This window comes from Nerophis ophidion, linkage group LG20, assembly GCF_033978795.1.
Source record: "Nerophis ophidion isolate RoL-2023_Sa linkage group LG20, RoL_Noph_v1.0, whole genome shotgun sequence".
Lineage (NCBI taxonomy): Eukaryota > Metazoa > Chordata > Actinopteri > Syngnathiformes > Syngnathidae > Nerophis > Nerophis ophidion.
In genome coordinates, this window is record NC_084630.1 from 25,534,044 (window position 1) to 25,606,132 (window position 72,089).

Sequence of the window (72,089 nt, forward strand, 5' to 3'; positions counted from 1 at the left end):
TTATAATACCGGAAGTACCATGTGCTTGTATTTAGCCACTTAGAAGAGTGACTTGGACTCGAGTCAGACTCGAGTCATGAATTTGATGACTTTAGACTCGACTCGACAAAATGTAAAAAGACTTGCAACTCGACTTAGACTTTAACATCAATGACTTGTGACTTGACTTCGACTTGAGCCTTTTGACTTGACATGACTTGCAACTTTCCCCAAAACCCAACGATTAAAAAGTTATTCATGAGCGCTCCGTATCTTCCATTGTGTACGCGTGTTTGTCGGCGGGTGTGTGATGACAGCCTGTGCGCTACCTGTCAGTACAACAGCCAATCAAATTACATCCACGTTGTTTTCGTCACACAGCATTCACCCAATCAAATTGCAGGAAAACCAACAAACAAGAGCTTTCAAACAACAGAAGAATAAGTGAAGAAAATTATGCCTTGAAGTGTTTCGTTCGGGTATTAAAACTACGACTTGGTCAACAAAACAGGAATTGCCGTATGCAAAACATGCGGTTGGAAGATTACAGAGGGAGACGCATCAATTTACAACTTCGTTCGGCATTTGAAGTTGCACAAAGGGTAAGTTTTGAATGTAAGCTGACGTTTATTGATGTCAATTTACAACTTCGTTCGACATTTGAAGTTGCACAAAGGGTAAGTTTTGAATGTAAACTGACGTTTATTGGCTGAGTAACGTGACTTTTATTTGCTGTGTAGTTAAATCAGTGAGGCTGTAAACTCACTGCTCACGTTAGAACCATAGACATCTTATAAGTAGACGTAGCATCGAGCGCTACTGCCTATTGCCGCAGACGAGACGCGGGGCCGCCATCTTGGAGTGGTGATCCCCTCCACTCAGTGCAATTCATTTGGCAGGAGCAATGAACAGTCAGCGCATTTAATTTATATTAACTCACTGAATACCACTTATATTCACGCGCTTTTTTGTCATACGTGTAACTATGATAAAGGACACATGTTTTGGCGTGTTCATAATTTGCTTAACAGTAATAGAATATTCTTATATGCTATAAGTGACCAGACGTCTGAGATCAAAACTGGGAATATGATCCCAGAGAAGGGGAAAAAACAGTCAGCTAATTTGAAGTTGAATAAACAATATGATTAGGTTGTATATACATGTGTATATCCTACATAAACAATGTATGAATACATTAGATATCTATATATCTTACGCACCTATAGACTAGAGGTTCTCAAATGGGGGTACATGATATTTTTTTAAATATTCTAAAAATAGCAACAACTCAAAATCCTTTATAAATATATTTATTGAAAAATACTTCAACAAAATATGAATGTAAATTCATAAACTGTGAAAATAAATGCAACAATGCAATATTCAGTGTTGACAGCTAGATTTTCTTGTGGACATGTTCCATAAATATTGATGTTAAAGATTTCTTTTTTGTGAAGAAATGTTTGGAATTAAGTTGATGAATCCAGATGGATCTCTATTACAATCCCCAAAGAGGGCACTTTAAGTTGATGATTACTTCTATGTGGAGAAATATTTATTTATAATTGAATCACTTGTTTATTTTTCAACAAGTTTTTAGTTATATTTACATCTTTTTTTTAAAAAATAGTTCAAGAAAGACCACTACAATTGTGCAATATAAAGACAAACATAGTCAAATAAAGGTCAGTTAAAATGTATACTATATTAAGAATATAGTACATATTCCGTAGAGCCCTGACATCTAACAAGTACAGCACTGTTCATTGTTATGTTCATGCATTTGTTGTTTTTCATGTGTACGCACACATAAACACATACAGTATGAGATGATATGAATGAGATAAGGTAACAACATGATATAAACTGCTGATGAACTAGTTACAATGCAATATTCCATGGAAATACAATTTTAACACTTTTGTGCAAATATGTACAGTTGCACTAGTTTTTTCAAATGTGTTTATACGGTAAAGAAATGATTAAATGTTTAGAATAACTGGTTAATAGTGCTATTATGAAGTGCAATGTCAGCACTGTTTTTTTTATAATAAATACATACAGCGTTTTAAAAGCATACACAATCTGTGTAAATATATTAGTCTGTGGTTAAAAAGACTTGACATGACTCGAAACCCAAAATGCAGGACTTGGGACTTGACTTGAGACTTGAGGGCAAAGACTTGCGACTTACTTGTGACTTGCAAAACAATGACTTGGTCCCACCTCTGCCACTTAGTCTTTAAAAATAATTTTTCTACTAAGGTAAAAGTGCAAAGGTACATAACCAGGACCGAAGTGTGTCCACAGGAGATTGGGAATCTCATAAGAATGTAGGTGTCAGGAGGAAGATTAAAGACATTAGCAACACCAGGTAGGAGGTCCACGGATAGGGACATAGGATAGGATTCGGAGGTTACCCGATTTAAACTAATCATAGGAATAATGACAAGGAAATATAGACAGGCCAGACTTTCTGGCATCAAGATAAGACCCACAAGGTGAGGGGGTCTATTAGAAATGGTATTTAAACACAAATGTTCCAACGGGACAGCTGAATGAATAGATTTGGCACACGTCTTATCCTAGAGCTCTCCCGTCCAAAGGCAAAACCTAGTAACTCACTTCTAGCTGATTTTGAGAAAACCAATCTATCTTGATGCTGTCTTACAAAGATTTACAAAGTCATCAAACATATAGATGTTTTCTTGAGATTTCATTTTCTTGCCGATTGAGCCATGGATTGAATCTGCTCTCATGAATGTGTGCCCTTTCTCCAGATATTTTATCAGAATCTCAGGTGGGCCCCATTCTGCGTTTGCACATTGGGCAAGAGCCGTGTACAGCGTCCAGTTTTTATTTTGAGCTCCACAGTTATCTGCCCAAAAGAGTATGCAAGGGGAAGAATCAAGAACAATACATTTAATGAAGGTGCTTGCAACGTCCTGGGCCAATCTTCCAAATATCCCCTCGTGCCATAACATCACATAATCAGGTTGACTGTCGGCCCCCATTCGTGCAAATGTCTCATTAAAGACAATAAGGCGACTGACAAAGAAGCTCCGATTGGTCCCTTGAGATACTAGGTTTTTCTGTTGTATCTACGTGGTTATGTGGTAGTTGCTAGGTCCTGCCATGCGCATAACAGCTTACTTACGGAACAAATTACAATATCGCATACACTAATGTAAAGCATATCACCTAGGAACTCCAAAATTATTATCAGCTCAGTTTTGACCAAAATTGAGTTACTGGGTTTTGCCTTTGGACGGGAGAGCTGCAGCTCTAGTCCGGGGCTCGCTGAAACAAATACAGCTTTTTGTTTGACGATTCCTCTTTGGCATACGACCATCAAATAAACAACATCACGAACACTGTGTTCCAGACAAGAAGCAACAATGGTAGAAATCCACAAAGATTTGACCAAGTTTTGTGATGAAGGTGACATAAAACTTGGTCAATCTTTGTAAGTCGATATTGAGCATAAATATATTTAGGCTTTAGTTTTGTATTGGAATTGCTGACCTTGTGATGTTTTTTAAATTTGTGGCCGTGTTGGTTTTTGTCTTCGAGTAACTCTTTAATTGGAATTGAGTCACATACTGTCGATGTTGTTAAATTTCTATATGTGTAAACATGCATCCAGCACCGTGGAACAGGGGTTAGTGTGTCTGCCTCACATTACCAAGTTCCTGAGTAGTCGTGGGTTCAATGGGCTCGGGATCCTTCTGTGTGGAGTTTGCATGTCCTCCCCGTGACTGCGTGGGTTCCCTCTGGGTACTCCGGCTTCCTCCCACTTCCAAAGACATGCACCTGGGGATAGGTTGATTGGAAACACTAAATTGGCCCTAGTGTGTGAATGTGAGTGTGAATGTTGTCTATCTGTTGGCCCTGCGATGAGGTGGCGACTTGTCCAGGGTGTACAACACCTTCCGCCCGATTGTAGCTGAGATAGGCACCAGCGCCCATCATGACCCTAAAGGGAATAAGCGGTAGAAAAGGGATGGATGGATGCGTAAACATATGCAGTTGTGTCACTGTATTAACAAATAATGTTCTATTTTATTCACGTAAAATACAAAATGGACATTGTTTATGTAAAATACACAATTGATGCTATACTTTTGTAATGTTTATGTTTATATTTTCAGTTTTACAATTCTAAATGAAAAAGAAATTAAAGACATTAAACAAGGCATATAATTTGAATTTAATGAAAATGACTGAAAATAAGCCTGGGGTCTAGGGGGTAACTTGTGTTCACATCCACAGGAACTACATGGGTTAGCCTACTCTATGCAGTATTTACAACCTTACAAGTGTTCACTTCACAGCCACAGATGTTCATCTTTACATTATTTACACATTATTTTGGCATTTTTCCTTTGATGGCCCTGACATGAGCCTTCCTGGCAAATTACTGAGCAGCTTGCATTTTCCTTTTTGTTTCAGATTTAGTGGATTCTGCCTCAGACCTTATAGCCAATTTGTCGACTCCCTCTTCACTTTTAACTGCTCCAAATCCAAAAATCTTAAAAAGTACAAACAATGTTTATTCAATTAGCTAACTTGTTTTATCTGAACAGCCATTTGTGATTTATAGCATGAAATAAAAAACTTGCAGGCATGTTGTTTATGTTTCAAAATGATTCCACTATTCAATGTCAAATAATGAACAAAATGTCAGCTACAGTCTTGTCCTAAAAAAACAATGGAAATGAAATGTAGCATTTACGTGTCTGCCGCAATCGTGTGTTCTTAAATGTTTATTCCTCGTCTTCCCTGTGGAGAGCAGTTTTGATTTGGGCTTACATGGTAAACAACTAAAATGAATGTTTTGGGCATTGTTTTATCCAGACGCATACATTTGTCCACATGTGGCCAAGTAGACGCATCGTGGGTTGGACGTAGTCGACATCGCTAAAGGAAAAATCTAAGGAAGAGAATCCCTCTGCCATCTTCCACTAGTTTTTTTTAATATATAAATTGCCCGCTTGAATATTTACACTTCTCTTCTCCGACTCTCTCGTCGTCATTTGGGATGGGTGCGTCTGTTGTGATTTCCCTTCCTGGTTCGATGACCTGCCCAATCTCGCCTCTGATTGGCCTATCCATAACGTTTTGCCCTAATCTTAACCAATCGTGACTCATCATAGTACACCAATCAACCAATCATGGATTTTCTTATACGTAAACCAATCAATCATCATTGATATTTTTCCCGAATATTTTGTCCCCTGCCTGTGAAGTTGCTTCGCTATGTAGTTACGATTTTTAAGTTAATAATTTGTAATGGAAAACCATAGTTTTTACCACTGCACTATCAAAAAATGTACTCATTACGGGAAAACCGTAGTTGTTGGCAGGTTTGGCAAAGAGACGGATCAAGATTTTACCACACATTGTAGGTCGGAAAAAACAAAGAAAAACGGAAAATATTTTTTTATATTTTCACAGAGATAAAAGAAGACAGATTTCTGACTATAGACGTAAAAATCACATGCCTGTATTAAACTGTAGAAAGAATATAATTAAAAATAAGGAACATCAACCCCCAACACGACTTGTGTTTGTAACTTCATACTCCTAACTAGCTGCACACGCTGGAATCCAGTAGCGAGGGAAAAATAATGAATTTACTGACAATGCAAAAGTGAAGTGAATTATATTTATATAGCGCTTTTCTCTAGTGACTAAAAGAGCTTTACATAGTGAAGCCCAATATCTAAGTTACATTTAAACCAGTGTGGGTGGCACTGGGAGCTGGTGGGTGAAGTGTTTTGCCTGAGGACACAAGAGCTGAGACAAGGATGGCAGAAGCGGGGATCGAACCTGGAACCCTCAAGTTGCTGGCAACCGAGCTAAGCTGCCCCTATGTGTTAACTTTGTAATTGAGTAAATTAAGTCTCGAGGGAATATAACCCGTGGAGGCACTTTATGACGAAACATCCATATTTTGATGTCCGGCCCCAAAGCCGTTGGACTCTTAAAACTGTGGCCCTCTTGATTAGAGAGTTGAAAAGCCAAGTTATAGGGAATACAGAAAAGAAAAAAGTAGCTTTTGTGTTGTTCATGTACTGAGCCATGTCCGTCTTAATTACAGGGTTTCCCCCAGGATGCCAATACACTTGTGGTGACGTGGGCATGGCTCGGAGCTTCATCTGCATGATTTAAAATGGCTCCAAAAAATTATACATACTTTTAAAAAAAAAAATGTGTTGTCAAAAATTAGCAATAACATTTTTTGTCGTCTATTATTTTGTTTTGCTCTATTTTTCAGTTGTTGGTGTTTTTTGTACAAAACCCAAAACCAGTGAAGTTGGCATGTTGTGTAAATGGTAAATAAAAACAGAAAAGAAATATTTGCAAATCCTTTTTAACTTGTATTCAATTGAATAGACTGTAAAGACAAGATATTTAATGTTCGAACTGAGAAACATATATATTTTTTGCAAATAATCATTAACTTTGAATCTAGTGGCAGCAACAAATTGCAAAAAAGTTGGCACAGGGGCATTTTTACCACTGTGTTACATGGCCTTTCCTTTTAACAACACTCAGTAAACGTTTGGGAAGTGAGGAGACACATTTTTTAAGCTTTTCAGGTTGACGGACAGCTTAAATTGTTAAAACAGTCCGGGGTCTCCGTTGTGGTATTTTAGGCTTCATATGGCAGCACACATTTTCAATGGGAGACAGGTCTGGACTACAGGCAGGCCAGTCTAGTACCCGCACTCTTTTACTCTGAAGCCACGCTGTTGTTACACGTGGCTTGGCATTGTCTTGCTGAAATAAGCAGGGGTGTCCATGATAACCTTGCTTGGATGGCAACATACTGTATGTTGCTCAAAAACCTGTGTGTACCTTTCAGCATTAATGGTGCCTTCACAGATGTGTAAGTGACCCATTCCTTGGGCACTAATACACCCCCATACCATCACAGATGCTGGCTTTTCAACCCATAACAGTTCAGATGCTTCTTTTCCTCTTTGATGAGCATTCCTCAACTTTAATAACTTCAAGGAGACGTGGTGACCCTCGTCCCATCCTTGTTTGTGAATGATTGAGCATTTCATGGAAGCTGGTTATATACCCAATCATGGCACCCAGCTGATATCAATTACCCTGTTAACTGGTGGGATGTTCCAAATAAGTGTATGATGAGCATTCCTAAATTTTCAACAGTCTTTTTTGCTAATTGTGCCAGCTTTTTTGAAACATGTTGCAGGCATCAAATTCAAAATGAGCCAACATTTGCAAAAAATAAAGTTTTCCAGTTCGAACATTACGTATCTTGTCTTTGCAGTCTATTCAATTGAATATAAGTTGAAAAGGATTTGCAAATCATAGTATTCTGTTTTAATTTACCATTTAAACAACGTGCCAACTTCATTGGTTTTGGGTTTTGTGCAATGTACTTTGTTAAAATCTTTTAAAGTTTCTAGAGCAGGGGTCACCAACCTTTTTGAAACCAAGAGCTACTTCTTGGGTAATGATTAATGTGAAGGGCTACCAGTTTGATACACACTTAAATAAATTGCCAGAAATAGCCAATTTGCTCAATTTACCTTTAATAAATACATCTATATATATATAAAAAATGGGTATTTCTGTCTGTCAGTGCGTCATTAATTTTTTTTCCTTTCACGGAAAGTTTTTTGTAGAGAATAAATGATGAAAAAAAAAAACACTTAATTGAACGATTTAAAAGAAGAGAAAACACGAAAAAAATTACAATTAAATTTTGAAACATTTTCAATTTCGAAAAAAAAAACTTTGAAATAAGATTTAAATTTGATTCTACAGATTTTCTAGATTTGCCAGAATATTTTATTATTTATTTTAATCATAATAAGTTTGAAGAAATATTTAAAAAAATATTCTTCGTCGAAAAAAAAAGAAGCTAAAATGAAGAATTAAATTAAAATGTATTTATTATTCTTTACAATAAAAAAAAAATACTTGAAAATTGATTTAAATTGTCAGGAAAGAAGAGGAAGGAATTTAAAAGGTAAAAAGGTATATGTGTTTAAAAATCCTAAAATCATTTTTAAGGTTGTATTTTTTCTCTAAAATTGTCTTTCTGAAAGTTATAAGAAGCAAAGTAAAATAATAATAAATTAATTTAAACAAGTGAAGACCAAGTCTTTAAAATATTTTCTTGGATTTTCAAATTCTATTTGAGTTTTGTCTTTCTTAGAATTAAAATTGTCAAGCAAAGCGAGACCAGTTTGCTAGTAAATAAATACAATTTTAAAAATAAAGGCAGCTCAATGGTAAGTGCTGCTATTTGAGCTATTTTTAGAACAGGCCAGCAGCCGACTCAACTGGTCCTTACGGGCGACCTGGTCACCGCGTTGGTGACCCCTGTTCTAGAGACTTCTCCAATCCTTTTAGTGACATTGTCTTTATTAAAAACGACTACCAACACATGTAGCATATTTTCTGGTGTGATTATACACTGTACTACACAGTGGACTAGTGGTTAGAGTGTCCACCCTGAGATCAGTAGGTTGTGAGTTCAACCCCTGGCTGGTAAGGGTTGGAATTGGGGGTTAAATTGCCAAAAATGACACCCGGGCGTGGCCACTGCTGCTGCCCACTCCTCACCTCCCAGGGGGTGGTCAAGGGGGTGTGTCAAATGCAGAGGACAAATTTCACCACACCTATTGTGTGTGTGTGACAATCATTGGTACTTTAAATCCCTCTTTACTTCTTTACGTCTGTGGCGAACAACATGAGCTGCAGCGAGCCTGATGTCACACTTGCTTCAGCTTTGCACAGCTGCCATTTCTGTCCTTGAAAGAGCACCACTGTCCTCTTAATGTTTGCACATTGCACATTTTGTTGATCGCTGTGCACAGGTATATCTGGGATAGTGTTTTCCCGATACCAATATTTTGATACCGGTACCATAATTATTTTGATACTTTTCGGTACTTTTCTAAATAATGGGGATTACAAAAAATTGCATTATTGGCTTCATTTTAACAAACAATCTTAGGGTACATTAAAGATTTGTTTCTTTTTGCAATTTTGTCCTTAAATAAAATAGTGAACATACTAAACAACTTGTCTTTTATTAGTTAGTAAACAAACAATGACTCCATATTGTGTAATTTATCATTCTATTATTTGTCAACCTTATTAAGGACAAGTGGTAGACAATTAATTATTAATCTACTTGTTCATTTACTGTTAATATCTGCTTATGTTCTCTTTTAACATGTTCTATCTACACTTCTGTTAAAATGTAATAATCGCTTATTCTTCTGTTGTTCGGTACTTGATACCGGTACTTTTCAGAGGCGGTATAGAACTAAAAATGATTCATTAGTATCGCAGTACTATACTAATACCGGTATACCGTACAACCCTAATCTGGGCTCTATTAAAGTACGACCACATCGCAGACATGCTGCCTCTGCTCCAGACAATTGCGTGCGTCTTAGTTATATAATCACAACAACCTGTTTTGGTGGAGCTGTTTCCGTGATCAAAGCCTTTTTTTGATTGACCGCATTTTTGGAGCAGCACCTGTGTGCAAATAATAGGCTATAAGTAGCCAATATAAGACATTTGTTTTCACGTTGTTTTAGAGGTGTGGCCGCTTTTATTTTGCCACGGCGTGGTGACACAATTGATTAAACGTAGGGGAAACCCTGAATTACTATATGAAAAACACCTGATGTGGCGATAAGCCCCGTTAGCTTTCTTGTTGCACTCGGAAGTACATTCTGGAGCAACTGGCAGACATTATCGTCCTCGATGTTCATCACAGTTGACAAAAAACGCCTGTGTTTACTTCCTCACTTTCTTTAAAGTGTCATTATAGTCCAAGGAAATGTCTAATCAGGGCCAATGGATCAACATGACATTGCTGACCATGTCCTTGCTTAATTTCACTGCTCAAAAATGCGAGGGTTAGTCCAGTCGTTTCCAGTGGGACGGTACACAGCGGCACACTTCTTCAGTGAACAAAAAGCCCGGTTCACACCTTCGTCTCCTGACTTCACATGGAGGCCTGAGACAACTGTAAAAAAATAATTTCATTGAAACGACAATATAACATTTATAATAACAAGACATTGATATGCACTCATATTGCTTATTTGAAAAAACATAGCAGTGCTGTCCCGATCCGAAATTGATCACAACAAGCTCAGACCATTATTGTATCACTTCAGGTAATATTACACTTAAATAAACATACAATTATGACAGTGGCGCATAGCGGCTGTTGTTGTTGTTGATCCCAGCGGGCAGAGAAGGCAAGTTACGTGCAGGTAGAAGGAAAGTAATAAAAATCAAGCAGGAACTCAGGAAACAGAAAACTATGGCATACACTACATAGTAATCCATCAATAAATGAGACAAGGTGGACTTACAAAACCCAAAACCAGTGAAGTTGGCGCGTTGTGTAAATGGTAAATAAAAACAAAATTCAATGATTTGCAAATCCTTTTCAACGTATATTTAATTGAACAGACTGCAAAGACAAGCTATTTAATGTTCGAACTGGAAAACGTTATTTGCAAATATTAGCTCATTTGGAATTTGATGCCTGCAATATGTTTAAAAAAATTGAGGAATGCTCATCAAACTCTTATTTGGAACATCCCACAGGTGAACAGGCTAATTGGGAACAGGTGGGTACCATGATTGGGTATAAAAGCAGCTTCCGTAAAATGCTCAGTCATTCACAAACAAGGATGGGGCGAGGGTCACCACTTTGTGAACAAATGCGTGAGCAAATTGTTTAACAGTTTAAGAACAACATTTCTCAACAAGCTATTGCAAGGAATGTAGGAATTTCCCCATCTTAAGGTCCGGAATGTCATCAAAAGGTTCAGAGAATTTGGAGAAATCACTGCATGTAAGGGCTTCACGGTGGCAGAGGGGTTAGTGCGTCTGCCTCACAATACGAAGGGCCTGAGTAGTCAGGGTTCAATCCCGGGCTCGGTATCTTTCTGTGTGGAGTTTGCATGTCCTGCCCGTGACTGCGTGGGTTCCCTCCGGGTATTCCGGCTTCCTCCCACTTCCAAAGACATGCACCTGGGGATAGGTTGATTGGCAACACTAAATTGGCCCTAGTGTGTGAATGTGAGTGTGAATGTTGTCTGTCTATCTGTGTTGGCCCTGCGATAAGGTGGCGACTTGTCCAGGGTGTACTCCGTCTTCAGCCTTGATTGTAGCTATGATAGGCACTAGCGCCCCCCGCTACCCCAAAAGGACTAAGCGGTAGAAAATGGATTGACTGCATGTAAGCGATGATACTACAGACCTTCGATCCCTCAGGCGGTACTATATCAGAAAGCGACATCAGTGTGTAAAGGATATCACCTCATTGGCTCAGGAACACTTCAGAAAACCACTGTCAGTAACTACAGTTGGTCACTACATCTGTAAGTGCAAGTTAAAACTCTACTATGCAAAGCGAAAGCCATTTATCAATAACACCCAGAAAAGCAGCCGGCTTTGCTGGGCCCGAACTCATCTAAGATGGAATGTTGCAAAGTGGAAAAGTGTTCTGTGGTTTGACGAGTCCACATTTCAAATTTTTGGGGGAAACTGTGGAAAAAAGACTCAGAAAGTTGAGGAATGCTCATCAAAGAGGAAAATAACCATCCAGACTGTTATAGGTGCAAAGTTGAAAAAACAGCTTCTGTGATGGTATGGGGGTGTATTAGTGCCCAAGACATGGGTAACTTACACATCTGTGAAGGCACCATTAATGCTGAAAGGTACATACAGGTTTTGGAGTAACATATGTTGCTATCCAATCAACGTTATCAAGGACGCCCCTGCTTATTTCAGCAAGCCTATTCTAAGTTAATGATTATTTGCAAAAAATTAAGTTCGAACATAAAATATATTGTCTTTGCAGTCTAAGTAATTACATACACCGTATTTTCCGCTCTATAAGGCGCACCTAAAAATTTCAAATTTCCTCAAAAGCTGACAGTGCGCCTTATAATCTGGTGCACCTTATATATGGAGCAAGATTGAGCCACAACAGGTCTCGCAACTACAGTAAGCAGCCACCGACTTCATTTTCCCCCGTAGAAGAAGTGCGCTTCTTCTTCTACGATAAGCAGCCGTCGACTTAATTTTCGTCCGTAGAAGAAGAAGAGTGCTTCTTCTACGGTAAGAAGCCACCAACTTCATTTTCCCCCGTAAAAGAAGAAGTACGCTTCTTCTTCTACGGTAGGCAGCCGCCGACCTTATTTTTCTCCGTAGAAGAAGCGCGTGGTGCATGCTGGGATATATGACTGCGGGAAGCGTGCCGTTTCTGTGTGTTTATGTAAAGTGTTACGTCTTCGAGGGCGCATGGCTTCGATTGTTGTGTTCCTCAGCAACGCAGGAAGCAAGCAGGAGTAGCGTGGAGGTAAGATTAAGTATTTTTAATATAATTAAAGCAGCATCAACAAAATACAAACTGAGGACGCTAACAAGCGTGGAGCAAAACCAAAATGTCACCAAAGTGAAAACACGAGGAATGCTAGTCTATACAAACTTACTATTGCAAGGAGAAGAAACAGGAGAACGTAAATGTTGCCTTCAGCAAACATTAACCCAGCAACTATTGCTGCGTGACAGCACACTATAAAGGGAGGTGATGAACCAAAACACCTGGTGGGAACACTAATTGAAAAACTAAGACAGGTGAGGAGAATTAGTGCCCATGGAAACCGAAAGTAAACAGGGAAAGAGGGTGCACCCAGGAAACAGACTAACACAGAAAAACTACCAAACATAAATCATGCCATGACCGGGGTAACGGGTTATGACATAAAGACCCCAAAGTGGCTCGCTTATAACGCAGAGTTTGAACTCAAGGCGATCAGTCACACAGTAGAACACGGGAATAGAGCAGCAGCGAGAGAATTTAACATTAACAGCAGCGACACTGACTCGTTTAATGACGACTTCGATGGATGCTGTATTCGCCCAACTGTTTGATTTGAACGCTGAAGAAGAATTTGAGTGATGAGGAATAACTTAATAAAGTGAGCTTTACGTGTTTATTTTTTGTGTTGTGTTGTGTGACATTATCGTTTGAGCAACGTTGAGTTATTGATATATTATTGTTTTGCGCTATTTCGAGTGTTACTATATTGTGATTGCACTAACGTTTGATTTACCGTAACAGTATCAGACTGTTTTTTATGTGTTTATTGATTTGGGGAAAATAATAAAACAGCTGTTTATTCATTTTGGGAGTGATGGAGTTGTCAGAATGCTGGTTTGTAATCTATTAATAAAGTTTGACTGACCTATCTGACCGTTTTGTTGACATTCCCTTTAGCGCAGCTCCATCTAAAGCAGTGGTCCCCAACCTTTTTGTATCCGCGGAGCGGTCAACGCTTAATAATTTGTCCCGCAGCCCAGGTGGGGAGGTAGGGGGTTGGGAGTGGGGGATTCTTTTTTTTATTTTTTTATTTATTTTTTTCTTTGTCATGAAAAAGGGAGGTTTTTGTGGTTGGTGCACTAAGTGTATATTGTGTTTTTTATGTTGATTTAATAAAAAAAAAAATAAAAAAAAAATATATATTTATATATATATATATTTTTTTTTTTTTCAAATAAAAATGAATAAATTCTTCTGCGGCCCGGTGGTTGGGGACCACTGATCTAAAGGATGCATAACGTAAGCCCAGCCTCCACTGTAACATTTATTCTATGCACCTTATAATGCGGTGCGCCTTATATATGAACAAAGTTTTAAAATGAGCCATTCATTGAAAGTGCGCATTATAATCCGGTGCGCCTTACAGTGCGGAAAATACGGTGAGTGGAAAAGGATTTGCAAATCATTATATTTTGTTTTTATTTACGAATTACACAACGTGCCAACTTCACTGGTTATCGGGTTTTGTAAATACAAGTAATTAACAATGTGGAACAGGTGTTCTGTCAGAACAAGTAACACAAGGTCAAGGTGACGTAAAACTCATGAAATATTACCAAAAGAAGAGCATTAGGACAGAAGATGATTCCAAACCCAGGGAAATAAAGCACAACGTCCAAATTGCCATGTGGGATTATGACGAAAAAATTATTTCTACTCTTTAAACGGTTCATGATGTACATGCGCCTTACTTTAAAGAAACACTACAAACCAGGAGAGTCTAAAGCCAGCTCAAAAAATATTTGTTGACCACAGGTTGTTTTTATTGTCCCATGGCTTTTTATAAAAGTCATAATGGTTAATAATAAAATGCGTCATTAGATATTATTTTGTAATGAATAATACAAAAGGTATCATGTAATCCTATTGGGTTTAGCAGCTTGAAAGCACAACATGTATCAAATTGGACCCAACATTATGTTTTGAGTTTAGTTCTCATACTGTACTGGAAATAAAAAGAAACCATTCTCTTTCATATTTTGTACTTTATTGTGAGTGTAGATATGAAAATATGAATATTATTTTTAAAGTCTTAAATTTGACTTGTTGAAACCTGCAGAGACCATGACTACCATTATATGACACAAGTATGTTTTGCTGATATCAAACTGGCAGAGGTGGGTGGAGTAGCCAACAAGTAAGAGTACCGTTACTTTAGAATTATATGACTCAAGTAAGTAGTCATCTAGATGATTACTTGAGTAAGAATAAGAAAGTACTCCATGAAAAAAAAACTACTCAAGTATTAAGTAACTTGTAACTTCTTCTGATTATTTACTAGGTATTTTCTAATGAGTCATGAACTACAATTGTAATTGGTGTGTGCGTGTGTAAGACAAAAAAAAACATGTACAATTTACTGCAAAATGGCTATTTTGAAAAGAAACTAAAATATAAAACATGTTTTCAGTTACCGTATTTCCTTGAATAGCCACCGGGGCGCTAATTATTTTAAAACCTTTTCTCACTCCTGTGCTTATTCAAGGCATGCGGTAAAAGTAAGCAGGCGTTAATAGTTTTAAAACTTCTTCTCCCTGCGCTTACCAATGGCATGCAGTAAAAAATTGAGCTTCTACGGCCGCGGCCCAGTGGTTGGGGACCACTGCTCTACAATGTGTCATCGCGCCCACCTTTACACCATGCTATCTGCGTGCATGCCGGCTGGACGCAAGCATTTCGCTGCTTCTCATACGAGATTGCAATGCATACTTGGTCAGCAGCCATACCGTTTACACTGAAGGTTGTGATATAAACAACTTTAACACTCTTACTAATAGCCGCCACACTCTGTGAACCCTAACCAAACAAGAATAACAAACATTTCTGGAGAACATCGGCTCTGTAACACATTATAAACGCAACATAAGAATTACCCAGAATGCCATGCATCCATGACTCTTGGCTATATTATACACGTGCCCCCAACCCCGCCCGCCTTACCTGACGCACGGAGAAGGGGGAGTGGGGGGGATTGGTGCTAGTGGGGTGTATAATACAGCCAAGAGTCATCGATGCATGGCATTCTGGGTAATTATTGTATTGCGTTTATAATGTGTTACAGAGCCGATGTTCTCCAGAAATGTGTTTGTTATTCTTGTTTGGTGTAGGTTGACAGAGTGTGGCGCATATTAGTAAGAGTGTTAAAAGTTGTTTTATATCACAACCCTCAGTGTGATCTGTATGGCTGTGGAACAAGACCCCTGGTTTACACATAGTAAAAGCCAAATAAAACTCCTCCGCCATTTTGAAAATGACGACAGGGGAAGCATCACTCATGACGTCATGAATTTGACCCGGCAGTAAAAGTTAGCGTGCGCTAATACATTTGGGGATCGAGTTTGACCCAGCAGTAGTTCAAGGCAGGCGCATATGCCCGGCGGCCATTCAAGGAAATACGGTATTTCACCTTTATTTTATTAAGTACATAAATCCACATGCGTTTATTCATAGTTTTGATGCCTTCAGTGACAATCTACAATGAAAATAAAGAAAACGCATTGAATGAAAAGGTGTGTCCAAACTTTTGGCCTGTACTGTATACATACACCTACAGTGTGTATATAAAACGGAGGGTTTTAAAAGTTGTTTTCTCGGGTTTTGAAGGCTACAATGGTGACTTCCATTAGCCGCATCTTGCACGTGTTTTTATGATCTTTAAAATCCTTTAAAAAAACCTAAAAAAGACATGTGTTCTTGTCTCTCATAGGGATTGTGAACGATTCTAAAAACGTGGAGCTCCCCTTTACGCAAATAGGAATTTTAAACGTGAGCATTTAACTTGTGCAGTGTTACTGTATGCTAATAAAGCTGCAATGATTCAATGTCGATTATAAAATCAATCAATTAATATAAAAAAAACTTGAAGTAAATTAATACAAGGTAAAGTGTCTTACCTGCACGTAGCATGGTGAAACCTGCGGCCTTTTAGAAAACACTTATTGGGTGACTCGTTGCATTCGCAGGAGCACTTTGTTTTGTTGAGCGGCTGGTGCTTAGGACACGTCTTGCTACATGTGCACTGGCACGTCTCCTTGTTGTATATGTGGCTCAGTGGGCACGAGTGGGTCGGTGGATTGTTGCACATACACTTGCAAGTGCTGCGGTCAAAGTGACGGTGAGAACCACAGTCTTGAGTGTGAGCTGTGCGCTGACATACACACTGACAGGTCTCCACGTCCAGTTCCTTATGTAGGCCGCACACATCTGCTGAGAATATGTCTGTAGACATGGACAAACAAGAGAAGTTGCAGATTCATATGACTGTAGCGACACTAATTCAAGTACATTGTTTTTTTAATTAACAATTGGTTCTAAAAGACAAATACCAAATTGTACGACAATTATAAAATTTTTCCAATAACAAATGATAAATCGCTTTTAAGTACCCAAAAATACTGACACAACACAGATTTTACAGAAAATTATAAAGACTATTAATCATAGTTTTACATGCGAAATACATGTACAAAACCCCAAACCAGTGAAGTTGGCACGTTGTGAGAATCTTGAATAAAAACAGAACACAATGATTTGCAAATCCCTTTCAACTTATATTCAATTGAATAGACTGCAAACACAATATATTTAACATTCGAACTGCAAAACTTTGTTATTTTTTGCAAATATTAGCTCATTTGGAATTCGATGCCTGCAACAGGTTTCAAAAAGCTGGCACGAGTGGCAAAAAAAACGAGACAGTTGATTAATGCTCGTCAAACAATTATTTGGAACATCCCACAGGTGAACAGGCTAATTGGGAACAGGTGGGTGCCATTGTTGGGTAGAAAAGCAGCTTCCATGAAATGCTCAGTCATTCACAAACAAGGATGGGGCGAGGGTCTGTGAACAAACGCATGAGAAAAATGTCCAACAGTTTAAGAACAACATTTCACAAAGAACTTTTGAAAGGAATTTAGGGATTTCTCCATCTACGGTCCGAAATATCATCAAAAAGTTCAGAGAATCTGGAGAAATCACTGCACGTAAGCGGCAAGCCAATGAATTTCGATCCTTCGATCACCACATGGGCTCAGGAACAGTTAAAAAAACACTGTCAGTAACTACTGTTGGTCGCTACATCTGTAAGTGCAAGTAAAAACTCTGCTATGCAAAGCGAAAGCCATTCATCAACAACACCCATAAACGCTGCTGGCTTCGCTGGGCCCGAGCCCATATAAGATAGACTGATGCAAAGTGGAAAAGTGTTCTGTGGTCTGACAAGTCGGTGTTTCAAATTGTTGTTGGAAACTGTGGACGTGTGTCCTCCTGAAGAAAGAGGAAAAGAACCATCCGGATTGTTATAGGCGAAAAGTTTAAAAGTCAGCATCTGTGATGGTATGGGAGTGTATTAGTGCCCAAGGTATAGGTAACTTAAACATCTGTGAAGGCACCGTTAATGCTGAAAGGTACATAAAGGTTTTGGAGCAACATATGTTGCCATTCAAGCAACGTCTTTTTCATGGACGCTCCTGCTTATTTCAGCAAGACGATGCCTAGCCACGTGTTACAACAGCGTGGCTTCATAGTAAAAGAGTGCGGGTACTAGACTGGCCTGCCTGTCGTTCAGACCTGTCTCCCATTGAAATTGTGTGGCTTAATATGAAGCCTGAAATACCACAACAGAGACCCCGGACTGTTGAACAACTTAAGCTGTACATCAAGCAAGAATGGGAAATAATTCCAGCAGAAAAGCTTCAAAAAATGGTTTCCTCAGTTCCCAAACACTTACTAAGTGTTTTTAAAAGGAAAGGCCATGTAACACAGTGGTAAAAATGCCCCTTTGCCAACTTTTGTGCAATGTGATGCTGCCATGATTATTTGAAAAAATATATATATTTCAGTTTGAACATTAAATGTCTTATCTTGGCAGTATTTTCAATTGAATATAAGTTGAAAAGTATTTGCAAACCATTGTATTCTGTTTTTAGTTACGATTTACACTACATGGCAACTTCACTGGTTTTGTAAAAGACAATTACCAAATTGTACGAAAACTACTAAATGTTTCCAATAACAAATAATAAATCCAATGAATCAATTTTAAGTAACCAAACATACTGACACAACACACATTTTATAGAAGATTCTAAATACTATTAATTAAAGTTTTACATGGAGAAAATAATGCAAAATCCATATAAATGAAAAATAAAAGACATTATAATGAGCATTTAAGATGACATTTACTCTTATTGAAGACTCTTGTTAGGAAAGACGGCGAAGAGTGAGGAAAGGATGGCAGAGACACATGACACACGGTACCTTCAAACTTTGCTATGAGTTATTAGTGTTTCTTACCTTTGTTATAAATTGCTGTCACTCACAACTTTCTTTGGCCCCATAGTGGTTTATTTTGCAGTCACACTCAATAAAAAAAAGCATAGACTGAATCCCCGACATGTGGGATTATTTGTTTGAATGGCACCCAGGTAAACAAACTAGTTTTTTTACGCAAAATGTTTGACTTTTGGTTGACATTTTCATCAAAAACTCAATGGCACAAAAAGTGGGGCGAGGTACACCTGTACTCTCCTTTATAGACTTAGACTTCCTTTTTATATATACAGTATATGATTATATATATATATATAAAATAACATAATTTTTACCAAGCGGAAAGGGGTTTGTTTAAAAATGAGCACTAAGGACAAGCAAGTTTAAGATGACAAAGTTCTGCATAAAAGTGATCTTTTTTGCTGTTTGTGTCACAATTTTGCGGCGTTTTCAAAAAATACTTTTTATTATTTCAAACATGTCAAGGAAATTTGTACTCAGCTGTTTCAAGGTGGGAGAAAATCCTTTGAATAAAGATTGACTCCTCGAAAAAATAAATAGTAGCCCAAATGAAAATATGTTTGAAGTTTATGGTTCAAAATAGTTTGTTCATATCAAAGCATGCTGTAATACTTAGTAACTGCCACATGTTGAAAGAAGTAAAATCGGGTAGATTGTAAAACACTTTTACAGCGAAAAAAGGAGAAATAATCCCAAGAGGATTTTCAGAATTCTAGCAGGGTTTTTCCTGCGTTCAAAATTGCGTGGCAGCCACCTCCAGCTAATTTTGTGCCGCCCCAGCCGGAGCGATTAATATCGCTCAACACAGTGGTTCTCAACCTTTTTTCAGTGATGTACCCCCTTTGAACATTTTTTTAATTCAAGTACCCCCTAATAAGAGCAAAACATTTTTGGTTGAAAAAAAGAGATAAAGAAGTAAAATAAAGAACTGTCATCAATTGTTGATTTATTAAATTGTATAACAGTGCAAAATATTGCTCATTTGTAGTTGTCTTTCTTGAAATATTTGGAAAAAAATATATAAAAATAACTAAAAACTTGTTGAAAAATAAACAAGTGGTTCGATTATAAATAAAGATTTCTACACATAGAGGTAATCATCAACTTAAATCTTTGGGGATTGTAATAGAGATCCATCTGGATTCATGAACCTAATTCTAAACATTTCTTCACAAAAAAAGAAATCTTTCAATCAATCAATCGATGTTTATTTATTTAGCCCTAAATCACAAATGTCTCAAAGGACTGTACAAACCACTACGACTATGACATCCTCGGAAGAACCCATAAATATTTAACATCAATATTTATGGAACATGTCCACAAAAAAATCTGTCAACACTGAATATTGGATTATTGCATTTCTTTTCACAGTTTATGAACTTACATTCGTATTTTGTTGAAATATTATTCAAGAACGGCGTGGCGCAGTGGGAGAGTGGCCGTGCGCAACCCGAGGGTCCCTGGTTCAAATCCCACCTAGTACCAACCTCGTCACGTCCGTTGTGTCCTGAGCAAGACACTTCATTCTTGCTCCTGATTGGTGCTGGTTGGCGCCTTGCATGGCAGCTCCCTCCATCAGTGTGTGAATGTGTGTGTGAATGGGTAAATGTGGAAGTAGTGTCAAAGCGCTTTGAGTACCTTGAAGGTAGAAAAGCGCTATACAAGTACAACCCATTTATCAACCCATTTAAGAAATATATTTATAAAGGATTTTTGAATTGTTGCTATTTTTAGAATATTTAAAAAAAAATCTCACGTACCTAGCTTTAAGTACCCTCAGGGGTACGCGTACCCCCATTTGAGAACAACTGGCTCAACACAGCATAAAGTTCTGGCTGTGTTGATTGAGCGATTGATGTCCCTCTGTGGCAGCTACGTATTTTAACTGCAGTTGCAGCGTTGCGCCACTATATAGGCGCCATGTCGACAGCAGTGCACTGGAAAGACCTGAAGCAACTACCGAAGAAGAAACCAATCAAATCGCGTTTTTTCCCGCGACTTGGTTCCTAACGTTGACCGTGGTAACAAGTGGATTTCTGCTATACGGAGCATGATACAGAGGGCTCACTGGACTCCTACAGAACACTCCAGACTGTGCTGTGAACATTTTGTCTCCGGTGAGTGAACACAGCTAGTAGTGGTCGCTTTGTTTCCAACCTTTTTTGACTAATTATAACAGATCATAGATTGAAGAATTTATTAGAAGTTTGCATAAGATCAGATAGAGTTTCATGATGGGACAGATTGACTGGTAAAAGGTCAACTAAAAAAGAGTTAACCCAAAAAAGCACTACAAGCATGTTGTGTTCATTTTTAAAAGTTTCCTCTGTGTCAGAGTAACGTTTATGTTTTTAGCGTTGTAGATATGGCCGGCAATATCAGCCCCTATTTTAAAAGGAGGAGAGTCAAGAGTCCAGGTGAAAGGGAGCAGATGAATTAACATAACAGGCAGTTAAAATTTAAAGGCCTACTGAAATTAGATTTTCTTTTTTAAACGGGTATAGCAGGTGTATTCTATGTGTCATACTTGATCATTTTGCGATATTGCCATATTTTTGCTGAAAAGATTTAGTAGAGAACATCAACGATAAAGTTCGCAACTTTCGGTTGCTAATAAAAACGCCTTGCCTGTACCGGAAGTAGCAGACGACGTGCGCGTGACATCATGGGTTGTAGGGCTCCTCACATTGTTTATAATCATAGCCACCAGCAGCAAGTGCAATTTGGACCGAGAAAGCGACGAGTTCCCCATTAATTTGAGCGAGGATGAAAGATTTGTGGGTGAGGAAAGTTAAAGTGAAGCACAAAAAAATAAAAATAAAAAAAATTAAAAATTTAAATAAATAAAAAGAGGTGACGGCTCCAGGCGACGGCAGTGTGAGCGATTCAGATGTTATTAGACACATTTACTATGATAATTCTGGAAAATCCCTTATCTGCTTATTGTGTTAATAGTGTTTTAGTGAGATTATAATGTCATACCTGAAAGTCGGAGGGCTGCGGTGAACGCCAGTGTCTCTCAGAGAAGCCAATGGAGGAACCAAGATCACAGCTGCCTTTTTGACAGCTACAGGAAGAGGTAGCATAATCCACTCAAGTCTCCAGTAAAATCCGACTTAATATCACAATTTTACCATCCAAAAACTTGCTGGTTGACGTAAAGAAACATGTTCGCTTGACCGCTCTGTGTTAAAGCTTCACAACAAACAAAGAAACACCAGCTGTGTTTCGGTGCTAAAGGCAGCTGCAATCCACCGCTTTCCACCAACAGCATTCTTCTATATAGTCTCCATTATTAATTGGACAAATTGCAAAAGATTTAGCAACGCAGATGTCCAAATTACTATGTAATTATGCGATGAAAAGAGACAACTTTTAGCCGTAAGTGGTGCTGGGCTAATATGTCCGATACAACCAGAGACGTCCCAAACACGCGTCATCATTCCGCGACGTTTTCAACAAGAAACTCCGCGGGAAATTTTAAATTGTAATTTAGTAAACTAAACCGGCCGTATTGGCATGTGTTGCAATGTTAAAGGCCTACTGAAATTAGATTTTCTTATTTAAACAGGGATAGCAGGTCCATTTTATGTGTCTTACTTGACCATTTCGCGATTTTGCCATATTTTTGCTGAAAGGATTCAGTAGAGGGCCCTGCGATGAGGTGGCAACTTGTCCAGGGTGTACCCCGCCTTTCGCCCAATTGTAGCTGAGATAGGCACCAGTGCCCCCCGCGACTCCAAAGGGAATAAGCGGTAGAAATGGATGGATGGATGGATTGATTTAGTAGAGAACATCGACGATAAAGTTCGCAACTTTGGTCGCTAATGAAAAAACCTTGCCTTTACCGGAGGTAGCAGACGATGTGCGCGTGACGTCACGGGTTGTAGGTCTCCTCACATCCTCACATTGTTTATAATCATAGCCTCCAGCAGCAAGAGCTATTCGGAACGAGAAAGCGTCAATTTCCCCATTGATTTGAGCGAGGAGGAAAGATTTGTGGATGAGGAAATTTAGAGTGAAGGACTATAAAAAAAAGGAAAAAAAAAAAGGCGATTGCCGTGGGAGCGATTCAGATGTTATAAGACACATTTACTAAGTATAATTCTGGAAAATCTCTTATCTTTCGATTGTGTTGCTAGTGTTTTAGTGAGATTAAATAGTACCTGAAAGTCGGAGGGGTGTGACCACGGGTGTGTTGACGCCAGAGTCTCTGAGGGAAGTCACGCAGCTGCAGGAGGACGCTGGCTCCGCTGATGTCTCCGGTAAGAGCAGACTTATTACCACCATTTTCTCACCGAAAATTGCCAGTTGACATGTGGTCGGCATACATGTTCGCTTGACCGCTCTGTTCCATAGTAAAGCTTCAACTTCGGGAATTTTAAACAAGGAAACACAGGCTGTTTGTGATGCTAAAGGCAGCTGCAGTGAATCGCTTCCCACCTCCGTCTTTCTACTTTGACTTCTCCATTATTAATTGAACAAATTGCAAAAGATTAAGCAACACAAATGTCCAGAATACTGTGAAATTATGCGATTAAAGCAGACTAATTATAGCTTGGATCGGGCTGGAAAATAATGTCCGCTACAACCCGAGACATCTAACGCACACGTCATCATACCGCGACGTTTTCAACACGACACTTCGCAGGAAATTTAAAATTGTAATTTAGTAAACTAAAAAGGCCGTATTGGCATGTGTTGCAATGTTAATATTTCATCATTGATATATAAACTATCAGACTGCCTGGTTGGTGGTAGTGGGTTTCAGTAGGCCTTTAAGATTTCATCATTGATATATAAACTATCAGACTGCGCGGTCGGTAGGGTTGGGTATCAAGTATCGAGTATCGATTGGAACCGGGACTAACTTTCCGATTCTCCCGGAATCGTTCAAAAGTTTAAATTTCGATTCCTAGTTTCGATACCCAGTCCGCCGACCGGAAAAAAATAATAAGTCCGCCGACCCGGAAGAAGAAGCCGCTGAACACTAACGAAGAAGCGCCCACCGCCGGAAGTGTTAGCATAGCAGAGCCTATGTAGCCGAGCGAGTCAGTCAAGCATGGATAGCAGGCGTCGGTGGTCGAAAGTGTGGCTTTATTTTACTAAAAAAATGAAATATCGGCGAAATGTAACACGTGCGACAAGACTGTTTTGCGCTTAGGAGGGTGCACGTCGAACATGCTGAAGCACCTCCGAGTTCATGGAGTACAAATAAATGCGTGTCCCGTCTGAGAAGGCAGATATGGTCATTTTCCTAAACAAGAACTGTCTCTGATTTTATACTGTACCTGCTACTAATCTGGACTGGGTTTTGCAAGTTGTTTCTTATTGTTTATTAGCTTTTCTGCACCAGGTTAGCCCATCAGTCGGAGCACGGTAACATATTTAAGTACCTGCAGCATCATACACTTGTGTGTAAATGTGTTTTCATGAGGTTTCCTGCAGCATCATACACTTGTGTGTAAATGTGTTTTCATGAGGTTTCCTGCAGCATCATACACTTGTGTGTAAATGTGTTTTCATGAGGTTTTCAAAAATAAAGCTCTCTTCATGAAAGTGTACCCCTGTGAAAATGTATTCATAATTTATAATTGTCATATTAAAGTTCATAGATTTGATATTTATATTCTAGTTGAAAACAGCCTTGTGAGGAATTTATAGTAAAGTTCATAAAAAGTTAATAGAATTAAAATTGATGGAGAATGTCAGACTATGTAGCGGTTGATTTACGGACATAATTCGCCACACCTAGTGCTTGACCTTATTGTTATTATTCACTGTACTGTTCGAGTGTGCACATGACAATGTTGTTCTGTTTCACTGTACTGTTCAATTAGGCACATGACAAGGTTGTTCCGTTGCAGGTAATTCGGCGCGGCCCCTTTAAGTGGCCGTCAGGAGATTCTCCCAAAGGTGGGGGTTTGTTGTTCCCGCCATTTTTGAGTGTTTTAAGTCAGTCGGTTTTGTTCTAAAGGAATAAAGGATGCACACGTTTTTGTGTGTCAACGATACACAAAGTTGTCTTGCTTTCACGCTACAAGCACAACACTGGTGACCCCGACGCTTCACTGAACGAATTCAGTGGATTTTTTTCGACCATGACGGTGAATGCAGTTTCTCTGAAGCTGCCCGAGTTCTGGGAATCTTCCGCGACTGTATGGTTTGCCCAGGCCGAGGCACAGTTCACCCTGCGAGGTATCACCGAAGACGACACTAAGTTCCATTATGTTGTGTCCTCCCTCGGGAGCGCGACGGCGTCCAGAGTGGCTAGCGTCCTTACGCACCCACCGGAGAGGAACAAGTACCTCACGTTGAAGGCTCACCTGTTACAGACATTTGGACTTACCGACGCGGAGCGAGCTCGCCGCCTTTTTTCGTTGCAGGGGCTTGGCGATTACAAGCCCTCTGAACTCATGGACAAAATGCTAAACCTCTTGGGTGAGCACAGCCCAGGATTCCTGTTCGTGCAGCTTTTCCTGACACTCCTGCCTTCTCAGGTGCGGGCTGCTTTGGCTAACACCGCCATTTTGGACTGCCGCGAACTAGCTGCGGAAGCGGACAAAGTTTTTGTAGCCACCCAACCGACCTATGTGGCTGCATTTCTACCGGCTGAGGCAGATTCGCCCACTATCGCGGCTGCCGCCGCGGTAGCAGCGCCCCCCAGGCGGCAACCGGATTCTGGACTATGTTTTTTCCATGCGAAGTTCGGGACAAAAGCCAGGCGCTGCCGACCCCCGTGCAGTTTGAGGACCGCCGCCGGGAAACGCCGGGGCTCAGCAGTACCCATGAGTGTCGGCAGTACTGGCAGGCTGCTCTTCATCCAAGACTCCCTCTCTGGACGTCGGTTCCTGTGTGACACGGGCGCGCAGAGGAGCGTCCTGCCAGCATCAAACTTGGACATGCTGTCTGAGTCTCATGGCCTCCCCATGGAAGCGGCCAACGGCAGCCCCATCCGCACTTATGGAATACGGTACGTGGAAGTGTGTTTTGGTGGACAGCGTTTCAGTTGGAACTTTGTGACTGCTAAAGTGACAGTGCCGCTCATCGGGGCAGATTTTCTCTGTGCTTTCGGCCTCCTTGTGGATGTTAAAAACAGGCGTTTGGTGGATGCAATTACGTTCTGCTCCTACAAGTGCAGTCTCAGCGCGACAGACTCAATCAGACTTTCCAGCATGCTACCCACCGCAGACGTTTTTCTGCGCCTCCTCGCTGATTCCCCCACCCTGGTGCAGCCCACGTTCTCGTCAGCTACCACCAAACATGGTGTGGAACACCACATCTCCACCACGGGCCCCCCTGTGCACGCACGTGCCCGGCGCCTGGACCCCGCTAAGCTCTCCATCGCTAGAGCTGAATTTGAGACCATGGAACGCCTCGGGATAATTCGCCGCTCAGACAGCCCGTGGGCGTCGCCCCTCCACATGGTGGAGAAGCCCGGAGGTGGTTGGCGGCCGTGCGGGGACTACCGCAGACTCAACGAGGCGACTACCCCGGACCGTTACCCGGTCCCCCACATACAAGACTTTTCCGCCAACCTGGCTGGTAAAATTGTATTTTCTAAGGTAGATCTCGTCCGGGGCTATCATCAGGTGCCGGTCCACCCCTCTGATATTCCGAAGACAGCGGTAATTACCCCATTTGGACTGTTTGAATTTTTACGTATGCCATTCGGCCTTAAGAGCGCTGCACAGACTTTCCAGCGGTTGATGGACTCTGTTTTACGTGATTTGCCGTTTTTGTTTGTTTACTTGGACGATATCCTGGTAGCAAGCACCTCGCAAGCCGAACATGTGATCCACCTTAGGACTCTTTTTCAGCGTCTTAGCCAACACGGGCTCATTGTTAACCCGGCTAAGTGCCAATTCGGGGTGTCTGTGATCGACTTCCTCGGTCATCGTGTCACGGAGTGCCGGGCAGTTCCCCTCCCAGCAAAGGTGGCTGCCATCGCAAACTTCCCCCGCCCACTCACGGTTAAGGCTCTCCAGGAGTTCCTGGGCATGGTAAATTTTTACCATCGTTTTATTCCCAGGGCAGCTGACCTCATGCGGCCGCTGTATGATGCTCTTAAAGGAGCTGCTCTCAAGCACATGGTGGACTGGTCTGACACGCGGCACAGTGCTTTTGTGGGGGTCAAGTCTGCTCTCGCTAACGCTACCCTGCTGGCACACCCATTACCCGATGCTCCCATTGCAATCACCACGGACGCATCAGACTATGCCGTAGGTGCAGTGCATGAGCAGTGGGTGGGCGGCACTTGGCAACCTTTGGCTTTCTTTAGCAGGCAGTTGCGCCCCTGCGAGCGGATATATAGCACATTTGACCGTGAGCTCCTCGGCCTCTATCTGGCCATACACCATTTTCGTTCGTTGCTTGAGGTCCGGCCTTTCACAGCTTTTGTGGACCACAAACCGCTCACTTTCGCGATGGCCAAGACAGCTGAACCGTGGTCGGCTTGGCAACAGAGGCACCTCTCCTACGTCTCAGAGTTCACGACAGACATCCAACACCTTGCTGGTAAGAACAATGTCGTTGCTGACTGCCTTTCCCGAGCTGTCGCTGGCACTGTCCATGTCGGGCTCGATTTTGCTCAAATGGCAGTTGACCAGGCCGACGACCCTGACATCAAAGCTCTGAAGGCTGCAACCACAGGGCTACGGTTGTCTGAGGTCCCTTTTGAGGACACAGGGGTTATGCTCCTTTGTGACATCGCTACCGGTCGGCCACGGCCCCTTGTGCCCACCTGTTGGAGGCGGCGTGTTTTCGACTCCATCCATGGCCTTTCTCACCCGGGGAGGAAACCTCCCAGCGGCTAGTAGCTGCAAAATTTGTCTGGCGGGGATTAAAGAAAGATGTTAGGGACTGGGTTTCCACCTGTGTAGCATGCCAGCGCTCAAAGGTGCACTGCCACACGCGGGCTCCACTGGCACCGTTTACGGTTCCGGAGCGCCGTTTTGACCATGTCAATGTGGACTTGGTCGGCCCTCTTCCATCCTCACGCAGCTACACATACCTTCTCACGATGGTTGACAGGACCACCCGCTGGCCGGAGGCAGTACCTCTGACGTCCGCCACCTCCGCAGAGGTGGCACGCGCGTTCATTGGTACGTGGGTTGCCCGTTTCGGTACCCCGTCGGACATATCATCCGACCGGGGCTCGCAGTTCACTTCTGAGCTTTGGGCCGCTGTGGCCGAGAGCTTGGGAGTGAAACTCCACCACACAACGGCGTATCACCCACAGGCCAATGGTATGTGTGAGCGATTTTACAGATCCATGAAGGCAGCGCTTAGGGCGTCCCTGAAGGACAGCGCCTGGGTAGACAAACTCCCTTGGGTAATGCTGGGCCTTCGGACTGCCCCCAAGGAAGACCTGCAATCTTCCTCGGCAGAGTTGGTGTATGGGCAGCCCCTGCGTGTGCCGGGGGATTTCATTCCTAACACGACGGCATCTTGGTCCGCTGGTGAGCAACGAGCTGCTCTCCTCGATGCTGCCAAAGGTTTTGCCCCCATCCCCACTTCTCAGCACGGACTTACGCCGTCTCATGTTCCCACTTCTTTAAGGGGTGCAGCTTTTGTTTTTGTCCGCCACGACGCCCGCCGCGGCCCCTTTCAGCCCCCTTACAATGGGCCATTTCGCGTCCTAGAGAGCGGGGACAAACATTTTCTCTTGGATATCGGGGGTCGGTCTGAAAAGATCACGGTGGACCGGCTGAAAGCGGCCCACTTAGATCTTAGTCAGCCGGTTACCACAGCTGTACCCCCACGCCGGGGTCGTCCGCCCGCGTTGCCTAGGCCTCATAATGACTTTTTGCATCCTTCTGAGCAATCCCTCGGTACCTTGGACTGTGCAGATTCCATTCCGGTTCCCCCTGCTGACTCCCCGGCGTTAGTACCAGTCCGGCGCACCCGGTCTGGTAGACCTGTTCGTGCCCCTGTCTATTGACCGTTTATTTTCTTTAGTGAGGGCGAATTCTGGGGGGACGTGTGTAGCGGTTGATTTACGGACATAATTCGCCACACCTAGTGCTTGACCTTATTGTTATTATTCACTGTACTGTTCGAGTGTGCACATGACAATGTTGTTCTGTTTCACTGTACTGTTCAATTAGGCACATGACAAGGTTGTTCCGTTGCAGGTAATTCGGCGCGGCCCCTTTAAGTGGCCGTCAGGAGATTCTCCCAAAGGTGGGGGTTTGTTGTTCCCGCCATTTTTGAGTGTTTTAAGTCAGTCGGTTTTGTTCTAAAGGAATAAAGGACGCACACGTTTTTGTGTGTCAACGATACACGAAGTTGTCTTGCTTTCACGCTACAAGCACAACAACTATTTCATTCAGAAAGACTGTAGTTTAGCTAGCTCATTTAAAATATCCTAAACTTTTTTTTGACCCTGCCTGTTTGTTTTTTTTTGTTAAAGAAAGAATCGGAATCGAGAATCGTCAGGAATTGGAATCGAAACAAAAGAATGGGAATCGTTCGAATTCAAACAATACCCAACCCTACCTATAGCACACATGTAGCAAAACTATAAGTGGTGTTATTGTCATTTTAGGAATCTAACAGAGTTTGTGGCTCTAGGTAGGTTTTATTTGGGGGGAAATGGGTTAAAATGGCTATTTGTATGCTGAAGGTTGCCTACTCCTGCGTTAGATCAACACACAAAGCTAATGTGCATGTACACATTACGTATGTGTGTAGTTACATCATTTTGTGGTAAAAGCCATGTATAGTAGATGATATTCTGCTTTCATGGATAAATGTTTGCCTTTTAGACATTGTGTTAACATTATGTTTTTTTTACAGACATTAAACAAATCATCGTTCCTGGGGACTGACTACATTGAAAACCTATCAGTCACTGCTCATTCTGGCATGTGTATAAGTGGCATTATGATCAGCAATGTAAATGCATGTGCTGTCAGTCATGTTATGTTACTGATACATGCTAGTGGACTATACTTTTAAAGTATTACTTTGCGATAAAAAGCTAAATGCGGTCTTAGTAGTATGAGTGCACATACATATCTTACTGTATATGTTGTTTGCATGCTAATATTATAATTGTTATTTAGAACACTTCATATTTCAAATTTGTTTCTGTGCTACTCACTAAATGTTTTAATTTAGTAGCACTGGTGCCCGAGTGAAAAAGCAAAGCTTACATCCCTAGTTATCACTGAATGTATATTCTATCATGACAACAACAACATGATATAGTGCGCATGCGTCGGAATCGGAATCGTTCGAATTCAAACGATACCCAACCCTAGCGGTCGGTAGTAGTGGGTTCCAGTAGGCCTTTAATAATTCATGGTGGTGACAGCATGTGGACATTTTTTGTCCACAGAGCTCTTGAAGGCTGCTGAAAAATCATCTATGAGTGTCACAAGCAAAAGTGGCCCCACCACAAAAGCTATGAGCCCATTATTCACTTGTGCAAGTGCTTGGGCCACAGGTGTAAAACTCAAGGCCCGCGGGCCACATTATTTTATCTAGCCCACAAACTCTTGGAAATATGTGTCAATAAAATACTTCATTTTTTCTCACTAAATGCAATTGTTTTTTTTTTCATTTTGACAGAAAAAATATACGGTGGGGCAAAAAAGTATTTAGTCAGCCACCGATTGTGCAAGTTCTCCCACTTAAAATGATGACAGAGGTCTGTAATTTTCATCATAGGTACACTTCAACTGTGAGAGACAGAATGTGAAAAAAAAATCCTTGGATTCCCATTGTAAGAATTTTAAAGAATTTATTTGTAAATTATGGTGGACAATAAGTATTTGGTCACTTCAAACAAGGAAGATCTCTGGCTCTCACAGACCTTTAACTTCTTCTTTAAGAAGCTCTTCTGTCCTCCACTTGTTACCTGTATTAATGGAACCTGTTTGAACTTGTTATCTGTATAAAAGACACCTGTCCACAGCCTCAAACAGTCAGACTCCAAACTCCACTATGGCCAAGACGAAAGAGCTGTCGAAGGACACCAGGAAAAGAATTGTAGACCTGCACCAGACTGGGGAGAGTGAATCTACAATAGGCAAGCAGCTTGGTGTGAAAAAAAAATCAACTGTGGGAGCAATTATCAGAAAATGAAAGACATACAAGACCACTGATAATCTCCACGCAAGATATCATCCCGTGGGGTCAAAATGATCATCGGTGAGCAAAAATCCCAGAACCACACGGGGGGACCTGGTGAATGACCTGCAGAGAGCTGGGACCAAAGTAACAAAGGTTACCATCAGTAACACACTACGCCGACAGGGTATCAAATCCTGCAGTACCAGCCGTGTCCCCCTGCTTAAGCCAGTGCATGCCCAGGCCTGTCTGAAGTTTGAGAGCACATGGATGATACAGCAGAGGATTGGGAGAATGTCATGTGGTCAGATGAAACCAAAATAGAACTTTTTGGTATATACTCAACTCGTCGTGTTTGGAGGAAGAAGAATACTGAGTTGCATCCCAAGAACACCATACCTACTGTGAAGCATGGGGGTGGAAACATCATGCTCTGGGGCTGTTTTACTGCTAAGGGGACAAGACGACTGATCCGTGTTAAGGAAAGAATGAATGGGGCCATGTATCGTGAGATTTTGAGCCAAAACCTCCTTCCATCCGTGAGAACTTTGAAGATGAAACGTGGCTGGGTCTTCCAGCATGACAATGATCCCAAACACACCGCCGGGGCAACAAAGGAGTGGCTCCGTAAGAAGCATTTGAAAGTCCTGGAGTGGCCTAGCCAGTCTCCAGACCTTAACCCCATAGAAAATCTGTGGAGGGAGTTAAAAATCAGTGTTGCTCGGTGACAGCCCCAAAACATCACTGCTCTCGAGAAGATCTGCACAGAGGAATGGGCCAAAATGCCAGCTACTGTGTGTGCAAACCTAGTAAAGACTTATTATTATCGTTTGACCTCTGTTATTGCCAACAAAGGTAACTTTAGAAAGTATTGAGTTGAATTTTTGTTATTGACCAAATACTTGTTTTCCACCATAATTTACAAATACATTTTTTTAAATTCCTACAATGTGAATTCCTTGATTTTTTTTTCTTCACATTCTGTCTCTCACAGTTTAAGTGTAACTATGATGAAAATTACAGACCTCTGTCATCATTTTAAATGGGAGAATTTGCACAATAGTTAGCTGACTAAATGCTTTTTTGCCCCACTGTATGTACTGCTTGAAATTGCATTTCTTTTAAACTAATAGTATCCATTATTGCAACTAATATTACAGTATATTATCATACTTTTCAAAAAAGTTTTTGTCTAAATAAAAACAAATACTTAAATATCTGCTTGATTTCTGATTTTACAGCAAACTACCCATCAAATTAATATAAATGCCAATACATGTTGCGGTTTTCTTTACAGCATATTACTGTAAAATTAAAAAAACAAAAAAAATGTGTTAAAATTCTGGCGCATGGTCAGGATTGTACCACCTCTGCCTCAATTTGAGCCTGGAAAAACTCTGTAAAGGTTATGAATAAACTGAATTGTATGGAAGAATCTTGGCTGATTTTGATTCCCTACAATTCCAACCACAAGCGTCCTCTAGTAAAACAAACCTCTGATAAAAAGTATTTCCGAATAAATGACCAGATAATCATCATATACTCTTGGGTAGAAAATGTGCAAATAAACTCACTGATTTGTTGGGACGACTTCGGAAGGTGCAATGATAGTGAAGGATTTGTTGCAATGTTGACACATCGACACTGACTGCTGCTCCAATCTTGATCTTGGGCACATGCCTGATTGGCTATTGGGCACCTTCAACAAATATTGAAACAATGTTTAATAAAAAAAAGACTTAGATATAACATTACTTTTTTTTGTATTTATGGGTCTTCAAACATTTTAACCTGCATCCGCACTCTGGTGGGATTGGTTTATTATCATGTTACTTTGAGTCTGCGTAAACATAACTGCACTTCAGAATACTTTAACACAAACATATTTGTGCACTACTGTGAACACACAGATTAAAAATATTTGTCAAAGTAGAGATAAATATTTCTTCCCCTGCTGATCTTGTAAATTTACCTCCTTGCAAAGATATTAACAGTCCATATTTCGTATAGTAGGTTCATTGCATATTTGTACTTGAACCTCTACCAAGTATTCTGGCCCCCACAGACTGGTAATGTGTCCATAAAACACAATTAGTGCTGTGCCTTTAAGTAAGTGCTCATAATTCTCATTACTGTATTTTCCGGACCATAGGGAGCACTGAATTATAAGGCGCACTGCCGATTTGAGGGTCCAGTCAAGTCTATTTTCATACAAAAGGCCCACCGGATTATAGAGCGCATTAAAGTGGAAATGTGTCCCCTGAAGAAGCGTCCGACCGGAACTCTCTAATAACTGAAGTTCCTTGGGGTAATTATGTAAACTCACTACGCCGGCATGTTTTAGCGCTTTCATGGCGAGTTTACTGACAGATATAAGTAAGAACTTTACACTACTTTATATAAGAAATGTCCCATAACAAGAAGATAGAGAAAAAGAAGAAGCTTATCAACTTTGATGTCGGCACACAAAGGCGGACGTGAGCAATTTTTCAGGATTTATGCAGATCCCAAACACGGATCAGCAGGTACTAGAAAGTAAGAAAATGTGCTTTTGCATAATATTGCGAAACAAAATGCCAGATATGTCTTACCTTATACACAACACACTATAATAATACTCGTATGTTGAACCACAGTAAAATCCATCAAGCGGTGCGGCTTCATAGCTTACCAAGAGTCGTACTAAAACATTTTAATATATTTTTGTGGTGTGTAATGTTCTTTATTTTCAATGGAACATATACAATTTTGGTGTTGTTTATTTGAGTCATTTTGCATTCTACATGTATCTCTTATGTGTGACTGCCATCATATTGCAGTCTACACGTATTTTTTATGTGTGGCTGCCATCTACTGGTCACACTTATCATTTCACCATGTACCAAACGAAATAGCTTCGAGGTCGGTAAGCACAACCAAAAGTATTCCGCATATTAAGTGCACCTGGCTATAAGGACTGTTGATTTTTGATAAAATGAAAGGACTTTAAGTGCGCCTTATAGTCTGAACAATATGGTACTCTAACTCTCATAAGTCATATAGGGGATAGAAAACAACTGTTACAGAAACAGTCATTTCCATTCAAACCTCTCCACCAAAAAGCTCTTTACCAAAATGAGCAAGACCAAAACGCTGTCAAAAGGACCACAGAGACAATATTGCAGACCTCCATAAGACTGTAGACTTAGGCTGACTCTTATGAAGATGGGCAAACGTTTAAAAAACATGTTTGCCCATTGGGCGTATTTGTAATAAGATCATTATCACTTCTCTTTTCCAATTCCAGATTCACATTGTCTCACTACAGCAGGAATACAAACATAAAAAACCTTATTCGTGAAAGAAAATGCTTAGTTGAATACTGTATTTTTTGTAACAATGCTTTGTGCCACATTTGATCAACATTGGAAAAACATTTTTTTCATCTTTTAACCCCTTAATCCTTGGGTTTGAGAGGCTTGCAAAACATAAAACGAAATAATCATTTTCTCTGTGTGTACTGTACAAGGGATACATGTTAGATTTTCATGAGACTTTCATGGTTATAGATGTGAAAGTGTACATACATGTGTATAAAGCTGCTGACTTAGTGACTTGTATTGGTAGAGCCGGCTTGGACAATTTTTTTGACACGGTGGGCCCTAATTTAGAAGAAAAAAAACGTGTCTGGGGGCTGGTATATCTGATTTTTAGGAACACTAATACAAAACCTCACAATAATGGCTGATTGAATGATAAAAACGTTATGACAGACTGCCTTAAAAAACGTAATGGAATTTTTTTTTTTTTTACTGAAAGACACCCAGAATGTACATTAAAATAAAGAATGTGGGATTTACAACTATGAAGGATAAAACAGTGAATATTGACAACAGATGAACGTCACACCCCCTCTCTATCGACATGTTTTACAATCAAGCGAACGCAATAAAAATGCTACAAACACAGCGAAATATGAACGCGAAGGATAAAAAAAAAAACACACCTACAATCTGATATATCACTAAGCTTTAGAACTTTGTTGTAAAAATCTCCTTCCGCGTCTGTCCCTGACACCCACATTTCAGGCTGGCTGCTCTGGAATCACTCTGTGGAATCGCTTCCCACCCACAGTGCTTGGTGCCTAGTCTGAACAGCTGTGACTTAGATTATCATATTAACTAATTAGGTTACCAAAGTAACCAATTAGATTACCATGGCAACTAGTATATCATGCAAAAGCGCAGATTTCAACCATTGAAATACTTTGTATAGTTCAAGAATTACAGTAATTTGAAAACATCACTGAACATCTTAATGGCAGCTAGAGTTTCCATCCTAAAGATCTAAAAAAAATATTTGGTAATGTCCGGGGGGCCAGATCATGGAAAAGCTCATTGGGCCGCATGTGGCCCCTGGGCCTTAATTTGCCAAGGTCTGTGGTAGAGGAATGATACTGATGATACTAATACTGTATGTGGCATTAGCGTTTTGTTTTATTAAAACATTCATGACATTTGCTTGTCTGTGACTGCTGGCTTGTTTTTCTAAGTGCCTTTATGTAAAATGTAATGATGCACAAACTCAATCGTGCTGCCCATCCTATAAAAGTACCATTCTTACCAATTGACTATGAACTGTTTTTTCAATGTTTAAAATGCATATATGTAAGTAACAACTTTGTGCCTTCTTCAAAAGCTGCAACAACCAATTTGAAGACAGTGATAACGTTTATAACATACTCAGTCAAGGATCTCCTGATGATGCTGTGGACTTGCTTGTAGATGTCAAGCTTGGACAAACAGCTACACTGCGTATGATTGGCCACACTGATCGTCACAGGCTTGGTGCCTTGGGTGACAGGTACGGTGATCTCAAAAATCTGCAGAATGAAATGGATCATTTAGGCAGACAATTATGCAAATGGACCACCAAACAAAAACTCAGTATCTAATGTAGATATCATGGTAAGGAAATAGATAATTGCTAACAATTGGAAGACAACCAATTTGCAAATACACGGTTTAATATAAATCTCAGTTTTAAGGTCATGGTTTGTTCGTTTTGGCAGTAGTATTGGGCAGTGGTTCTCAACCTTTTTTCAGTGATGTACCACCCCCTGTGAACATTTTTTTAATTCAAGTACCCCCTAATCAGAGCAAATATTTTTGGGTTGAAAAAAGGAGATACATAAGTAAAATACAGCACTATGTCATCAGTTTCTGATTTATTAAATTGTATAACAGCGCAAAATATTGCTCATTTGTAGTGGTCTTTCTTGAACTATTTGGAAAAAAAGATATACAAATAACTAAAAACTTGTTAAAAAATAAACAAGTGATTCAATTATAAATAAATATTTCTACACATAGAAGTAGTCATCAACTTAAAGTGCCCTCTTTGGGGATTGTAGTACAGATCCATCTGGATTCATGAACTTAATTCTAAACATTTCTTCACAAAAAAATACATCTTTAACATCAATATTTATGGAACAAAAATCTAGCTGTCAACACTGAATGTTGCATATTTGCATTTCTTTTCACAGTTTCTAAACTTACATTCATATTTTGTTGAACTGTTAGTCAATAAATATATTTATAAAGGATTTTTGAATTGTTGCTATTTTTAGAATATTTTTTAAAAAATCTCACGTACCCCTTGGCATACCTTCAAGTACCCCCAGGGGTACGCGTAACCCCATTTGAGAACCACTGGTATAGGGAACAAAATGCAATACATAAAACTGTTAAGCTTTTGCTCATACAGCGTTCATCATTTTGAATCAAACATAAAACAATGCAAACTGTTAATAGGTACAATACTCTAAAAATACTGTAGCAAATAGAACAATTTAAGAATGAAGTAATTTCACTTTTGATACAAAACCCAAAACCAGTGAAGTTGGCACATTTCGCAGATGTGTAAGTTACCCATGCCTTGGGCACTATTACACTCCCATACTATCACAGATGCTGGCTTTTGAACATTGCGTCTATAAAAATCCGGATAGTTCTTTCCCTCTTTGTTCGGGAGGACACAACGTCCAGTTTCCAAAAACAATTTGAAATGTGGACTCGTCAGACCACAGAACACTTTTCCACTTTGCATCAGGCCATCTTAGATGAGCTCGGGCCCAGCAAAGCTAGCGGCGTTTCCGGGTGTTGACGATAAATGGCTTTCACTTTGCATAGTACAGTTATAACTTGCACTTACAGATGTACAGACAAACTGTAGTTACTGACAGTGTTTTTTTTAAGTGTTCCTGAGCCCATGTGGTGATTGACAATAAACGGCTTTCACTTTGCATAGTAGTTGTAACTTGCACTTACAGATGTAGCGACAAACTGTAGTTACTGACAGTGTTTTTTTTAAGTGTTCCTGAGCCCTTGTGGTGATATCCTTTACACACTGATGACTCTTTTTGATGCTGTACCGCCTCAGGGTTCGAAGTTAAATGATAAATGATAAATGGGTTGTACTTGTATAGCGCTTTTCTACCTTCAAGGTACTCAAAGCGCTTTGACATTACTTCCACATTTACCCATTCACACACACATTCACACACTGATGGAGGGAGCTGCCATGCAAGGCGCCAACCAGCAACCATCAGGAGCAAGGGTGAAGTGTCTTGCTCAGGACACAACGGACGTGACGAGGTTGGTACTAGGTGGGATTTGAACCTGGGACCCTCGGGTTGCGCACGGCCACAGTCCCACTGCGCCACGCCGTCCCAAGTTCTGTAATATCATCGGTTACGTGCAGTGATTTTTCCAGATTCTCTGAACCCTTTGATGATATTACGGATCGTAGATGGTGAAATCCCTGAATTCCTTGCAATAAAATGTTGTTCTTATACAGTTCGACAATTTGCTAAAGCATTCCTCAGTCTTTTTTGACTTTTGTGCCAGCTTTTTTGAAACATATTGCAGGCATCAAATTCCAAATGAGGTTATATTTGCAAAAAATCATAACATTTTCCAGTTTGAACGTTAAGTATCTTGTCTTTGCAGTCAATTCAATTGAATATAGGTTAAAAAGGATTTGCAAATCATTGTATTCTGTTTTTATTTACAATTTACACAACGTGCCAACTTCACTGGTTTTGGGTTTTCTTTATACATGTACATACATTTATGTGTACACACACACACACACACACACACACACACACACACACACATACATACATACATACATACATACATACATACATACATACATACATACATACATACATACATACATACATACATACATACATACATACATACATACATACATACATACATACATACATACATACATACATACATACATACATACATACATACATACATACAGTGGAGCAAAAGAGTATTTAGTCAGCCACCGATTGTGCAAGTTCTCCCACTTAAAATGATGACATAGGTCTGTAATTTTCATCATAGGTACACTTCAACTGTGAGACAGAATACGAAAAAAAAATCCAGGAATGTGAATTCCTGGATTTTTGGTTTCATCTGACCACATGACATTCTACCAATCCTCTGCTGTATCATCCATTTATCCATTTTGGTATGAACTCAACTCGTCGTGTTTGGAGGAAGAAAACTGAGTTGCATCCCAAGAACACCATAACTACTGTGAAGCATGGGGGTGGAAACATCATACTTTGGGGCTGTTTTTCTGCTAAGGAGACAGGACGATTGATCCGTGTTAAGGAAAGAATGAATGGGGCCATGTATCATAAGATTTTGAGCCAAAACCTCCTTCCATCAGTGAGAGCTTTGAATGGTTGACCAAATACTTATTTTCCACCATATTTTAAAAATAAATTCTTTAAAATTCCTACAATGTGAATTCCTGGATTTTTTTTCAAATTCTGTCTCACAGTTGAAGTGTACTTATGATGAAAATTACAGACCTCAGTCATCATTTTAAGTGGTAGAAGTTGCACAAACGGTGGCTGACTAAATACTTTTTTGCCCCACTGTATACACACACGCATATATATATACACACGCATATATATATATATATACACACATACATATATATACACACACACACACACACACACACACACACACACACACACACATACATACATACATACATACATACATACATATATACATATATACATACATACATATATATATATATACATACATACATATATATATATATACATATATATATATATATACACACACACATATATACATATATATATATACACGTATACATATATATAAACATATATATATATATATATATACATATATATATCTATATATACAAACGTGTGTGTGTATATATATATATATACACATATACACACATGGATATACAAAGCACAAAATATACAACAAAACAGATGTAAAAATTTAAATAAAAATAACAAAATAATAAAAAACTAATGATTAGTGAAAAGCCTGATTAAAAAAGTGTGTCTTTAGCATTTTTTTTTTAAGGTTCTCAGACTCTCTGGTAAGCTGTTCCACAGATGGCGACTGTAGAGGCTAAATGCCGCCTCACCGTGGGTCTTTGTTCTGGTATTCAGTAAAGCTAAAGGGCCAGTGCCAGGGGACCTCAGGATCCTTGAGGGTTGATACAGTAAAGCAGGTCAGATACATAAGAATTACCATGAATTGATTTACGTGGACCCGGACTTTAACAAGTTGAAAACCTTATTCGGGTGTTACCATTTAGTGGTCAATTGTACGGAATATGTACTGTACGATCTACTAATAAAAGTTTCAATCAATCAATCAAAAAAGAAGGCACAAGGCATATAGGAGTCCTACACTACTACAACATGGGTGTTGTGGACCTCTGTGACAGCATGCTGAACTTCTGTTGCACGACAAGCAGTACCGAGAAATTAACCTTGCATGTGATTGCTCATTCCGTAGATGTTGTTGCCACAAATTCCTGGATGCACTACCGGTCTGACAGCATAGTGTTTAATTGATCAGCAAATATGACTTAACAGCTCCTGGACTTCTAACTGCATCAGGCAAATTACCTACTGAACGAACCTGTCCAGAATGGCCGCAGAGTGGTTAGAGTGTCCGCCCTGAGATCGGTAGGTTGTGAGTTCAAACACTGAGTCATACCAAGGACTATAAAAATGGTACCCATTACCTCCCTGCTTGGCACTCAGCATCAAGGGTTGGAATTGGGGGTTAAACCAACAAAAGTTATTCCCGGGTGCAGCCACTGCTCCTGCTCACTGCAGGAATATCTTTTGGTGATGGGTCAAATGCAGAGAATAATTTTGCCACATCTAGTGTGTGTGTGACAATCATGGGTACTTTGAGTTCAACTTTAAAAGTATGACCCACCATTCAAAAAAATTATTCCACCACAAGAAGAACTATAAAGAAAATATGGGGCTAGGCACATGACAGATTGTCATCATGCTACATTGAGGTGCAAAACATACCGTATTTTTCGGACCATAGGGCGCACCGCCGAGTAGCGGGTCTATTCAGGTCTATTTTCATACAAAATGTGCAGCGGATTATAGGGCACATTAACAGGTATGATGCATAGATTATGTTTTACAGACCATTTTCAAGTCGCTTTCTGACAGTCGCTTCAGGATGTGTCATTTTGTGGGCGGTCTTATTTATGTGGCTCACCTTCGATAGCGTCTTCTCCCCGTCATCTTTGTTGTAGCGGTGTAGCGTGCAAGGACGGGAGTGGAAGAAGTGTCAAAAGATGGAGCTAACTGTTTTAATGACATTCAGACTTTACTTCAATCAATAACAGAGCAGCATCTCCTCATCCGTAGCTCAATAGTGCAACAACTGTGCCCTGTGAAAAACCGTCCAACCGAAACTCTAATAACTGAAGTTCCTTTGGTGAATTATGTAAACTCACTAAATCGGTATGTTTTAGCGTTGTCATGGCGAGTTTACTGACAGAAGAAATAAGTAAGAACTTTACACTACTTTATATGACAAATGGAAACAGCGGAGGATGAACGTCCCATAACAAGAAAATAGACAAACGAAGAAGCTTATTGACAATGGTGTCAACACAGACTAGAAAGGCGGACTCACACAAATTTTCAGGACTCATTCAGATCCACAATAATACTCGTATGTTGAAGCACAGTACAATCCATCAAGCGGGGAGTCTTCATACCTTACCAAAGTTGTACTAAATCATTTTGATAGAGTTTTGAGCGCCGTGTGTAATGTTCTAAATTTTCAATGGAACATATACAATTTTGGTGTTGTTTATTTGAGTCATATTGCAGTCTACACATATCTCTTATATGTGACTGCCATCTAGCGGTCACACTTATGTCACCATTTACCAAATAAAATAGCTTCAAGGTCGGTAAGCACAACCAAAATTATTTCGTTAGGAACATTCGGCACACCGGTTTATGAGGCGCAATGTCGAGTTTCGAGAAAATTATAAGAGTTTAAGTCCGCCTTATAGTCCGAAAAATACAGTGCAATACATGCGATGCATCGGTCAGAGGTTTATCTCTCTACGTGAATAAAAAATGGCCACGCACGGAGAAAAATATGACACTTGTGGTGTTACAATTATTGTTGGCCAATTTCTGTGGAAAAGTTTGTGATAGTCAGATCACAATCAATTATTACAAAAAAATGGTCATGCGTGACTCAAACCTGACAACTTGGTTGTTTTGTTGGCAGGCGAGGCTATTGCTGCAGCTACTGTTAACTATGTATGTCCATAGTATACACAATGCAAAGTGACCCCTTTAAGTTGATATCACCACAATTGAAGCAAATAAACTGCATTTCTCACAAGGTTTAACATCACAGACAAAAAAAACATTCTAACGCTAAGCTTGCTTGAAACAACAGAAGAAAAAGTCCATAGCTCACTTTGACATGTAGATAAATAGGAATGTAGAGAGACAATGATATTACAACACCAGCTGTAACTGGTGTGATCCGATGCTGTCTGTTATGTGCCAGACGGTCACAGAAAAGGGTGGATTGATCCATAAATTGATGCTGTTGGTACTAAGGGTAGTACTGCACAGTATATGATTGATATAGTTATTAAATCGATATTACATTTTTCACAAAATCCATTTTTTATTGCTTTTGTCAAAAAGTTCAAGGAGTAAGTCCCTGGGCACAGGACTATTTTCACTTTGTATTGGTGAATTTTTAAACAAATGTATGAAATGAAAGAAAATAATGAAATATTTACATTTTCAGTGGTTTTCAAAAGTACCATCTCAGAAGAAAATTTACTCTCCAAGGACCACCCTAAAAGGGAACTGCGCTTTTTTTAGAATTTTGTTTGTCGTTCACAATCATTATGAAACACATGACGATGGATGGATAATTTTTTTTAACGCATTCTAATTTGTAGATAATCGTAAATTAAAGTCAGCCAACAGCGGAACCAACAGGAGCTCCACTTTTTCTTCCATAAAATCTGATAAATAACCATTCAAAAAGCGCCAACAATGCTCCGTTTACATTTCGTGACTTGAATATTAACCAAGTATTAGAGATATTGTTATTATAAGCGCTAACGCAGACAAACTAATGCGGCGACGTGATCACTTCTGTGTGTGCCAATGTTTACTTCGTATCCGTTTACTTGCTTATTTTCTCCCTGTACGTTTATTCTAGATCATAAATCATGCCTCTTACCTGTGAAGTAGATGGCTGAGGATTAATCGGACAAGTTGGGACACTTTGACAGTCATTTAGGGCCTGGAACTGGCAAGAATGACAGAAAAGTGCTTGCCCCGCCCACCCCGTTTCTCCGCAAGGATTATGAGACATTTTTCATCTCGCTGGGAATATATGATGAACATCCAAGCAGTCGGCATCCCAATGACAGCAGACCTTGTACAGTAAGTTATGTTTTATAATGTACGTTGGCTCTCAAAGTCTGCAGTGATTAATAATCAAGGTTGAAAAAAAAAGACGGAAACATTGTGATGCGTTTTTTTAAATCCTTAAAATGATCACAATATGTAAGTATTACATTTTTTTATAAATATGCCCATTACTAAATTACAAATATACTTACATCATGTACGTAAAACCCTAATGGAGGTGTTTGGGTGTTTTTTTAGGGGCTCTATAGGCAGAATTGAACAGCTCCCATAAACTCCAATGTAAGCAGACTTGGCTTTTTTTTAAATATTTAGTATACATAAAAAAATAAATCCATCCATCGTTATGTATTTCATAAGGATTGTGAACAATAGGCACATTTGAAAAAAAAAAGTGCAGTTCCCCTTTAATGGCCAACATTAATATACAGTAGCGTAGTAGGCCCAAGTAGTCATTAAAAACAAAGCAGATGTTTTTTTGACAAGTATATTTAATTATTTTGGCCACTGCAACATTACACGCAGTTTGAACAGTAACACTCTTCGAATATAGGAATATAAAAAAACTGTACATTAATCAAGTACCACTGGTGGTACACATAGCAGTTTGAGAATTACTCGTTTAAAAACATTTAGTTAATTTGGTTACAATACCTTCATTTGTTTTTCTGTTGATTATAATTGTGATTAAAAATCCATCCATCCATCCATCCATTTTCTACCGTTTGTCCCTTTCAGGGTAGTGGGGTTTGCTGGAGCCTTTCTCAGCAAAATTTAAAAGTAAAATCATTCAGTGATCCTAAATATTTGAAAGTATTTTGTGGGGAAGGTGTGGCGCACTTGGGAGAGTGGCCGTGCCAGCAACCTGAGGGTTCCTGGTTCAATCCCCACCTTCTACCAACCACGTCACGTCCATTGTGTCCTTGAGCAAGACACTTCACCCTTGGTCCGGATGGGTTGTGGTTAGAGCCTTGCATGGCAGCTCCCGCCATCAGTGTGTGAATGTGGAAATAGTGTCAAAGCGCTTTGAGTACCTTGAAGGTAGAAAAGCGCTATACAAGTATAACCCATTTACCATGTATTGGTATATATGTACCACTTCCTAGTTGTTCACTTTCTAAAAAGTGATTTTATGGCTCTTTTTTCAGATCATATGGTACAATTTATAGTTAATACAAGTGAGCGTATCAGCTGATCTCACAGATGATTGGTAGCGGAATTTGCAGCTTAAAACCCTGATCAAAACACCCATAGATGCCACCGTAGAAAAGGAGCCTCTAAGTGCTCTGTGAGCTGCAAATTAGAAATACCTTTTCACAACAGCACACTGTAATGCACGAGCACTTGAAAAAGGCATCAAGGGTGAGTCTCCAAGATGGAGGAGGAAGTAAAATGAGTCTTTAGTAATTTTATTTTGTACACCTGAACACACCAAAAAATTGTTGGGTGTGTTTTTGGGGAATTTGTTTGAAAAATATAAATTCTTGCATACATACATTAAATCTACAGGTTAATTAATTAAGTATAATAATAATGACAAATAGATGGATTAATCAATTGAAAAAATAATTATGTCTGTGTAAAATTCCAATGACACCGAATATTTGATTAAAATATATATAATTTTTCCCCAGTTTTCTGAAGGTTATAATAATTAATGACAAAGACGGATACTTGTGTGTGTCGAATTAAGTTTGGCAATATGGATTTGCAAATTGACATACTTGCATTTGTGAAAATCTCTCTCTTAGTTGGGTGTAGATGCATTTACTCACAGATTTGCTGAGGTAACCAGTGGAGATATTCCTGCATTGTTTGTCCTCTGAGTGGCAGCATCCTCCACATCTGTAGACGGACACACATGGTGGTTTATAGAAGATGTTGGTGGGTGCACCAAACTCCCTGCCCACGTCGACACACACTTCCCTGGGTATGCACTGGGTCTTTCGCCATTCTGACTCTATACCTGCACACACACAGTATCCAAACCACCGCAGTTTATCAATGGGCGGCTCTGGGGTGTCCCCCCTCACTTTAATATCCAGAGACTACAAATATAAATTAAAAATACCTTTATTCTCACAAGTGAATCTATCGACAACCCTATGTTACTGTAGTTGCAACATTTCCCCTATCATTTTAGTAGGTAATTGTATTAGGGAATTTGGAACTAACACCCTAACGGGACAAGCGGTAGGAAATAGATGGATGGATGTCTTTATTTGGATCCTTGAATGTGCATGGGAGTTTGACCAACCAGTCTACAAGTTTTTTGTGGACTTGGAGAAGGCATTTGACCATGTCCCTCAGGAAGTCCTGCAGAGATTGCTCAGAGAGTATGAGGAAACAGACCGCTTAATTGTGACGGTCCACTCCCTGTGTGATTGTGTCAGAACTTGGTCCGCATTGCCAGTAGTAAGTTGGATGTTACAGCTCAAGCACCTACCTACCGCCAGACATTCTTCTGTGGGCTACTCTGAGCGTGCCTCTGGGCACACCGACGGGCGCTCCTCTTCTGCCGTGGCTGCACTTTTTCAGCAATTAACACACCAACTGATGAAAACGCCATGTCCTTTTTAAGCCAGCGGGTCCTGCGTTCCAGTCCCAGAATGTGGCTACCTGTATAGTATAGTAAGCCCACACGTCTCTAGCTCCTTTTTCATGTGCCTACTCACTGTGTTTCCCCTCCTTTGTGCTCATTGTGTCATGTCCTGTGTGGTCATCCCGCAGCTCCTCTTTGTTCCCTGGATTCGAGCTGTGTGTCTCGTCTCCCCGGATTCCCTCTGGTCTTCTTGCTGCCTTCCCTCATCTTGACCTCTTGCGTGGATACGGACTCTGATGCCACGCTCCTGCCGTCAACCTCTTGCTTGTCCTCAAACCTCCGAGCCTGCCTTGCCTCTTCTGCACTTCCACATCTCTCACAACACGCACCTTCAACATTGTACGGTTAACACACCAGTTTACCGCATTACATAGTCACACACCACATATTTCGTTTACTTACACGTCACACGCTTGTGGTAATAAACACGCCTAAGGCTAAAATACGTCTCTGTCTCAGTGCCATCTCTTTCTCCGCTGCACCATTACATTTGGCCCGATTCCAGTGAGAGTTGAACTATGCCTGGGCTGCCTTTTGTCTGTTTACAACTTTTATTGACATCATTTCTAGGCGCAGTCAGGTGGCAGCAGGATTTAAGTATTTGCCTTTTGTGGATGGTGTGGTCCTGCTGGCTTCATCTGGCCAGGATCTTCAGCTCTCACTTGATCGGTTCGCAGCAGGGTGTGAAGTGACTGGGATGAAAATCAGCCCTTCCAAGTTTCTTGCCCGGAAAAGGCTAGAGTGCCATCTTTGGGTTAGGAAAGAGGTCCTGCCCAAGTGGAGGAGTTCAAGTACCTCAGGGTCTTGTTCACGAGTGAAGGAAGACTGTATCGTGAGATTGACAGGCGGATAGGTTCTGCGTCTGCACTTTGCGGACTCTGCATCGGTCTGTCAGGGTGAAGAAGGAGCGAGACAAAGCTCTCAATTTACCGGTCGATCTACATCCCTATCCTCAACTACGGTCATGAGCTTTGGGTTATGACCGAAAAGGACATGACCAAACGTATTTATACAAAATCTAGCAACACACCAACACGCAGTTGACATTTTTTTTTATTTATTATTTTCATTAAATCATGTTTGTTCTTTTTTTGATGAGCTGTTAAAAACAAGTATAATTAATTTCGTGTAATGAAATGTATTTTCATTTGTATTAATGATGGAAAATGATGTGTGCATCTGCAATTATCGCGATTAATTTTAAGTTGACTATGAACAAAATGCGAAAAATTGTGATTAAATATTTTAATCTTTTGACATCCCTTGTACCATCACATAAAACATGTTTAATGAATATTTCAGGAACAAAATGTTTTTTATCCACAAACTCAAAAATGATTTGAACAAAAAGTGTCTGCAGAGTTTTTAGTACATGTATCAAATGAGTTGAATCTTTGCAGACACTTAAACATAAAGTCATTATAAAAAAACATTTAGATATAAAAATGTTTTTTTTCCCAGATTAAATTAGTCAGCGTGTTTATTCTCCCATTTGGGACAAATACTGAAGTTCAGTCACATTGACGTTCTGTCTGTAACTGCCTGCAAGTCCGCATACGGGTCAGGATTAATGGTGAACTGCAGCAGGTAATGAAACTAAAATCTTGTCACTAAAACCACTGCTCCTTTTAAATGTCATGGTTCAACTTCTATATTAGTGGTAGTCATATTCTTTATTTTATTCTTCTGGGCTGCAGTTCAAGCTGTGTAAGGGGAAGAGGAACAATGCTGACTGAACATTCATTACGTCGTGACGAACCTGACTTTCGCGACAGTGGAACAGGATAGTAGCGCACACGGACACTTTCACACAGACACACGTAAGTGTACACAAATACACACATTCACAGACACACACATGATCACGGTCAATAAAAGGTGGATTGTTCCATCCAGGATAATCCTAAGCATCATTGCTTCCCTATTGTTTACTAATGCAGAAACTTCCATCCATCCATCCATTTTCTACCACTTATTCCCTTTGGGGTCGCGGGGGTCGCTGGTGCCTATCTCAGCTACAATCGGGCGGAGGGCGGGGTACACCCTGGACAAGTCACCACCTCATCGCAGGGCCTAATGCAGAAAATTCTAACAGATATTTCCGCCATGTTTGATCAAGGAAATATGCTAACAGCTGATAACCGTGATCAAACTCAAATGAATCGTGTTTAACAATTACGATCATATAATCGCCCGGCTTTACTATAAAGATATTAAAATTTCAGAATTTTATGATAGGTTTCAGTGACGGGCCGTGCGTTTCCCACCTAGGCCTTCAGTGATGTCTGACTTCAATGATTACCTTGCAAATCAATGATGTCAACACATGACCATTCCTGGAGTAATACTATACAGGAACACATTTTCGCACTACTCAACAGTGTACAAAATGGGTTATTTACATGGCACACTTAAAAATTAATAAACCCGCATCAGCAATTACAACCTATATTATGTGGTACTGTCAAAATTTAAATTGAAAAAAACATGTTAAACGTCAATTTTTATTTTTTTTTAACTCACTATTTGTGACACCCGTCTGACGCCGTATAAGCCAGTGGTACCCCTCATCAATTTGAGTGGAAATGGCGGGCATCGTCTCACAAGATGTAGTTTCTCTTTAAATATCTTTCTTGAAAATGGCCTTGCAAATATATATCTGCCACCTAATCACCATTTTGTTCTTCTTTGTGGGTCAACAATTCCTGCATCCACAAGTGAGTATCCAATCACAGTCTCGTTAACATCAGGCGACCTAGATAGGCTACTGTCCACAACTTGTGATCTGATTGGCTATCACAACTGTATATTAAAAGTTAAAGTTAAAGTTAAAGCACCAATGATTGTCACACACACACTAGATGTGGCGAAATTATTCTCTGCATTTAACCCATCATCCTTGATCACCCCCTGGGAGGTGAGGGGAGTAGTGGGCAGCAGCGGTGCCACGCCCGGGAATCATTTTTAGTGATTTAACCCCCAATTCCAAGCCTTAATGCTGAGTGCCAAGCAGGGAGGTAATGGGTCCCATTTTCATAGTCTTTGGTATGACTCGGTCGGGGTTTGAACTCACGACCTACCGATCTCAGGGCGGAAACTCTAACAGCTAGGCCACTGAGTAGTATCAACTCTTTGTGTTCTCAAATTCATCCACTAAAGGTCCCAGTGAGTATCCAATCACAGGATGCATAAATGTCACATTCAAGGTGAGGCCAGCTAGAAGGCCTTACTGACAACTTGTGATCTAAATGGCTATTGCAACTGTATATCACCTGTATGTGTACGTTTACTTACAGTGCACAGACGCCTGCATTGTTGATTCTAAAGGCCACGGGCAGATTTAGTACAGCATGGCAATTTAAACTAGCTGAATTCTAATTGGATACAAACTGTTACCTAAAAACAACAGCACTGGAAGCAGAATAAGATATTTACAGGAAGACAATATGAACACTTTTAGATATTTAGGGAACGTAATTTAAAAAACACTTATCTTTTATTATGATCATGATTTCTAGTTACGTTAGGCACACCACTGGTAGGTTTAGCCTAACAGTGTGACTGTAAAAACGGAAAATAACATTAACTCAAGGTTATACATTCAATTTGTATTCAATTGAGGGAAATAATCTTAAAACCAAACATGACCTTGCACTTGGGAAAGAAACAGAAGCAGGAGAGCAAACCTGGAACATACTTTTGAGAACATCCAAGTTCATGAAGGCAGCAGCAAATGTTGTCTCATCTGTTCCTGCAAATGGGCTGAGACGGTGAGACAGTTTGGACACAGCAGCAAACGGTAGTTTGGATCTACACTTTAGGGCAGCCCAGTATAAAGGGTAGATGAGACGCATTAGTTCATCAACACTGGAAGCTGAGCGCAACCTATGTTCCATGTCTGGCAATGGTGAAGAGTCCTGAAACAAGCAAGAGAAAATACAAGTATTTCAAGTCTATTGTAGAGGATATGCAGAGGTTACAAATAGATAAAAATGTCACTACAACTTCTAATGGAATGCCTTGTAAGTTGGCAAACCTCAGCGGCAGCTCGTTGTACAAGTGAATTTAATTCAAGTCCGGAACCAGCTTGCATGTTCCCTTTTGTTTCTGTTTAGTGAATTTTGCCTTGGATTTTATAGTCAATTTCTGTCTCTTTGACTCCCTTTCCACCACTAACTGCTCCAAATGCAAAAATCATAAAGAGTACAAACAATGATTATTCTATTAGCTAACTTCCTTTATCTGAATAGCCATTTGTGATTTACAACATGAAACAGGGCTGGGCGATACATCGATATACGCGATATATCGCAGGTTTGTCTCTGTGCGATATAGAAAAGGACTATATCGCGATATTCGAGTATACGTTCTCACGCAGTTGTTTTTCGCTGCGGGCATTACACTACAGGCTCTTCCCACTCCTTGGGTCTCCTTCTCACAGTGTAAGCGCACTTTCTCACATACGTCACATTATACGTCACACATACGTATACGCCCGCGCGGAGCAGAGAGGTAGCAGCACGGGTAACGTTAGCTGTGATGCTAGCGAAGCCGTGTGAGTGGTAATACGAGAAAAAGAAAGTGCGAATCTGCTAACAAATGAAGAAAGAATTAATTCTCAAGAAAAAAAGCACGGGGTCCATTGTCTGGTTTTCCAGTTTGAACATTAAGTATCTTGTCTTTGCAGTCTATTCAATTGAATACAAGTTGAAAAGGATTTGCAAATTATTGTATTCTGTTTTTATTTACGATTTACACAGCGTGCCAACTTCACTGGTTTTCGGGTTTGTACATTAACTAACATTGATGTGTCTATGTGTCCTTGGGCAAGACACTGCACCCACCCTGCCTTTGCTGTATAAATGTTAATGAATGCTGGGTCATAGTCGGAGAGGCATTGGCGTGAATTGGCAGCCATCGTTCTGTCTGTCCAGCTCAAGGCAGCTGCGGCTACAAATAGAGTCAACCATCACCAATGTGTGACTGAATGAAAAATGGGTTTTAGTGGAAAGCATTTTGGCGATATGAATCAATCCGAGCAATATTATGGTGGTGAAAGTGGATAACATTGAAGAATGCCTGTAGCTCTACAGAGGAAAGAACACCACCACACCCGTCATTAATAATGCTGGCCAACAGGAAACACAAAAGAGTGCAGTTAAAACCGTGAAGAAAGTTGGAAGGAACAAATGTCTTTGCTGCATGGGCTTCCCGTCTGCTTCAGGGTGGATTTTAAAGTTATATTAGTTTTAAATGCCTTAATGACCTTGCGCCTTCTTATCTATCTGACCTGCTGTACCATATCAACCCTCACGGATCCTGAGGTCCTCTGGCACTGGCCTTTTAGCTTTACTGAATAACAGAACAAAGACCCACGGTGAGGCGGCATTTAGCCACTACAGCCCCCACCTGTGAAACAGTTTACCAGAGAGCCTCAGGACTTTTTTTGGATAAAGACACACATTTTTAATCTGGCTTTTTACTGATAATCTTAAACTCTTATGCTTTTTTTATTATTTTATTGTGTTGTTTTCTACCTAAATCACTAATATTACCGTGTTTTCCGGACTACAAGGCGCACTTAAAATACTTTTTTTTTTTTGTCAAAACTCGACAGTGCGCCGTATAACCCGGTATGCCTAATGTAAGGAATAAGTTTAATTGAGTTCACCCACCTCGAAGCTATTTTATTTGGTACATGGTTTAATGATAAGTGTGACCAGTAGATGGCAGACACACATAAGAGATAAGTGTAGGCTGCACCGATTGATGTGCTACAACATGAGTATTATTATGGTGTGCCTTTTAAGTGAAGACATTATCTGGCGTTTTGTTTTGCAATATTATGCAAAAGCAAATTTTCTTACTCTCTGGTTCCTGCTTATCTGTATTTGGGATCTGCATGAAATTTAGAAAAATTGCACAGGTCCGCCTTTGTAGTCCGTGCCAAAACCATAGTCGATAAGCTTCTTCTTTTTCTCCTTTTTCCTCTATTTTCTCATTATAGTGCATTCATCCTCCGCTGTTGCCATTTGTAATATAAAGTAGTGTAAAGTTCTAACTTATATCTGTCCGTAAACTCGCCATGAAAGCGCTAAAACATACCAATGTAATGAGTTTACATTATTCACCCAATGAACTAAGTTCCGGTCGGATGTTTTTTCACGGGACACATTTCCGAAGTTGCTCCAAAACCTGTATGTACCATTCAGCATTAAATGTGCCTTCACAGATGTGTTAGCTACCCATGTCTTGTTCACTAATACTTAACTTAAGCGCCAATAACAGTCTGGATAGATCTTTTCCTCTATGTTACGGAAGACACGACACTCCACATAACACTTTTACACTTTGCATCAGTCCATCTTAGATGAGCTCAGGCCCAGCGAAGACGGCGGCCTTTCTGGATGTTTTTGATAAATGGCTTTGGCTTTGCATTGTATAGTTTTAACTTGCACTTACAGATGTAGCGATGAACTATAGTTACTGACAGTGGTTTTCTAAAGTGTTCCTAAACCCATGTGGTGATATCCTTTACATATTGAGGTCGGTTTTTGATGCAGTACCGCCTATGGGACCCAAGGTCACGGACATTCGATGTTACGTGCAGTGATTTCTCTAGATTCTCTGAACCTTTTGATGATATTATGGACCGTAGATTGTGAAATGCCTAAATTCCCTGAAATAGCTCATTGAAAAATGTTGTTCTTACACTGTAGGACAATTTGCATTTGTTCACAAAGTGGTGACCCCTGCCCCATCTTTGTTTGTGAATGACTGAGCATTTCATGGAAGCTGCTTTTCTACCCAATCATGACACTCACCTATTCCCAGTTAGCGTGTTCACCTGTGGGACGTTCCAAATAAGTGTTTGATGAGCAATCCTCAACTTCCTCAGTCTTGTGTGAACGTTTTTTTGAAACATGTTGCAGGCATCAAATTCCAAATAAGCTAACATTGGCAAAAAATAACATTTTTCAGTTTGAACATTAAGTGTCTTGTCTTTGCAGTCTATTCAATTGAATATGGGATTTGAAATGATTTGCAAATCATTATATTTTGTTTTTATTTACAATTTACACAACATGCCAACTTCACTGGTTTTGGGTTTAGGAGTAAAACCAGTTAATCGTTGCATCCTTAGTTCAGAACAGACAATACAATTAAATGTGAGAAAAAAACATTTTGCTTTCATTACAACTTCTGTTTGTCACAGACAGCTGACTGGAGAAGTTTCCAAACATTTAAACACAGAATTTTAACTACTGGAGTAAACCCACAGAAGCATGGAGAGAACATACAAACAAGCATAGATTCGAACTTACAACCACCTAGCTGGGAATCTGGCTGTGAGGCAGCTCTGCTAAACACTTGCAACGCTCTGCTGCCAACACTGAATGGTCAAATCAAACCGATATCATTAGGTCACTCGGGCATGTTTTTGCCCTAAATGTCAGAAACAGAAGCCATGAGAGTGGCAAGAGGGCCCGACATCCACATTGTTCACGAGTGAAGTGCATGTGTGTGTTATTTTTGCAAAGTTAGGTTTAGGGCTTAAAGAGGCAGATGAGAAAACTTAAAGCCCTACTGAAATGAGATTTTCTTATTTAAACAGGGATAGTTGATCCATTCTATGTGTCATACTTGATCATTTCGCGATATTCCCATATTTTTGCTGAAAGGATTTAGTAGAGAACATCCACGATAAATTTCACAGCTTTCGGTGCTAAGAGAAAAGCCCTGCCTCTACCGGAAGTCGCAGACGATGACGTCACATGTTTGATGGCTCCTCACATATTCACATTGTTTTTAATGGGAGCCTCCAACAAAAAGTGCTATTCGGACCGAGAAAACGACAATTTCCCCATTAATTTGAGCGAGGATGAAAGATTCATGTTTGAGGATATTGATAGCGACGGACTAGAGAAAAATTCAATAAATAAAAATGTTAAAAAAAAAAAAAAACGCGATTGTATTGGGATGGATTCCGATGTTTTTAGACGCATTTACTAGGTTAATTCTGGGAAATCCCTTATCTTTCTATTGTGTTGCTAGTGTTTTAGTGAGTTTAATATTACCTGATAGTCGGAAGGGTGTCTTGACGCGCAGTGTCTCAGGGGAGTCGACGGCAGCTATGGACGGCACAAGCTCATCTTTTCTCCGGTAAGAACTGACTTTTTAACCACAATTTTCTCACCGAAACCTGCTGGTTGACATGTGGTCGGGATCCATGTTCTCTTCACCACGTTCTGATCCATAGGAAAGTTTCACCTCCAGGAATTTTAAACAAGGAATCACCGTGTGTTTGTGTGGCTAATGGCTAAAGCTTCCCAATTCCATCTTTCTACTGTGACTTCTCCAATATAAATTGCAAAAGATTCAGCAACACAGATGTCCAAAATACTGTGTAATTATGCCGTTAAAGCAGACGCATTTAGCTGTGTGTGTGCGCAGCGCTCATACTTCCTAAAAACCTGTGACGTCTTGCGTACACGTCATCATTACCAGACGTTTCAAAGACGAAACTCCCGGGAAATTTAAAATTGTAATTTAGTAAACTAAAAAGGCCGTATTTGCATGTGTTGCAATGTTAATATTTCATCATTGAAATATAAACTATCAGACTGCGTAGTGGGTAGCAGTGGGTTTCAGTAGGCCTTTAAAATGTACATTCTTCAAATGGCTGGAATCTGCTGCTTTCTTCTTAAATTATGTAATAATGTTCATCAGTCAACTCATTGGTGTTAATTTTTAATCTATCAAGATAAAAAAATACATCAAAATCAGATTACAGTATGTCATTTAAGGAGTTTGATTATTTTCCTCGACTGATGAACAAACATCATATGGTTTATTTTGTACATATGTAGCAGCGCTTTATAAATATAATTCACAATCATCTACAAATAATTGCTATTGCGACATCCAGTGGACACATTTAGAACAAAAGTTTCTTTCATTCAAAAATTTTAGGTTAATTTTTATACTTAGAAAACTCATCCCGCGGGCCGTATGACACCTGTTTATGGGCCTGATCCGGCCCTCTGGCCGTATGTTTGATACCCCTGTTCTAAAGGCTCCTTGAAGTGCACTGCCAGAAAAATCGAACCTTATATGGTCCTGTTGGAACAATCGGTGTTCCAACAGGACCATATAAGGTTCGATTTTTTTGTGTACAATTTTTAGCGGTCGAGCTCAGGGGTCGGCAACCTTTACTTTAAAAACAGCCATTTTGCACCACCTCTATCACTTAAGAAAAATAGTCCAAGGTAGGGTTGCGTAAAATAAATGATTTTGGTTATATCCATCCATCCGTTATAAACAATCTGAATTTGGCCGACAATAAAGCTACAGTATTGATACCATCGTTAAATCGTGATAATGCATGTTTGACATTTTAGCTATGTGCCACAAATTTAAAAACAACAAAATAATGAGCGCATCCTCAACGCACTTTAGCATCCTCGCTAGCAGCTAATTTTCCTCCACAGTCAACTTTTAAATCACTAATTCTTGCTTCCGCGGCAGCAAATAAAGTATGTTTCTTACATGTATTAATATTACTGGAAGATATAAAGACAAAGAATAGCTAAACATGATACAAAACAAACTATACAAGCTATTGAACGCAAATATGGGTGGGTGGGTGGATATTTTTACACTTACAAGTTTCAGTTAATAGTATTCTATCTTTGTTTGTTGTTATTTATACTTTCTGAATAAATGATGCCCATCAATCCTTTCATTTCCTATCATTTATTCCCTTCGGGGTTGCGGGGGGCGCTGGAGCCTATCTCAGATGTGATAATGTTTATTATAATCATAGGTAAAAATTGAGTCTGGCAGTTTTAAAATGCTCCCATTGGTGTTAATTTCTTATCTATCACAAGATAACATCAAATTACAGGATGTTATTCATGTAATTTACTCATTTTCCTCAACTGATGTACTAACACTATGTTGTTCATTTTGTGCATATGTAGCATTATCATCAACAATCAATCAATCAAAGTTTACTTGTATAGCCCTAAATCATGAGTGTCTCAAAGGGCTGCACAAGCCACAGCAACATCCTCAGGTCAGACCCCATATCAGGGCAAGAAAAAAACTCAACCCAATGGGATAACAATGAGAAACCTTGGAGGGGACCGCAGATGGACGGTGCAATGGACGGGCAATATGCACATTTGTATAGTTCGGAGTTGATGCCTCGTTTTAGCGCAGATGTGGAGGGGACCACATCTGCGTCGAGGGTTTATCATTGTATTCCATTGGGTTGAGTTTTTTCTTGCCCTGATGTGGGATCTGAGCCGAGAATGTCGTTTTGACTTGTGCAGCCCTTTAAAGACACTTGTGATTAAGGGTTGTATAAATAAACTTTGATTGATTGATTGAGGCCCACATGGTTACTCCATTAAATTGTATGGGACTTTTACCAATAAGTTGAAGAATCGCTTAAACAAAAAAAGCTCCTTGCATCATCATTGCTTCATTGTCTACCAAAGTTGTACTAAAACATTTTAATAGATTTTTGAGCATTGTGTGTAATGTTCAATATTTTCAATGTAATATATAAAATGTTGGTGTTGTTTACTTGAGTCATATTGCAGTCTATCTCTTATGTTTGACTGCCATCTGGTAACACTTATCATTAAACCATGTACCAAATAAAATTGCTTGGAGGTCGGCAAGCAAAACCAGAAATTACTACGTCCATGAGGCGCATCGGATTATAAGGCTCACTGTTGAGTTTTGAGGGAAAAAAAGGATTTTAAGTGTGCCTTATAGTCCGGAAAATACGGTATATGGACCCAACTTCGTTAGGCAAGCTTTGGTGTCAATGCTCCCCTTTCCCTTTCCTTTTCGTCTTGTCTCTTTTCTTGTTTTCTTGATTTTTTAATTTAATCTGTGCATGAGTTGACGATTTATAATATAATAGAGGGGAAAAAACGGTCTATGAAGCATGTTTGTATGCAAACTACATACACTGGAGATGGAATCTATGTGCATACTATGCCAGTTTTAAACTGTCTTGTTCCAATTATAGTTTTCTGAAAACTCAATAAAAATAATTTGACATAAACACATTACTGTCCGAGCAACTAAAATATTAAATTGTGCATATACAAGTTGTGCTCTGTTAGAACTGAGTGGTTTATGTGTACCACGAGAAATTACATTTTTTTCCAACAGTCAGTAAACTCAAGCGGCGTCACATAAAACGGCAGTGAAGTGACTAACACTAGTTTTTCCTTTATTGTAGAAAACATTGTTAGAACCTTTATATGTCTTTTATGAAAAAAACTTCCTGTAGTGTGCTTTTCTTCTCAAAGAACACGCATAGAACACACACATTTATGGTTTGCACATACTATTTAGCATTTATTTAATTACTTGGATCTTAGTGAATCAGACCGTTTGTCTTTTGTACACATATGTGTGTTCATTGCGGGAGGTACTAAATCCAAAACCAGTGAAGTTGGCACATTGTATACATCGTAAATAAAAACAGAATACAATGATTTGCAAATCCTTTTCAACCTACATTGGAATAGACTGCAAAGACAAGACACTTGATGTTCAAACTAGAAAATCTTATTTTTTGCAATTAGCTCATCTGGAAATTGATGCCTACAACATGTTTAAAAAAAGTTGGTGCAAGTGTCAAATAAGACAGAGAAAGTTGGAGAATGCTCATCAAATACTTATTTGGAAAATCCCACAGGTGAACAGGCTAATTTGGAACAACTGGTTGTCATTATTGGCTATAAAGCAGCTTCCATGAAATGCTCAGTCACCACTTTGTGAACAAATGCGTAAGCAAATTGTCCAACAGTTTAACAACAGCATTTCTCTATGAGCTATTACAAGGAATTTACGGATTTCCCCATCTACGGTCCGTAATATCATCAAAAGGTTCAGAAAATGTGGAGAAATCACTGCACGTAACATTGAATGCCTGTGACCCTCGATCCCTCAAGCGGTACTGCATCAAAAACCGACATCAGTGTGTAAAGGGCTCAGGAACACTTCAGAAAACTGCTGTCAGTAACTACTGTTTGTCGCTACGTCTGTAAGTGCAAATTAAAACTCTATTATGCAAAGCCATTTATCAACAACACCCAGAAACGCCGCCAGCTTCGCTAAGCTTGAGCTCATCTAAGATGCACTGATGCAAAATGTAAAAGTGCTCTGTGGTCTGACGAGTCCACATTTCAAATTGTTTTTGGAAACTGTGGACGTTGTGATTGTTCTAGGCGCAAAGTTGAAAATCCAGCATCTGTGATGGTATGGTGGTGTATTAGTGCACAAGGCATGGGTAACTTACACATCTGTGAAGGCACCATTAATGCTGAAAGGTACATACAGGTTTTGGATCAACATATGTTGCCATCCAAGCAACGTTATCATGGACGCTCCTGCTTATTTCAGCAAGACAATGCCAAACCACATGCTGCACGTGTTACAGCGTGGGTTCGTAGTAAAAGAGTATGGGGACTAGACTGGCCTGCCTGCAGTCCAGACCTGTGTCCCATTGAAAATGTGCGGCACAATATGAAGCCTAAAATACAACAATGGAGACTGTTAAACAACTGAAGCTGTACATCAAGCAAGAATGGGAAATAATTCCACCTGAAAAGCTTCAAAAATTGGTCTCCTCAGTTCCCAAATGTCAACTGAGTGCTGTTAAAAGGAAAAGCCATGCAACACAGTGGTAAAAACGCCCCTGTGCCAACTTTTTTACAATGTGTTGCTGCCATTAAATTCTAAGTTAATGATCATTTGCAAACAAAATTGTAGCTGAGATAGGCGCAAACGCCCCCCGCGACCCCAAAAGGGAATAAGCGGTAGGAAATGGATGGATGGATGGATTACACTTCTCAGTTCGAACATTAAATATCTTGTCTTTGCATTCTATTCCAGGGGTCGGCAACCCTTTACCACTCAAAGAGCCAATTTGACCCGTTTCACAAAATAAAGAAGACAATGGGAGCCGCAACCGTTCTTGTGAATATCTGCTGGCATTTAACCAGATAACAATAATAAGGGCGTGCCATGAAGCCATTGCCTTAGACACCTTCTACAACATGTACAAACTGCTTGCCAGTCCAGCAACATGTTGTATGTGGCTTCCGCAGATACACGTACACGACTGCAAGGCATACTGGGTGATACAGGTTACACTGAAGGTTGTGATATAAACAACTTTAAGACTCTTACTAATATGCACCACACTGTGAACCCACACCAAACAAGAATGACAAACATATTTCGGGAGAACATTCTCACAGTAACACAACATAAACGCAACACAACAAATACCCAGAATCCTTTGCATCCATGACTATTCCTGACTATATTATACACCCCGCCAGCACCAAACCTCGACCCCCTCCGTGCGTCGATTGAGGTGGGCGGGGTTGGGGCGCGGTGGTGTAAAATATAGTCAGGAAGAGTCATGGATGAAAAGGATTCTGGGTATTGGTTGTGTTGCGCTTGTTGTGTTACTGTGAAGATGTTCTCCTGAAATGTGTTTGTCATTCTTGTTTTGTGTGGGTTCACAGTGTGGTGCATATTAGTAAGAGTGTTAAAGTTGTTTATATCACAACCTTATTATTTTACACCACCGCGCCCCCAACCCCGTCCACCTCAACCAACGCACGGAGGAGGGGCGGGGTTTGGTGCTAGCGGGGTGTATAATATAGTCAGGAATAGTCATGGATGCAAAGGATTCTGGGTATTTGTTGTGTTGCGTTTATGTTGTGTTACTGTGAGGATGTTCTCCTGAAATGTGTTTGTCATTCTTGTTTGGTGTGGGTTCACAGTGTGGTGCATATTAGTAAGAGTCTTAAAGTTGTTTATATCACAACCTTCAGTGTAACCTGTATCACCCAGTAGGCCTTGCAATCTCGTACATGTGACGATAGAAGCAGCGAAATGCATGCGTCCGGTGGGCATGCAGATAGCATTGCGTGAAAGGCCGGCGCGATGACATGTTGTAGAGGACGTTAAAAGTAAAGCCATCACGGCACGCCCTCAATGTTGTAGTCCGAGTGAAAATCGGAGAACGTTGACCCCGGGTGATGTCCAGGAGAGGCACCGTAATCCGGAATCCCCCCGTAACAGTCTGAGGGGCCGGTGATTATGCAGCTGAGCCGCATCAGAGTTGCCAAAGAGTCGCATGCGGCTCCGGAGCCGTGGGTTGCGGACCCCTGGCTATTCAATTGAAAATAAATTAAAAAGGATTAGCAAATCATTGTATTCTGTTGAGATAGGCTCCAGCACCCCCCGCGACCCCGAAAGGGATAAGTGGTAGGAAATGAATGGATGGATGTATTCTGTTGTTATTAGGTGCCAAGTGCACAGTGCTGGACAATTAACGCCATCAATGGCGAAGGGGCGGGGCAAACTCAAGTGATTGCAATTAACATTACATGGAGAGAAGACGGTAGCAGGTAATAGTCAAATCCTCATTTTCGGTAAATAGAGTGTCAGTAACGGGATTGGGACAGCAGTACACTCACACACTGATAGAAAAGTGTGCTTTGAGGCAGTCTTGGGGTGAACATGATCAAGTGTGTGAATTAGACACAAAATTACATCTAAATTCAGGAGCAGTCCACTTAAACAGTTTTACATTGACGTCGAAACAGTATTTGAATAATACACATACAAACCTCATTATTGTACTAATATGACGTAATTTTCAGTTACAAATATCTTAAGTGACGTTTCTTTACGTTGCTGACTGCAATACACGCACACAAAGGCTCTTTATTTCCCTTATAATTGCACACACGTCAGCGTAATACAACCAGACAAGTGATAGTACGTGCAAACAGGTACTTTTTTTTTTAACTTACCGCCACATCCGTCTGCTCCTCTTCGTCATCATTGAAATGTTCGCAGTAAATCAAGTTGGCGTGAAGCAGATAGGCTAGTAAAAAAGTTATTCCAACAAAGTGCATTTTTAAAAACAAAAAAAAAAGCCAACCTTTTTTACTTTTTTACAATTTGTCGACCATTAAATAAAAAAAGTATACAAAAAAAACTTTCGTGCGCGCGCACTCCTCGTGCCTATGACTACTTGTGTCATTTGTCTTTGCTAAATGTATTGTTTTGTCTTTTGTCTCTATACGTCTTGTTTAAACCAGCGATTACAAAGCGTGTACGTACCCCGCTGAGAGCAGAACGCCGCTCATATATACGGAAACCGATATATCCGGTCTAAAGAGTGGCGTCAGTTTTTATATACCAGTACACGGACAATACACCTTCAAAATAAGAGCTGGTGGCCTTCTTTCTGGTAAAACAAAGGCTAATTTATTTTTTTCCCGCTCAAGTAATTCGGCTTGTTTTTTTTTTTAGTGCCATAAATAAAAACAAACAAAACGTAAGTAAATCAAATTTTAAATAATTGATTAAAATAGATTATTTAGATTACAGGTGCCATTTTGGCCCGCCACATCATTTATTGTGGCCCACAAAGGCCTGGGAAAAATCTGCATCAATAAAGTTCTTTATCTTTTCTTACAAAATGTAGCTGTCCTTTCTGTGTTTAAAAAATACTGCATATATTTTTATTAATTATTATTTAAAAATGCAACAAATATTATATTATCATGCATTGTTTTTTCCTTAAAATATATAAGTACGGAAACATCTGCTTGACTAATCCATCAATTTGTGATAATAATGTTGGTCATGTTCATAACGTAATGCTGGCTACATTTGTATAAATATAGGTTGGAAAGTAGTTAGAATCTGTATTAATAATGAACTCTTAGTTTTGTGTTTCCTAAAAGCACCACCATTACAGGTTAGGTAGACTACAAGGAAGTGTTTTAAATTTAGATTTATAAAATCGTAATCTAACCCCTTTAAACCAGTGTCTGCTTCCATTTCCCGCTGGTTCATTGTCATGTGTTTGTTGGTGCTATTTGTGTATTTCTAAATCTTTGCTACAATAAATGTTATGCTTCATCCCTGGTATATTCGTCATTAACGTTGGTGCTACCTTGTTTTTTTCATTAATTGAAATGTATTTACATGCACGTCACCTGCCATCTGTACATCCTGGCGTCACACCGTTAGCGCCATGCGCCACCGTAACAGAATGAAGCAACTAAGGAGTAATGACCCTGCGGGTAGGCACAGCATGGCAGAGGTGGAGGAAAGGACTACGCTGTATTTGAAGGCCTTGGAAGCTGACTGTCAGCAATACCAGCCGTAGGATTTGGAAACAATGATGTGGGAACCAAATGGCAGACTGGTTGTAATTGTTTCTGTGTGTTCCAGTGACACTTTTCCTGCACGTCCTCAACGCGGGCATAGGTCAACCCCAGCGACTTTCCCACACCATCCAGGTGCGCAGCAAGCGCAACCTCCGCAATGCCATTGCCATGTGCAGCACCCTCGCTCTCCGCCCGAAACCAGGTTCGGATCACCTCTGGCACAATTGATGGCCCTTTTTGAGCTTGTCCCTATCCCCACTTACAAGGAGCGGTTGGAACTTGAAGCCCAAGCAGCTAAAGCTCGCCGACACAGTGACACCAGCAGTACAAGCTTACTCTCGCTAACCCACGCGGAGGCACCATTATCCCAAGCTCGCCCACACTTTGATGCCAGCAACCCAAACTCCCTCTTACATGCTCAAGGTGCCAGGCAGTCTAAGAGAAGCTTGCCCACCCTCCCTAAAGCACCAGTTTTAACAACTCAGCTTCTCAAAGCCCAGCTTCGGCCAGTACCATCGCTTCGGCTTTTCAAAGACCAGCTTTGGCCAGGACTATCGCCTCGGCTTCTCAAAGCCCAGCTTGTGCAAGTACCAACTCCTCGGCTTCTCAAAGCCCAGCTTGTGCAAGTACCAGCTCCTCGGCTTCTCAAAGCCCAGCTTATGCCAGAACCAGCACCCCAGCTTTTCAAAGCTCTGCTTCCGCCGGAACCAGTGCCTCGGTTTCTCAAAGCCCAGCTCCAGCCAGTACCAACACCTCGGTTCCTCAAAGCCCAGGTCCAGCCAGTAGCAGTGCCTTGGTTTCCAAAAGCCCAGCTCCAGCCAGTACCAACACCTCGGTTCCTCAAAGCCCAGGTACAGCCAGTAGCAGTGCCTCGGTTTCTCAAAGCCCAGCTCCATCCAGTACCAGCACGTCGCTATCTCAAAGCTAAGTTCTCACCAGTACCAATGCACAAGCTTTTCAAAGTCCAACTCCTGCCAGTCTCAGCACTTCAGCTCTTATCAGTACCTCCATCTCGGCTTCTCAAAGCCCAGCTCCCACTAGTACAAGTTCCTCGGCTAATTATGGCTCATCCTCCCCCGAGTCCGGGCTCTCCTCCAGTCCAGCAGTCCAAGATCCCAACACCACCCATTTTTGCTCCACACCAGGTCAAGGTTCCTACCCTATCCACTCTTGCTTCACGGCAACACAGGATTAAATCTCTGCCAGAGTTCCATCAGGAAACAGTGCAAGACTTATCAGCAACCGCCCTCCAAGCCTCCCTCTGCCCACCTCTGTCTTCTGCACTGGAGGCTGTCGCCTCATCCTCCTCGTCTGCTGCAGAAGCACACATCCTTAGCCAATCTCCGTCTTCCCTATCATCTGCTGAGGAATCTGGCTCACGGCAGTGTTCTTCCGCTGCAGTGGTCCCGGACCCGTGCTCGTCCACCACGCTGTCGGTTGCAAGACTGGCTGGCACACACTTGCCACCAGGAGAAAGAGCGGCTGACACACACTCGCCCTCATAGTCTGCTCCGTAAACCTCATGTGGCGCTCGGTCTACTCCCTCCTCAGTGGACAACCTGGCATTTCTCCTCCTGGCCAGCTGGGACATCGTTCCACTGCCACTTCATTCTTCCTCGCTGTCCGCCCTCCCTCCTCCCTTTGTTTTGGACTTAATCAATGTCTTCTATCCGTTATGTGAGGTACGTCTCGTCATGATACTTCAAGACTGTTTCATACTTTGTTTATTTTACTGGGTTTGGTATTGTTTCTGTTCCAGCACTCTTATTTTTGAGTTTCTATTTTCTGACAGTTTACCTCTGGTCCGAACGTTTGGTCTCCACCTGCTCCTGATTAGTCATCAGGAGTTTTACCTGCCACTGATTACTGATCAGGAAGATCCTTCAATCAGCATCTGCTTCCATTTGGCGCTGGTCCATTGTTGTATGGTGTGGTCATATGTGGTCTACTGCTTATCCATGTTGGTGCTGCCTTTTTACCGGCATGTCGTCTACAATTTTTAATCTTGGGGCTACGCCGTAAAATGTATAATTACTTTCCCTATTATTATTTTATTCAGTGACATTTTTATTTAATGGCATTTTGTATTCATGATTCCTGATTCTTCATTTAATTGGAATTTAATGACATTCATATGTATTCAATGCAATGTAGGGGGGAGGGGGGAGGGCAGTGGTGTGCCGTCAGGGCCAGCAAGGCCTTCTCTGCTGGACTAACATAACCAGAAATCATGATCATAATTAAAAATAAAATACATTTTGCATTGACTTTCCCTAAATATATAAAATTATTCATATTCTCCTCATGTCATAGTATGCTCCTTCCAGGGCTGTTGTTTTTAAGTTGTAGAGTTTGTCTCCAATCAGAATTCAGCTAGCTTATGTTGCCATGCTATACAAATTCTGCCCGAGGCCTTCGGACGGAGTCAACAATGCAGGCGTTCGTGCAATGTAAGTAAATGGGGACATACAGTTGATAGATAATTGTGATAACCAATCAGATCACAAGTTGTCAGTAAGGCCTTATAGCTGGCCTACGGCAGATATATATTGTGATGTTATGAGCCAGGTAACATAACTCCATTACCCAGCATGCCAAAGTAGTGAAGCGCATGGCAGTAGCCCCGTTTAGCGGGATGTTTTTGATGAGCACGCTGTGGAGTAAACTTTAAAAACTTAGCCAACAAGCCTCGTCTGCATCTTTTATGATTAGACAAGACAACACATATTTGCAAAGCCATTTTCAAGAAAGGTATTTAAAGAGAAACCACATCTTGTGAGACCATGTCAGCCAACCCCTGAAGCTCAAATGGGTTCTACAAATTGTGAGTTCAGGTATTTTATTTATTTATTTTTTTCGTATTTAATATGTTTTTTTGCAATATTAATTTTGACAGTACCACATAAGATATGTTTTAATTGCTGATGCGGGTTTATTGATTTTTAAATGCACCAACCCGTTTTGTACACTGTTGGTGGTGATTCAATGCCCTATAGTGCGTGAATGTGTTTCTGTATAGCATTTCTCCAGCAATGGTCATGAGGGGACATCGATGATGGTACTTTGAGAGGCAATCGTTGGGCACAAGACATCACTGATGGCCTTGGTGGGAAACGCACGGCCCGCCACTGCTATTTAATAAATTACTTTATTATTCAAGTGGCTTTCCTTTGGAATGATGCGGTTGTGTTCCGTTCTTGAGTCTCTTTTATTTTGTCATTTGATGTTCCTGTGTAACCTGTTTCCTTTATTATTGTTCCACTCCTAGTTGAGCAGATTTTTTTGTTTCTTTGTGAATGACTGCTCGCTGACTGCTCTTGTTGCAAAAAAGCTAAGTATCGTTCTATCTGTGTGATTTTAACTGTTTTGCAGCTTTATTTACAACTTATCGAACATATTTAATAGTTCAATTTAACTTGCAAATCACCCGATCTCTGTCTCACCACTTCGCCCTCAGCTAGCTAGCTGCTAAACTAACGAGGCTAGCGGAGAAAGGCAGCGCCGGTCTGAAGGAAGCTTCTCCCCCGCCACCGTGACCACCACTTCCCGAAGACAGCTGGCACCCCACTCGGCGACGGAAAGTTTCTGTGAGTATGGCTTCCTGCGCTTCGTGCACTTTACTCATGGATAGGTTGGCTTTGCTAGAGAGCCGTGTCCGCCAGTTAGAGCAGTGTAATTTCGTAACTTTAGATGTTGCGGACACATCTGCTAGCGTTAGCTGTAGTGAGCTAACTAGCCCAGCTTGTAGCAGCCCTAACCGGCCTACAAGCTACGGTGTACCGGTTGAGACGCATAATAGATTTAGCCCTTTAGCTAGTCCTACACCCCAGTCTACCGGGCACCACACTTTAGTCATAGGGGACTCCATCACCCAAAACATAAAGCTTAGCAAACCAGCCACAATTAAGTGTATTCCCGGGGGCAGAGCACCTGACATTGAAGCTAATCTTAGGGAGCTAACTCGCAACAGGTCTAGTAAACACGTACGGCAGGCTAACCGCACCACTAGTTATGCGAATATAGTAATACACGTTGGCTCCAATGACGTTAGGATGAGACAATCAGAGATTACAAAGAGAAACATAGCCAGGGCTTGTAATCTCGCCAGAAAGATGTCCAGGCATCGAGTAATTGTCTCTGGCCCCCTGCCTGGGAGAGGCAATGATGAGAGATATAGCAGATTAGTCTCGCTTAACAAGTGGCTGGATAGCTTCTGCAGACAACAGGGATTTACGTTTATTGATAATTGGCCCTCTTTCTGGGGCAAACCTGGCTTGCTGAGGAGAGACGGCCTTCACCCTAACCAGGAAGGCGCTATCCTCTTGTCTCGGAACATAGACTTCGCATTGAGCCACATTTGACTAACTGCACTAGAGCAAGCCCGGTCACAGGCAATTACAGAGCCTGCTAGCCTGGGTATGGAGTCAGTTAAGTTAGAACTAGCCAGCGCCAGGCTGGATGATCCCTGTACACATAGCAATTTTCATAGAATAATACACAACTCACAAAATGTTTTTTCTACTGTGTCTATGACTACGTCAGAGTTAGACATGCGTTCTACTGAGGTGGCAAATTATGATGCGTTCAGTTTATCGCAGCGCCAAGTAGACAATCTGAAAATTCCCGTCATATCAATTCCTAGATATGGTCGAAATTATTTTAAGTACACTGCGCATAATAAACGCAACATTATTAATATTGCTACTACGGATAATTTTATCAACAACTCCTTAAAACAGCCCACTACCTATAATATGGGCTTTCTAAACATCAGATCTTTGTCTCCCAAAACGTTATTAGTCAATGAGGTCATTAGAGACAACAACCTTAACGTCATCGGTCTTAGCGAAACCTGGCTTAAACCAGACGACTTTTTAGCGATAAATGAGGCATCCCCTCCTAACTATACGAATGCGCATATTGCCCGTCACCTCAAAAGGGGAGGGGGTGTCGCACTAATATACAACGAAAACTTTAACTTTAGTCCTAACTTAAATAATAAATATAAATCGTTTGAGGTGCTTTCTATGAAGTCTGCCACACCTCTGCCTCTGTGCCTGGCCGTTATCTACCGCCCTCCAGGGCCCTATTCGGACTTTATTAGTGAATTCTCAGAGTTTGTTGCTGATCTAGTGACGCACGCCGATAATATAATTATAATGGAGGACTGTAATATCCATATGAATACCCCATTGGACCCACCGTGCGTGGCGCTCCAGACTATAATTGATAGCTGTGATCTTACACAAATAATAAATGAACCGACGCATCGCAGCGGTAATACGATAGACCTAGTGCTTGTCAGAGGTATCACCGTTTCCAAAGTTATGATACTCCCGTATACTAAAGTAATGTCCGATCATTACCTTATAAAATTCGAAGTTCAGACTCATGTTCGGCAAGCTAATAATAATAATAACTGCTATAGCAGCCGCAACATTAATGCTGCCACAACGACGACTCTTGCGGACCTACTGCCCTCGGTAATGGCACCGTTCCCAAAGTATGTGGGCTCTATTGATAACCTCACTAACAACTTTAACAACGCCCTGCGCGAAACCATTGATAGTATAGCACCGCTGAAGTTAAAAAAGGCTCCAAAAAGGCGTACGCCATGGTTTACTGAAGAAACTAGAGCTAGGAATTATTATGTAGAAAGCTGGAACGCAAATGGCGCACGACTAAACTTGAGGTGCACCATCAAGCATGGAGTGATAGTTTAATAACTTATAAACGAATGCTTACCTTAGCTAAAACTAATTATTACTCAAATCTCATCCGCATTAATAAAAACGATCCAAAATTTTTGTTTAGTACAGTAGCATCGCTAACCCAACAAGGGACTCCTTCCAGTAGCTCCACCCATTCGGCAGATGACTTTATGAAGTTCTTTAATAAGAAAATTGAATTTATTAGAAAGGAGATTAAAGACAATGCGTCCCAGCTACAACTGGGTTATAGTAACACAGATATGATTGTATATACGGCGGATACTGCAAATATCCAAAATAGTTTCTCTCGTTTTGATGAAATAACATTAGAAGGATTGTTACAACGTGTAAATGGAATAAAACAAACAACATGTTTACTTGACCCACTTCCTGGGAAACTTATCAAGGAGCTTTTTGTATTATTAGGTCCATCAGTGCTAAATATTATAAACTTATCACTTTCCTCGGGCACTGTTCCCGTTGCATTCAAAAAAGCGGTTATTCATCCTCTCCTTAAAAGACCTAACCACGATCCTGACCTCATGGTAAACTACCGACCGGTGTCTCACCTTCCCTTTATTTCGAAAATCCTCGAAAAAATTGTTGCAGAGCAGCTAAATGAGCACTTGGCGTTTAACAATCTATGTGAAACCTTTCAATCCGGTTTCAGGGCAAATCACTCGACTGAGGCAGCCCTCGCAAAATTGACTAATGATCTATTGCTAACGATGGACTCTGATGCGTCATCTATGTTGCTGCTCCTCGATCTTAGCGCTGCTTTCGATACCGTCGATCATAATATTTTATTAGAGCGTATCAAAATACGAATTGGTATGTCAGACTCAGCCCTGTCATGGTTTAACTCTTATCTTACTGATAGGATGCAGTGCGTCTCCTATAACAGTGTGACCTCGGACTATGTTAAGGTAACGTGTGGAGTTCCCCAGGGTTCGGTCCTTGGCCCTGTACTCTTCAGCATCTACATGCTGCCGCTGGGTGACGTCATACGCAAATACGGTATTAGCTTTCACTGTTATGCTGATGACACCCAACTGTACATGCCCCTAAAGCTGACCAACACGCCGGACTGCAGTCAGTTGGAAGCGTGTCTTAATGAAATTAAACAATGGATGTCCGCTAACTTTTTGCAACTTAATGCCAAAAAAACGGAAATGCTGATTATCGGTCCTGCTAGACACCGACCTCTATTTAATAATACAACTTTAACATTTGACAACCAAATAATAAAACAAGGTGACTCTGTAAAAAATCTGGGTATTATCTTCGACCCAACTCTCTCCTTTGAGTCACACATTAAAAGCGTTACTAAAACGGCCTTCTTTCATCTCCGTAATATCGCTAAAATTCGCTCCATTTTGTCCACTAAAGACGCCGAGATCATTATCCATGCGTTTGTTACGTCTCGTCTCGATTACTGTAACGTATTATTTTCGGGTCTCCCCATGTCTAGCATTAAAAGATTACAGTTGGTACAAAATGCGGTTGCTAGACTTTTGACAAGAACAAGAAAGTTTGATCATATTACGCCTGTACTGGCTCACCTGCACTGGCTTCCTGTGCACTTAAGATGTGACTTTAAGGTTTTACTACTTACGTATAAAATACTACACGGTCTAGCTCCAGCCTATCTTGCCGATTGTATTGTACCGTATGTCCCGGCAAGAAATCTGCGTTCAAAAGACTCCGGCTTATTAGTGATTCCTAGAGCTCAAAAAAAGTCTGCGGGCTATAGAGCGTTTTCCGTTCGGGCTCCAGTACTCTGGAATGCCCTCCCGGTAACAGTTCGAGATGCTACCTCAGTAGAAGCATTTAAGTCTCACCTTAAAACTCATCTGTATACTCTAGCCTTTAAATAGACCTCCTTTTTAGACCAGTTGATCTGCCGCTTCTTTTCTTTCTCCTATGTCCCCCCCTCCCTTGTGGAGGGGGTCCGGTCCGATGACCATGGATGAAGTACTGGCTGTCCAGAGTCGAAACCCAGGATGGACCGCTCGTCGGGACCCAGGATGGACCACTCGCCTGTATCGGTTGGGGACATCTATACGCTGCTGATCCGCTTGAGATGGTTTCCTGTGGACGGGACTCTCGCTGCTGTCTTGGAGCCACTATGGATTGAACTTTCACAGTATCATGTTAGACCCGCTCGACATCCATTGCTTTCGGTCCCCTAGAGGGGGGGGGGTTGCCCACATCTGAGGTCCTCTCCAAGGTTTCTCATAGTCAGCATTGTCACTGGCGTCCCACTGGATGTGAATTCTCCCTGCCCACTGGGTGTGAGTTTTCCTTGCCCTTTTGTAGGTTCTTCCGAGGATGTTGTTGTCGTAATGATTTGTGCAGTCCTTTGAGACATTTGTGATTTGGGGCTATATAAATAAACATTGATTGATTGATTGATTGATTATGTTGGAGAGTACACAGGTGATTCAGTACAGAAGTATAAACCAGGGTTTAGTCAAACTACCAAACGACTGTGTTGTTTTTTACCATGCATGTAGATGTGTAGCAACTGAACAGTATACGTATAAACTACACCATTTAAAAAACGATTATATTGAATGTCTCAAGGGTCCTTTTGAGAATCTCACCCAGTCCACACTAGGGGTTCCAACCCCAAACATCCTTCTTGACCAAAAAGAAGGAAAACTATTACAGCTCAGTGTGTCTAAAACCAGTCAATTCCGCATCCGTTTTTTGGTCTGGTCTATTCTGGTCTGGTGTGCAATCTATTTTACTGATGTAACATTTGACACTGAAACTTTAAACTGTGCTTGGTACTCAGTAAGTAAACTATTGTGATGCAATGGGCTGGAGGCCTCCTATAGATGACGTCAATGATGATGTTTGAAGTCACTGCCTCATTCAAATGAATTTAGCTGACACTTTTAAGATGACAGGCGGTGATTTGACCCTTAGCATGAGGCTCAGCGTATTTACCGTATTTTTCGGACTATAAGGGTGCACTTAAAATCTTTTCATTTTCTCAAAATAGACAGTGCACCTTATAACCCCGTGTGCCTAATGTACAGCATAATTTTGGTTGTGCTTACCGACCTCGATGCTATTTTATTTGGTACATGATGAAATGATAACTGTGACAAGTAGATGGCAGTCAAACATAAGATAGACTGCATTATGACTCAAGTAAACAACACCAAAATTGTCTATGTTCGATTGAAAATATAGAACATTACACATGGCGCTCAACAATCTCAAAATGTTCTAGTCAGACTTTGGTAAGCTATGAAGCCGCACCGCTTGATGGATTGTACTGTGATTCAACATACGAGTACTATTATGCTGTGTGTATAAGGTAAGACAATATCTGGTGTTTTGTTTCGCAATATTATGCAGAAGCAACTTTTCTTACCTTCTAGTAACTGCTGAGCTGTATTTGAAAATTTGAGCGCTTCCGCCTTTGTAGTCCGTGTCGACAACATGGTCGATAAGCGTTTTGTTTTTCTCTATCTTGTTATGGGACATTCATCCTCTGCTCTTGCCATTTTAATATAAAGAAGTGTAATTTTCTTACTTATATCTGTCTGTATACTTGCCATGAAAGCGCTAAAACATTCCAATGTAGTGATTTTACATTATTCATCCAAGAAACTTTAGTTATCAGAGTTAAAAAGTCAAGATGCTAATGAAAAAATGAATGCGCTAAATGTACATACATATATCTGATTTCAGCCCGTATTTTCTTCTCTATAGGCTGCACCTATGATGAGTGATGTCCCACTTTTCATCGTAAAAGTTTATCGATAAGAAAAACATGTCTAGACTTCAGCAGGTTCGCGGCGCAGGCGGCAGGTATCAAAGTCTTAGGTCATAAGTTAGATTGTTATTTTATTAAAACAAAATGTTCAAATTAAGAGTACAAAATGCGCATTGTACAGATATTTTTATTTACATATTTTTTATCAATTTTTATACATTCTGCCATTTGGCGCCCCCTCCAAAAGATGGCACCCCAGGTGGCCGCCTATTTCGCCTGTCGGTAGAGCTGGTCATTGATAAACCAATCAATAACTAAAAACAACTTCCCTACCACATTAAAAACAGCCACTATCATTCCAGTTCATTAAGCAGGAAATAAATAAGACATCGACAACCACAGAACATCTGGACGATGAGGGCCTTCTACATCCCATGTAGTTTGGGTTCCGGGCAAATCACTCGACTGTAACGACCTGAATTAAGTCATATACTGTCTGGTTAGACCCAATGTGTCTGTATTGATAACACCACATCTAGTATCACTGCTCCAGATATCGGGCTGCCACCAGGCTCTAAATCGGCCCCCTTCTGTTCTCCCTCGACCTCCTTCTGTTCTCCCTGTATATAAATGACTTGCCATCTGTATGTGAAGATGTTCATATCCAGATGTTTGCAGATGACAGGGTTTTTCAAACTTGGGGGGGAAAAGACGCAGCCATGGAGAAGGTGGCAAGAGAACTACATGACTCTTGTCTCACATTAAACATTAAGGTAACGTCAACAATTTACTTTGTAAACAAATATAAAACATCAATCATTTCAAACATAATTGTAAAAGGGAAAATATTACAAAAAAAATTAGTGGATATCGTTACCCGGGTGTCATTTTAAGCCCAACAACTTACTTAAAAAAAAAAAAATTGTCGGGTCTCAAATACAACAGAAAAATGTTAAAATATATGAGGAATTTGTTAACACTGGAGGCAGCTCAAATCTATTTAAATGCAATGATTACGTCTCGTTTTTATTATTTTATAACGGTTTAGTTCCAGGCAAGTAAAACCACCCTGAGCATTATTGGCAACCTTGAATTAGGGAGAAATTATAAATTATTGTAATATTATATTATATAATAATAATTTATTTGACAAACAACACCAATCCTTAGTAACAGTAAAGTAAAGTAACAAATTAAACAACTGTCCACAATACCCATGCA

At 40.5% G+C, this 72,089-nt stretch overlaps 1 protein-coding gene across 4 annotated transcripts; it reads right to left on the reverse strand.

Moving 5' to 3' along the window:
• Positions 1-4,024: 4,024 nt before the first annotated feature.
• Positions 4,025-60,429, reverse strand: vegfc (vascular endothelial growth factor c). 4 transcript variants are annotated; one of them, XM_061880863.1, is made up of 8 exons: positions 60,054-60,424; positions 48,887-49,106; positions 44,514-44,553; positions 44,363-44,432; positions 35,491-35,630; positions 32,344-32,468; positions 16,288-16,612; positions 4,025-10,015 (listed from the first exon to the last, which is right to left on the reverse strand). In XM_061880863.1, exons 1-8 carry the CDS (start codon positions 60,156-60,158, stop codon positions 9,907-9,909), a joined length of 1,134 nt encoding a protein of 377 aa, XP_061736847.1. In that variant the 5' UTR covers positions 60,159-60,424; the 3' UTR covers positions 4,025-9,906. The 4 variants fall into 4 exon arrangements, with proteins under 4 accessions (XP_061736847.1, XP_061736846.1, XP_061736848.1 ...); XM_061880862.1 differs by having other exon boundaries at positions 44,363-44,553; XM_061880864.1 differs by lacking the exon at positions 4,025-10,015 and adding an exon at positions 21,674-21,758 and having other exon boundaries at positions 16,429-16,612; positions 44,363-44,553; positions 60,054-60,429.
• Positions 60,430-72,089: the final 11,660 nt, after the last annotated feature.

What these genes read in the sequence shown, in the direction of transcription:
- vegfc (XM_061880862.1), bottom strand. Translation starts at nt 60,158, where the DNA reads ATGCACTTTGTTGGAATAACTTTTTTACTAGCCTATCTGCTTCACGCC. An exon ending in GAACTTGGATGTTCTCAAAA is followed by an intron (nt 44,554 to 48,886) that starts GTATGTTCCAGG and finishes GTGTGTGTGCAG; the next exon opens with GTATAGAGTCAGAATGGCGA. An exon ending in ATCAGGAGATCCTTGACTGA is followed by an intron (nt 32,469 to 35,490) that starts GTATGTTATAAA and finishes TATTTGTTGAAG; the next exon opens with GTGCCCAATAGCCAATCAGG.